The sequence below is a fragment of the Miscanthus floridulus genome, chromosome 9, assembly GCF_019320115.1.
Source record: "Miscanthus floridulus cultivar M001 chromosome 9, ASM1932011v1, whole genome shotgun sequence".
Taxonomy (NCBI): Eukaryota; Viridiplantae; Streptophyta; class Magnoliopsida; order Poales; family Poaceae; genus Miscanthus; species Miscanthus floridulus.
This window is the reverse complement of record NC_089588.1, coordinates 131,752,408-131,824,496: the sequence shown is the minus strand read 5'-3', so window position 1 is coordinate 131,824,496 and position 72,089 is coordinate 131,752,408. Positions and strand designations below refer to the sequence as shown.

Here is a 72,089-nt window from a genome sequence, read left to right as displayed (position 1 = left end):
TTCTTTCTTACGGGGTGATTTGCAGGAAGAAATCGACGATGGCCAAAGTACACGACCTTTCGACATTTTTTCAAGAATACACCTCTAATATCACCGAAGCAGTGTGTGCATGCATTATATCCCTTGTTTGACTGTCCTGAAAGATTACTTAGAGCAGGCCAATCATTGATTGTTATGAACAACAATGCTCGCAGATCAAAGTGTTCCTGTTTGTACTCATCCCACACACGTACACCTTCTTTATTCCACAAAATGAGAAGTTCATCAATAAGTGGTCTCAGGTACACATCGATGTCATTGCCAGGTTGCTTCGTGCCTTGGATGAGCACAGGCATCATAATGAACTTCCGCTTCATGCATAACCAAGGAGGAATGTTGTAGATACTTAGAGTAACAGGCCAAGTGCTATGACTACTGTTCTGCTCTCCAAAAGGATTGATACCATCTGTACTTAAAGCAAACCTTAAGTTTCTTGCGTCATTTGCAAACTTCGGGAATTCTCTGTCGATTGCTCTCCACTGGGACCCATCAGCAGGGTGTCTCAACATATTGTCTACCTTACGGTCTTCTTTGTGCCATCGTAACAATTTTGCATGTTCTTTGTTTCTGAATAGACGTTTCAAGCGTGGTATTATAGGAGCATACCACATAACCTTGGCAGGGATTTTCTTACGTGGACGTTCGCCCTCAACATCACCAGGGTCATCTCGCCTGATCTTACACTGCGACGCATGGCATACCGGGCATGCATCCAATTTCTCGTACTCTTTGCCACGGTATAGGATGCAGTCATTAGGACATGCATGTATCTTCTCTATTTCTAGCCCCATAGGACAGACAACTTGTTTTGCTTCATAGGTAGTGGCGGGCAATTCATTGTACTTCGGAAGCATCTTCTTTTGGATTTTTAGTAACTCTCCAAATCCCTTGTCAGATACACCATTCTTTGCCTTCCATTGCAGCAATTCTAGTGTTCCCAACTTTTTCTGCCCTGCATCACAAGTTGGGTACAACAATTTCTTGTGATCTTCTAGCATCCGCTCGAACTTGATCTTCTCCTTTTCACTTTCACATTCTCTTTGTGCATCACGAATGACCTGACAAAGATCATCAGCCGGCTCATCTTCTGTGGCTACCTCTTCTTCAGCTTCTCCCATTGCAGTATCATTGAAGCACGTACCATCAGGAATAATATCATTGTCATCCCATTGTTCTTCTTCACCTTCTTCCATTACAACACCGGTTTCTCCGTGCTTTGTCCAACAAATATAGTTTGGCATGAAACCCGACTTGAACAAGTGTGAATGAAGAGTCCTTGAGCAAGGATATTCCACCGTATTCTTACATATGGCACATGGGCAGCACATGAAACCGTCGCGTTTGTTTGCCTTGGCCGCACGTAACAAAGAATGCATGCCGTCAATGAACTCTTGGGAGCGGCGATCAGCATTATACATCCAATGACGGCTCATCTGCATTACATGACATAAATATCATATTAAAACCTAGATCATAATTAATTATTTATACAACATGCGTGCCACCACAAAAGATACAAATTTATGAAAGCATCGCTACAATGTAGACAATCCCAACTACCACTAAAAGAACTAAAGCTAAAATACATTTCAGGAGCACAAGGATTTTGCGACCAATCTCAACTAAAACAGACAGATCCCCCGATTGTGCAACATCTTTGGGCTTCTTCGGCTGGATCACTGCCTCATTAGCCGCCGTATCTGCCTGTTGTGCAAGATATTTTTGCATGAGTTCAACATACTCTTCCTCCCAGTAGAAGCCTAAACATCGTCCACTGCCATCCCACTGAAATTAAAACAAAAAATTAGAACTTTAATCACAACCATCATGAAAATAGGTATAAACTAACCATAATCATTAAATACGATAAAATAACTCACATTGCGATCCGGACACTTGTAGAAGATACGATCCTTGTTGGGACCCTCCTTCTTCACTCGGTACTCCATCACAATCTTCGTCTCATCACGACACTTGCCGCATGGAATGAGAGGAAGGCCCGACCTAAGTCGCTTTGGAAACCCATGAGAGGCCGAGGACCCGGAAGCAGTTGCCATCTACTCTCTATACTCATTTTTTAATACACTATAAATTTCTCCTTTTATAAACAAATAAAATTAACAAACTATAAAATTATCTAGATCTCTAAACAATGATATTTTTAATGGTCATTGTGTTCTCGTCTTTTACTGCGGCAGGTAAGTAATTCATATGATATTTCCGCAAATTAACAGAAGAATGGGAATGTACACACATAACAGACTACTACGACGATATCGGGACGTGTGAATAAATAACCATCCGTACTAGTTGACCTTGCTTACGTGATCATCTCGGCGAGCATTTCTCCACCGGACGGCACCGTACTTGGCCACGGAAGAGCTCCAATTCTACGAGGAAGGGAACACGGTCTTCCACGACCGTTGCCGCTCTCCCTCGTAGAATCAAAGCTCCTCCTTGACGTCCGTTACCGCTCGGCAGAGAACATGCTCGCCGAAATGAACACGGTCCACTAGTTCAACTAGTACGGATTTTCTATAATTTTCTAACTATTTTCTAAGTTTTTCATTTCATAAAAAAGTTAAAATAAAAAGTACGGTGATTGACAGACTACTACGACGATATCGGGACATGTGAATAAATAACCATCCGTACTAGTTGAACTTGCTTACGTGATCATCTCGGCGAGCATTTCTCCACCGGACGGCACCGTACTTGGTCAAGGAAGAGCTCTGATTCTACGAGGAAGGGAACACGGTCTCCCACGACCGTTGTCGCTCTCCCTCGTAGAATCAAAGCTCCTCCTTGATGTCCGTTACCGCTCGACAGAGAACATGCTTGCCGAGCTAAACACGGTCCGCAAGTTCAACTAGTACGGATTTTCTATAATTTTCTAACTATTTTCTAAGTTTTTATTTATATATACTACGTTTAGGTACGGTGATTGACAGACTACTACGACGATATCGGGACATGTGAATAAATAATCATCCGTACTAGTTGACCTTGCTTACGTGATCAGCTCGGCGAGCATTTCTCCACCGGACGGCACCGTACTTGGTCAAGGAAGAGCTCCAATTCTACGAGGAAGGGAACACGGTCTTCCACGACCGTTGTCGCTCTCCCTCGTAGAATCAAAGCTCCTCCTTGACGTCCGTTACCGCTCGGCAGAGAACATCCTCGCCGACCTGAACACGGTCCGCAAGTTCAACTAGTAAGGATTTGCTATAATTTTCTAACTATTTTCTAACTTTATATTTATATATACTTTAACCTTCTTTCATGTAAATATGCAAGCTTGAAGTGATTTTGAGCTCAAATTGCTTACAAATGAAAAAACCACAATAAAGAACCATAAATATATATAGTGAACAAAATGGCATAAGAAAATGGTAAAAAATGAGAGTATGAGATTGGTAACCTTTACAACTGAAGAATCAACGGAGGAATCGAAGAAATCGACGGAGGAATCGAAGAATGGATGGATGAACAATGGAGGGAGGGAGGAAGCAAGAACACTACTGCAGTGAGCTTCAAAATGTGCTGAGCTCGGGCTCGGGGAGGAAGGAGGAGACGGCCGATTTATAAAGGGAGAACATTTAGTCCCGGTTGATGGATCCAACCGGGACTAAAGGTAACTTTCCAACCCCGGGCGCAGCCACGGCCCGGGAGTAGACCTTTACTCCCGGTTGGAGCCACCAACCGGGAGTAAAAGTATACCTTTAGTCCCGGTTGGTGGCTCCAACCGGGACTAAAGGTCTCTGCCACCTCTGTCTGGCGCAGTAGCCGTTGGGCAGGGACCTTTAGTCCCGGTTGGATCCACCAACCGGGACTAAAGTTATCTCTAGTCCCGGGCGCAAAAAATCCCGGGACTAGAGCCCATTTTGGCCGAGGATCAAAGGTCTGTTCTCTACTAGTGAAGGGTCGCCTGGAGCATCAAACCACGGGCCTCTTCACCCTTGACAATCGTCGTGATCAGCTTGTTGTGAACTTTGTTAAGAAATTTGGTTGTGCACTTATGAACTTGTGAACTTGTGGCACATTTGGACTTTTGGTATGAACATGTGATATATGTGAACATGTGGTTCTTATTTATGATTCATGTGATATATTTGTGGTGTTTGAATATGATTTATATTTGTGTCGCAAATGGAATAATCAAAAAAAAATTCAGCTTCTGGTTACTTTGCCTAGTGTCAGGGGTCTGACACTAGGCAAAGGGGCCACATGTGGCACACCTGGGAACAGGCTTTGCCTAGTGTCAGGAAACTGACACTAGGCAAAGTAGGCAGTTTGCCTAGTGTCGGAGGCCTGACACTAGGCAAAGCTTGGCATATTTGCTTAGTGTAGGCGGCCTGACACTAGGCAAAACTTGACATATTTGCCTAGTGTCGGACGCCTGGCACTAGGCAAACCTTGCATACTTTGCCGAGTGTCAGACCTCCGACACTAGGCAAAAGGTCCGTTACGATTTCCACCGTCAGTGGAATACTTTTGCCGAGTGGTGTCCTTGACACTAGGCAAACACTTTGCCGAGTGTCCGAGGTTTGACACTCGGCAAAGTGCTCTTTGCCTAGTCCGCCTCTGCCGACCTTGTTTGCCTAGTGTGACACTAGGCAAACTGTTTGCCTAGTGTTTCTGGGCCTTTGCCTAGTGCCTGCGGCACTAGGCAAATCGCGCGATTCCAGTAGTGCCTGGAGGTGACGGCAGGAATGGATTTGATTGCTTCGTTTCGTCGTCGCTGGCGTTGGGGGGTTGGTGGAGGCGTCAGCAGATGACAGGCAGTAGCACTAGCATGAGAGGCACGACGACGAACCAAAGTTGCCGTTGTGATACTAGTGGCGTCGTAGTGGCCACCAGCATAAACTGGTACACTACGTGCAACAAGTGAAGAGCCGCCATGGATAGATGGTTAGTTCTTCCTGCTTCCCGGTAGAGCGACGACGAGTGTTCTGTGCAGTGCTGCAAATGCTTTGTTCTTAAAATAACTGGCGCACATGCACGTACAACAATATGAACTATGGATAGCTACTACAAAAATATCTAGGTTGTCAAGTTCAGCACGAGTTTTTTTTTGTCTACTTGTTAGTTTGTTGTTTATTTTCCCCTTTCGTGCCATGATTGGTGACCATTTCGGAATAGATAGACTCAGAACAATGGTCTTGGCCACGAAAGGTCGACACCTATACACCTCCGTGATCCATGATTGGTGATTTTGTGCGTTTTGGCCACGAAAGGCGGACACCTACACCTAGCTCGGTGGTCTATGATTGTGTGCTGAATTGGTGCACATGAATTCATTTGATGTAAAAATTCTCTAGGCTCCTGCCCTGTCTACCATCTAGCCTTGGAACACCCACGTATCTTTCGTCCCTGCCTGCTACCAAATTTACTGCCATTCAATCCTCGTGCTCTAATTGCCTAGGCCTCATTGGTTTCCATGTCACCACTACTGCTTGCAGCAACCTTCATTGGTTCTCCTTCCAATCAGCTACCTTTAAACTTTCCTTCAGCATCATCTGTTCACCTCCACACTGTTGCTTTGTCATGTAACATTTTGTGTTGTGGTATGGCATCCTTGAAGAATATGGTTTTATGAATGGTAACATATGGCGGACCTCTCCATTGTTAACTGACAATTGAAACTTGACTGCATTCAAAAACATGTGGCTACTACAGGAGCAGTGGCATTTGATTTTAGTGATGAGATTTGGCTGTTGGTAGTCATTAATTTTGTAACAAAAGTTGGGTTAGTCATTCTCAATTTTTGTTGGCACAACAGACAAGCCATATGAGGTGGCATTTTATTTGCTCATTGTTTTTATTTCAAAATTCAACAACAATAAGTGCTTGCCAATTTTTATCAATATTTTATAATAAAAGATATTTTATAGCCTATCTACATGGTGGATGCTAGGAAACCATCCACCCGTGGATGCTAGGAAACCATCCACCTTAGTTCTTCTAGAATGAAGGAAAGGCGGATGAATTTTAAAATTTGTTGATTCATGTCAAAATTAAGAAAAACATATGAGAAAAAAATGGACAGAAAGTTGTCCCCCCCCCCCACCCAACCGATGGAAACTTGATTCAAGTGGTAATGTAGCACTTGTTTTGTACTCTTCATGTCCAACCTAAGGGAGTCACTACTTTGCTAGTAAAATCATATATAATTTGTGTCCCATTTCCTAGGACGTGCCTACCCCTCCTCCTAACCATAGCCAGTGCCACCGGCACTCCACGGCACCGCTGACACCTCTCCATCCCCCAACATGACGATGGAATCAACATCTAGCGCCACGTCTGGCGCCCTCACTAGCGGGCCTCCTCTAGATCAGATATCACACCAACATTCTACATCCCGCTGAACATGACCATCATCGTCAAGTCCCTTGTGCTGATCACCCTTTAGTTGAAGCTATCTGACTTCACCTACTGGTTAGCCTTCTTCCTCTCCTTGTCCGGCAAATTTGGCCTTCACCCGTACATCCACAGCATGGTGGCTTCATGTCCTGATGACCCATCTTGGCGGCGACTATCTCCTATGTCCACAACTGACTCCTCAAGCTCTGTTGCGAATGACCTTCTTTGCCTCGCCCTTGAGATGGACCAAATGGCCCGCCAGCTCTAGAATGCCATCGAGGGCCTCTTCCATGGGAACAAGGCTCCCTGTGTCGTCTTCCTCAATCATGAGTTCCAGTCCATGACTCTGGGTGTCACCTCTCCATCGATGAGTATTGCTAGAAGAAAAAGGCTACCACTGATGCGCTCCATAATGCTGGCCACACCGTCCTTTGACTCATAGCTCGTCCTCAACCTGCTATGTGGCCTCAACGCTCGGTTCTCCAACACGATTGACAATACCATCGACTCTAATCTACTGCCTGACTACGCCATGGCTTGCGAGAAGCTGGTTCTCAATGTTGGGGTTTAGTCCCACATCATGTAGCGATGGTGAGGGAGCACAACATATAAGTTGGGAGAAGCCCCCACCTATCAGGCTAGTCTTTTGGGTTGAGCAAAGTCATGGGCCTTATATGTTGTCAGCTTCGGTGGACCCTGGGACCTATGCGAGCGTAGGCTCGTGGTAACGAGCCGAGTCAGGTTCAAGCTAGCTCCAAGATCGAGAACTCAGTGGTCACCACCGGTTCTAATATCAGAGCCAGTACCCAAGGTCAGAAAAAGCTAAACCCGATAAAAAATCTGGAGCGTCAGATATGACGGGGGCACCCCGATGTGTGATTAAGGGGAGATTGGTGGGGTTTAGTCCCACATCGTGTAGTGATGGTGGGGGAGCACAATATATAAGGCGGGAGAAGCCCCCACCTATTAGGCTAGTGTTTTGGTTTGAGCAAAGTCATGGGCCTTATATGTTGTTAGCTCCGGTGGACCCTGGGACCTATGGGAGCGCAGGCTTGTGGTATCAAGCTAGGCCGACTTCAAGCTAGCTCCAAGATCTAGAACTCGGTGGTCACCACTTGTTCCAACAATTGGTATCAAAGCCAGTACCCGAGGTCAGAAAAAGCTAAACCCGATAAAAAATCTGAGCGTCACATATATGGCGGAGGTAGCCTGATGTGTGACTATAGGGGAGATTGTTGGGGTTTAGTCCCACATCGGATATCGATGGTGGGGGAGCATAACATATAAGATGGGGGCAGTCCAACCTATCAGGTTAGTCTTTTGGGGTTGAATTAGGCCCAATGCCTTGGTATGTTGGAGCTCCGGTGGACCTGGGACCTATAGGAGCGCAGGCTCGTGGTAGCAAGCACTACTACAGAAATGATTTTGCGAGACACCCCAAAAACTTAACCGAGGCGGACGCCTATTTTAGCCCGCCACGGTAAATCCCACGATTTACCGAGGTAGGCGTTTTTTATTTACCGTGGTGGGCACTTTTAACCGTGGCGGGCATTTTAAGGTGCCCGCCTCGGTAAATCGATTTTTCAAGGCGGGCGCGTTATAAGGCCCGCCACGGAAAATGGCCTGGCCCAACCGGCCCAAGACGAAGCCCGATAGCCACTCCAGGTATAAATAGGCACACTTACGGTTTCCCAGCCACAGCCGAACTCCCTCCCTCCGCCTCCGTGAGCACCCGATCCCCTTCATCGCGATTCTCGGCTCCATCTCACTCTCAGATCCACACGGCGCCCCTGCTCCCTCTCCTCCAACTCTCACTCATGCCCCTCTCCTCCGGCTAGCCTCCATCTCCCTCTCCACCCCATGACGCCGGTGATGGCACTGCAAGGCGGGCATACCCGGTGGTGCGCGCCGTGGCCGGCGGCAAGGACCGCCACAGCAAGGTGGCGGCGGCGTCCACCACAGCGTCCCCGACGGATCTGGCCTCACCACAGCGACGGCCTTCCTCCCTCCCTCTCCATGGCGCGGATCGACACGGCGTGGATCCACGACGGCGGCCTTCCCCCTCCCTCCTCGCGGCGGCGGCGGCTGGGGCGTCCACGACGACGACGGTGACTGGGGCCAGATCCACGATGGCTGGGGCCAGATCCATGGCGGCGGCACCATCTCCAGCGGGGATCCACGGCGGCACAGCGCGTGGAGGTAGGTACAGCACTTCCCTCCCTCTCCCTCTTCCTTCATCTCCCTCTCCCTCTTCCTTTGCAGATGACGACGATGAGATCCGGCCACCATGGCCCAGATCAAGCCCCCACGGCGCGTATCCGGTGGTGGGTCCATCCACGGCACCAGATCCGTGGCGTGTGGGCCGCTCGACTGAGGTGGTGGGCGGATCCGGTGCGGAGGAGCTCCCTGGCCGTGGTGGTGGGCGGATCCAGCAAGGTGGGAACGGGTGCGTCGGTGGGTTGGGCTGGGAACGTACGGGCTCGCTGGTGGGCTTGAGAATGGGCTCGCCGGCGGGCTCCTAGGTTTTTTTTGTTTTTTTTAAATGATTTACTGCGGCGGGCATCCTAATGTGCCCGCCGCGGTAAATCGATTAACCGCAGCGGGCAAAGCGGCCCGCCGCAGGAAGGCCACGATTTACCGTGACCTTTACGCGGTGGCGGACGCGTTTGCCCGCTGCGGGAAAGCAAATTCGTCCGCCACGAAAAACGTTTCTGGTAGTAGTGAAGCCGGGTCGGCTTCAAGCCAGCTCCAAGATCGAGAGCTTGGTGGTCACCACTGGTTCCAACACTCAAGGAACTCCGTCTTGCCAATGAGGGCAAGGTCGCCTCGCAGATTGCCCAATACGCACGATCGCCCTCTTCTGCCACGGGCTGCCGTGCATCCTCCTCCTGCCTGGGCACCCGAAGCTAGGGCGATGGCCGCAGCAACACTTGCGACAGTTCTGCTGATGGCAGTGATGGCCCTGGCGGCCGTCGCGGCAGTGGCGGTGGCGGCAAACACAACAAGAGGAAGGGCTGGAGCGGTTGCAGTGGTGGCCGGTACCAAGGCGATGGTCGCGGTGCCTCACCACTGGTTGGCCCCTGAATTTGCTTCGCTCCCTGGGGCGTAAAACAGCCGTAGTGGCGTCCCCCGGCACTGCAGCACACCTGGCGCGCAGCGGGTGCCCTCGGTGTGTTGGGCGCGTCCCCACTGGCACACACCACCTTCGCTGCGGGAAAAATTGTTAATGTTGTGCTAATCTGTAATGTACCACTGCAGCACAATGTCATTCCCTTTTGGATAATCACCACTCTTGACTTTGGGGCTCTAAGCTTTAGTGCTTGCCACATCGGATGTTTGGATACTAGTTAGGAGTATTAAATATAGACTAGTTACAAAACTAATTGTATAAGCCATGACTAATTCCCAAGACGAATCTATTAAGCCTGATTAGTCCATGATTAGCCCATGTGATGCTACAGTAAACATAAGCCAATCATGGATTAATTAGACTTAATAAATTTATCTCGTGAATTAGTCTCGGCTTATGCAATTAGTTTTATAATTAGCTTATGTTTAGTCCTCCTAATTGCTATCTAAACATCTGATGTGACAGGGACTGAAGTTTAGTCTTGGGATCCAAACTTGCCATGGTCAGCAGGAAGGGCATCTTTGGTTGGTGGCCTGGCACGCATCTCACCCATCAGACATCCATTCAAGCCACCGGGTGTACGAAATCCATGGCCTGGGGCTGCTGCCTGGCCGCAGAACCAAACAGTGCCTAAGAGCCTAGGGCATGACATGAAATTTGCAAAACTACACCAAGTTTGCATGAGTTCTGACCGATTTGAGAAGAATGGAAGGGTCAAGAACCCAGTGGCTGCTAAGATTATAGCACTTATCACATCGGCCACTTCACACATTTTGCACACACACTAAAGCAAAATGGAAACAGTTAGTATAACAGAAAATGTTTTTTGGTCTCCAAAAGTAATAGAGCTAGTATCATTATATTATAAGAAAAAATAGGAGACCTTTTATTCTATATGCAAATGGGCAAGGAGTGTATGAATGATATCGTAACTGCTCACACCATCTAAATGACTAGCTAAATCAACACATTTCTGGGAGGTAATGACAAAACTGGAGAAGTTAAATACCATGCGCCTTCTCATATTCTTGACCTCCGTGAACCAAGAGAAGACAAGATAGAAGCCAAGAGAGAGATGAATGCAAGACAGAAGACAATTTGCAGTGGCTGATATGCAAGTAAATTGATGTGACGTTGGAGGTTACCAAACTACAGTCTTTCTTTTCCCTCTCGAGGTTATTATTGTGGTGTAGATGCTACAACTCTTCTCCACAATTGTTCCTCAATGGGGAATCCTAGACTAAATTTGCTGATACATTGTAAAAGCTGAGTTACCCAATAGAATGCCCTGTATAAAAACTAGAGAAGCCAACATGAAAAAATGTGATACTAGTTGACCTCAAATGCCTTGTACCATGCTTGTTACTTGTAATTCTGAATCTTGCTTCGAGGAAAAACTTGTGTCTACAAGATCGTCGATTGTAATTAGACATACTTGTATAAAAAAGCAGCATGGTGTTGCCTAATGTTTGTTTCTATGATGAAACGGTTCTTTTTAACTAAACAACAAAAAAAACATAATCAAAATATATAATCCATTTCGTCACTTATGCATATTCCCTATTGCATAATCACCCAATCTTAATTCTGGCCGACGAAGTAGTACATACTATCCTTATCGTGTTCACTATCCATCCACAAGCATGTAAGTTGGAAACTTTATTAAGTTTGCATGAGCTTTGACCAATCTGACAAGAATGAAAGGATCAAGAACTGAATGGCTGGTAATGATAATCACAAATTCATGCATTCTGCACGCACGCGATAGAAACATTAACACAGTTAGTCCAACAAATAAAAGGAATTTTAGTCCAACTTAAGGCATCCATTTCAGGCACCGGGCGACTGAAATCAATGGCCCGGACTGCTGCCTGACCGCACAACCAAACAGCGCCTAAGAGCCTAGAGTATGAAATTTGGAAACTACACCAAGTTTGCATGAGTTCTCACCGATCTGAGAAGAATGGAAGGGTCAAGAACCCAGTCGAGTCTTAGGAACAGGTTGCCAGCATTAGCCATCTTAGCACTACCTGTTCGCCCTTTTTTTTGTGTTACCGTTATGCTAAAGCTGTAGGCATCATCTTAGTTCTGGATAGGCCGGAGTACTTTTAGAATCTTGTATGATCTTGATGTTCATAGAAGCTTCCTTTGTCTAAAAACTATATTGTTCACAAACTTGGAACAATCCATAGTGCGGCTTCATATATATTGAAGGGACATGCGTTCAATACATATGTGCAAACAACTTTCTTTCTGACTCTGCATACGACTACTTAAACCCACAAAATACATAGAGCAGGTACACAAATTCACATGCAAGCCTTACATTCATAGATCATATATAGCAGATAATTTATGGAGCATCCTGCATCAGATTATGCATAGCTAGCGGTACTAGGTAGTTTCGGAACAAGGATGAGGTTCTCCTTTCAGTGAACCGTCAATCCGAAAACCTCTGTCATACCATTGTCCTCCTTCTCCATGCCAGCTGGCAGCCCCCAATAAAACAGTACATGAGGTTTGCCAGCATGATCTCAACAGTAGCCAACCCAAAGTTGATGCCAGGGCACATCCTTCGACCGGCTCCAAATGGTATGAACTGAAAATCATTCCCCTTCAAGTCGATGGTCGCGGCGCTACCACCGTCCCTGAACCTCTCTAGCATGAACTTCTCCGCTTTCTCCCATGACTCTAGATGTCTACAGACAGCCCAAGCGTTGATGACGACTCGAGTTCGAGAGGGGATTGTATACCCATCGATGTCACAATCCACCATGGACTGGTGAGGCAAGAGTAGTGGGGCAGGTGGGTGTAACCTTAGCGTCTCCTTCACAACAGCTCTCAGATAGGCCAGGCTATCTAGGTTCTCTTCCTTGACCATTTCCTGTCCATTTGGTGTCTTGTTCCTTACCTCAGCTCTTGTAGCTTTGTCATGATATGAGGGTGGCACATGAGCTCTACCATGGCAAGTTCAAGGACCAAGAATGATGTGCTGGTGCCCCCATTGAACATGTCCTGGGCGTGGGTAATTTAGGATAAGTATGTCAATCGAAAATGACACAATCTATAATAGATCTACTTTTGTTCTCTAAAGAAAATGTTAATATCGGTACCTAGGAGTCACTCACCATCAAGACATCCTTGATATGGTCCCTGGTGATACTGTACTCTTGCTGAACAGAGAGCATCACGTCAACAAAGTCTGTGCCATCTTCTAGCTCAACTAGGTCGCCACAGCGATCATTGAAGCTTCACCTCTCATGGTCGCTTATGATATTTTCAAGTACCTCGTCCCATCATTCATGCGTCTCGTCTGGCTTTCTGCTCTCAAACCTGGTGAACATACCTAGAGAGTTCACAAGCCCTGGGAAATAGTTTTCTAGGCTAAACCCTGCATACAGGGTAGAGTTCATCTCAATCAGCTCTCAGAGGGTCTTGTTCCGGCCGTCTTGCCTGAAGAACTTGCCCGACACCACGCAGCACACGATGTCATTGGTGAATGTGTCCATCGCATCGCTCATGTCTACTGCCATGCCTGCAGCCATAGCCTCCTTCAGCTTGGCCATGACTAGGCGCACCTAGTATTAACAAAATGAATGAAATATTATTACATATGGAAAGAATTTTATGTGACCCGTCGCGTAACGCGCGCCCGCGCCCGTGCCGGTGAGGAAGAAGAAGGTGGCTAGGGTTCCGGTGAGGGTCGCTGATGTTGGAGAACGGAAACTCACCGGCATTAGGATTTCAAGGTAAGGAGATCTCCTCACCAGTAGTCTTAGAAGCGGTTTCGGGGGCAGCGGCGGGGAAATGGCGGTGGAGGCGGGCTAGACTACGCCAGGGTGGGGCGATGGGGTAGTAGGAGACAGTGGTTGGACAGGGCTAGCAGCGTGGGGCGGAGCTCACAGGGCCTTGCCCTGTGATCAGGGGAGGGCGGGGTCGAGGGACAGGGACGGCAGGTGGGTAGCAAGCCGGGTCGGCTTCAAGCCAGCTCCAAGATCGAGAGCTTGGTGGTCACCACTGGTTCCAACACTCAAGGAACTCCGTCTTGCCAATGAGGGCAAGGTCGCCTCGCAGACTGCCCAATACGCGCGATCGCCCTCTTCTGCCATGGGCTGCCGTGCATCCTCCTCCTGCCTAGGCACCCGAAGCTAGGGCGATGGCCGCAGCAACACTTGCGGCAGTTCTGCTGATGGCAGTGATGGCCCTGGCAGCCGCCGCGGTAGCGGCAAACACAACAAGAGGAAGGGCTTCAGCGGTTGCAGTGGTGGCCGATACCAAGGCGATGGTCGCGGTGCCTCACCACTGGTTGGGCCCTGGATGTGCTTCGCTCCCTGGGGCGTACAACAGCCGTAGTGGCGTCCCCCCGGCACTGCAGCACACTTGGCGCGCAGCGGGTGCCCTCGGTGTGTTGGGCGCGTCCCCACTGGCACACACCACCTTCGCTGCGGGATAAATTGTTAATGTTGTGCTAATCTGTAATGTACCACTGCAACACAATGTCATTCCCTTTTGGATAATCACCACTCTTGACTTTGGGGCTCTAAGCTTTAGTGCTTGCCACATCGGATGTTTGAATACTAGTTAGGAGTATTAAATATAGACTAGTTACAAAACTAATTGTATAAGCCATGACTAATTCCCAAGACGAATCTATTAAGCCTGATTAGTCCACGATTAGCCCATGTGATGCTACAGTAAACATAAGCCAATCATGAATTAATTAGACTTAATAAATTTATCTCGTGAATTAGTCTCGGCTTATGCAATTAGTTTTATAATTAGCTTATGTTTAGTCCTCCTAATTGCTATCTAAACATCTCACTCCTAGAGAACAGACTTTAGAACGATGTCCCAATTTGGCATTGACCTCGGCATTTTTTGCCCCCGGGACTAAAGGACCCTTTAGTCCCGGTTGGTAATACCAACCGAGACTAAAGGTCCCTGCCCAATGGTCGTCCGCGGGGCAGGGATCTTTAGTCCTGGCTGGTATTACCTTTAGTCCCGGTTGGTAATACCAGCCGGGACTAAAGCTTTTAGTCCCGGTTTGGGTGATGCCCCGGGAATAAAGATTAATCTTTAGTCCCGGTTTGGCCCCCTAACCGGGACTAATTATCCCGGTCTATAATCCAACTCGTTTCTTCCTTCCCGAGCCCAAGCCATTCCATTCAAACTCACTGCCTCTGTTCTTCAGCTTGCTGTTGTTCTTGCTCTCTCCCCCTCCATTGGTGTTGCTCTTCGATTTTGGAGGTAACAAACTTAATCCTCTTATGTTTTATCAGTAGCTTATCTCATTTTGCGATGTAGATGCATGTGTAACTTTATATGTTGGACTTTATTATGATTTTATATGTCATTTTTAGCTCAAAATCACATGATGATTTGCATATATGTTTGGATAAACAAAAGTTAAATTAGTTCATCAAAATCACGCCTCGCTCGTCCTCGCTGGAGCACGCATCATCCTGGTCCCCGGTGGCTTACGTGATCTTAGAATTAATTTTTCCATGAAATGAAAAACTTAGAAAATTGTTAGAAAATTGTAGAAAATCCGTACTAGTTGAACTTGCGGACCGTGTTCAGCTTGGCAAGCATGTTCTCTGCCGAGCGGTAACGGACGTCAAGGAGGAGCTTTGATTCTACGAGGGAGTGGCAACGGTCGTGGAAGACCGTGTTCCCTTTCTCGTAGAATCGGAGCTCTTCCTTGGCCAAGTACGGTGCCGTCCGGTGGAGAAATGCTCGCCGAGATGATCACGTAAGCAAGGTTAACTAGTACGGATGGTTATTTATTGAAACATGTTTTTGAGCTATAATTTGATGGATATTTGATAACTTCAGACCTACAAATGTCATCTACAAATGTTACTATCGTCGGCAACCTAAACACCCACGAGCTCACCGATATCGAGCAGGTCACTTAGAATTATTTTTTCCATGAAATGAAATACTTAGAAATCATGCCTTTTATTTTTTAGAATTAAATTTTCCATGAAATGAAAAACTTAGAAAATAGTTAGAAAATTGTAGAAAATCCGTACTAGTTGAACTTGCGGACCGTGTTCAGCTCGGCGAGCATGTTCTCTGCCGAGCGGTAACGGACATCAAGGAGGAGCTTTGATTCTACGAGGGAGAGCGGCAACGGTCGTGGAAGACCGTGTTCCCTTTCTCGTAGAATCGGAGCTCTTCCTTGGCCAAGTACGGTGCCGTCCGGTGGAGAAATGCTCGCCGAGATGATCACGTAAGCAAGGTCAACTAGTATGGATGGTTATTTATTGAAACATGTTTTTGAGCTATAATTTGATGGATATTTGATAACTTCAGACCTACAAATATCATCTACAAATGTTACTATCCTCGGCAACCTAAACGCCCGCGAGCTTGCCGATATCGAGCAGGTCACTTAGAATTATTTTTTCCATGAAATGAACTACTTAGAAATCATGCCTTTTATTTTTTAGAATTAAATTTTCCATGAAATGAAAAACTTAGTAAATAGTTAGAAAATTATAGAAAATCCGTACTAGTTGAACTTGCGGACCGTGTTCAGCTCGGCCAACATGTTCTCTGTCGAGCGGTAACGGACGTCAAGGAAGAGCTTTGATTCTACGAGGGAGAGCGGCAACAGTCGTGGAAGACCGTGTTCCCTTTCTCGTAGAATCGGAGCTCTTCCTTGGCCAAGTACGGTGCCGTCCGGTGGAGAAATGCTGGCCGAGATGATCACGTAAGCAAGGTCAACTAGTACGGATGGTTATTTATTGAAACATGTGAAATCCGTACTAGTTTTGTTTAAATATATCATTTTAGAAAATATGAAATTTACACTAGTTTGCAAAAAATAAGTATAGAAAGTAGATGACAACTGATACCGGATCCTCGGCCTCTTGTTCGGTTGCGAAACGACTGAGGCCAGAACTCCCTCTCATTATCTACGGCAAGTGTAAGCAGAAGATTGTGATAGAGTACCGAGTCAAGAGACAGGGACCCAACAAGGGTCGTGTTTTCTACAAGTGCCCGGATCACGATGTGAGTTTCTTACGCATTTTATAATTATGGCTAATTGACCTACTTTTCTTGAATATTTTTGACTAAATATTTTTTGGCTTTAATTTCAGTGGGAGGGCAATGGATGCGATGGTTGGTACTGGGAGGAAGATTATGCTGCATACGTGCAGAATTTGGGTGCGCTTGAGGTAGCGGCTGCTGATGATGAGGCAGTGAGCCAGCAGGAGAAGCTTATTGATATTCAACAGAAGAATGATTTGTCTGTTTTAGTTGCGTACAATCACGAAATAATTATGTTACTGAAGTGCATTGTAGTTTTAGTTTGTTTAGTGATAGTTGGGATTGCTTACGTTGTAGCCAGGCTTAGTTAATTAATCAACCGTGTGTGTGTCATCTATGTTGTGTAATAAAATACTTAATTATGTTCAAGGTTTTCATAATTTGTCGTGTAATGCAGATTATGTCACGCCATTGGATGTATAATGCCGATCGCCGCTCCCAAGATTTTATTGAGGGCGTGCACTATTTCTTAGGTGTGTCCGAGGCAAATAAGCGGGATGGTTTCATGTGCTGTCCATGTGCCATATGTAAGAATTTAAAGGAATATTCAAGCTCAATGAGTCTTCATTCACATTTGCTTAAGTCAGGTTTCATGTCAAACTATATATGTTGGACTAAGCATGGAGAAAGCGGGGTCATGATGGAAGAAGGTGAAGGAGAAGATTTAGACATTGATGACATTATTGCTCAGTATGCTGCCTTTGATGATACTACAATGGGGAGAGATGAAGAAGAGGTAGCGGCAGAAGATGATCTCGGTGATGCTCTTGGCGATGCCATTCGTGATGCACAACAAGAATGCGAAAGTGAAAAAGAGAAAGTTAAGTTTGAGCGCATGCTTGAGGATCATAGGAAGTTGCTATACCCGACGGCCGAAGAGGGGCAAAAAAACTGGGTACAACACTGGAATTGCTACAGTGGAAGGCAAAGAATGGTATATCCGACAAGGCATTTAGGAATTTATTGAACCTCATAAAGAAGATGCTTCCGAAGCCAAATAAATTGCCCACCACTACGTACGAAGCAAAAAAGGTTGTCTGCCCTTTGGGATTAAAAATCCAGAAGATACATGCATGTCCTAATGACTGCATCCTCTACCATGGCAATGAATACGAGAATTTGGATGAATGCCCGGTATGTAAAGCAGCGCGGTATAAGATCAGGCGCGATGATCCTGGTGACGTCGAGGGTGAACAACGTCCTAGAAAGAAAATCCCTGCCAAGGTTATGTGGTATGCTCCTATAATACCACGCTTAAAACGTTTGTTCAGAAATAAAGACCATGCAAAGTTGTTGCGGTGGCATAAAGAAGACCGTAAGGTAGACAATATGCTGAGACACCCAGCTGATGGGTCCCAGTGGAGAGCGATAGACAGGGAATTTCTAGAGTTTGCAAATGAGGCTAGAAACTTAAGGTTCGCCTTAAGTACAGATGGTATGAATCCTTTTGGGGAGCAGAGCACTAGTCATAGCACTTGGCCAGTTACTCTATGTATCTACAACCTTCCTCCATGGTTATGCATGAAGCGGAAGTTCATTATGATGTCTATCTGAAGCCATTAGCACTTGGCCAGATCCTCATCCAAGGTTCGAGGCAACCTAGCAACGACATTGATGTCTATCTGAAGCCATTAGTTGAAGAACTTCTAGTTTTATGGAACAAACCAGGTGTACGTGTCTGGGATGAGTACAAACAAGAACACTTTGACCTACGAGCAATGTTGTTCGTAACAATCAATGATTGGCCTGCTTTAAGTAATCTTTCAGGTCAGACAAACAAAGGATATAATGCATGCACACATTATTTTGATGACCTTGACAGTATATATTTGAAAAGATGTCGAAAGGTCGTGTACCTTGGCCATCGTCGATTCCTTCCTTTGAATCACCAAGTAAGAAAGAAAGGTAAGCATTTTAAAGGTAAGCCAGACCACCGGAAGAAGCCTCATAACCGAACTGGAGAAGATGTACTCGCAATGGTCAAGGATGTGAAAGTAGTATTTGGAAAGGGACAAGGCAGCGAATCTGTTCCCAAAGATGCTAAGGGACACGCACCCATATGGAAGAAGAAGTCCATCTTTTGGGAGCTACCCTATTGGCAAGTCCTAGAGGTCTGCAACGCAATCGACATGATGCACCTGACAAAGAATCTTTGTGTGAACCTGTTAGGATTCATGGGTGTGTACGGGAAGCCAAAGGATTCACTTGAAGCACGCCAGGACTTGCAGGGCATGAAAGAACGAGACAACCTTCATCCAGAGAAGACAGATGATGGACGTCATTACTTAAGTCCTGCTAGCTACACGCTTAGCAGAGAAGAGAGGGACAGCATGTTCGAATGTCTAAGCAGCATCAAGGTCCCATCGGGATTCTCCTCCAATATAAAGGGTATAATAAATGTGCCAGAGAAGAAATTCCTAAACTTAAAGTCCCACGACTGCCACGTGCTTATGACGCAATTGCTTCCAGTTGCTTTAAGAGGAATTCTACCTCCACATGTACGTCTAGCCACCGTGAAGCTATGTGCATTCCTCAATGCAATTTCTCAGAAGGCAATCAATCCAGTGGAACTGGCTACTCTACAGAATGATGTGGTTCAATGTCTTGTCAGCTTTGAGTTGGTGTTCCTTCCATCCTTCTTTAATATCATGACACACCTCCTAGTTCATTTGGTGAAGGAGATTAGTATTCTTGGACCTGTGTTCTTACATAACATGTTCCCCTTCAAGAGGTTTATGGGAGTCTTGAAGAAATATGTGAAAGTCCATTCTAAGCCTGAAGGAAGCATCGCCCAGGGCTATGGAACAGAGGAGGTCATTGAGTTCTGTGTTGACTTTATTCCTAACCTTGCCCCGATTGGCGTTCCCGAATCGCGACACGAGGGGAGACTCAGTGGTAAAGGAACTTTAGGGAAGAAAACATATATTGTTATGGAAGATGATTATTTCAATAAAGCACACTACACAGTTCTTCAGAACTCGTCATTGGTGCATCCGTACATCGAGATACATAAGGAGTTCTTACGATCCAAGTTTCCAGGGAAGACTGAAGCTTGGATTAGGCGTCAGCACATGGAAAGTTTCAGTGGTTGGTTGCGAAAAGAATGTCAAGGCGATGACAATATTGATGAGCAACTGTATTTGTTGGCTAGGCAACCATCATGGCATATCCTCACGTACCAAGGGTATGAGATAAATGGGAATATATTTTACACAGTTGCCCAAGATAAAAGGAGCACCAATCAAAATAGTGGTGTTCGCATAGATGGCACAGGATCCAAATGGGAATATACAAACATATTATGGCCACATAGAAGATATATGGGAACTAGACTACGCACCTAATTTTAAAGTCCCTTTGTTCCGGTGCCAATGGGTGAAGCTGACCGGAGGAGGGGTAACAGTCGACAAAGAGTATGGAATGACAACAGTGGACCTCAACAATATTGGGTACAAAGACGAACCATTCGTCCTTGCTGCCGATGTGAGTCAGATGTTCTATGTGAAAGACATGTCTACAAAATCAAAGAGAGGAAAAAACGAAGACATCAACTCAATGATCAATGAGCCAAAAGCGCCACATAGTTCTTTCTGGGAAAATAAATATAGTGGGAATTGAAGACAAGTTAGACATGTCAGAAGATTATGAAAGAAATGTCCGAATTCCACCCTTCATAGTGAAGAAAGATCCAAGCATCATGTTAAATGATGAAGACACTCCATGGTTACGACAAGATCATAACCAAGGGTCATACGTCAAGAAAAAATTCACTGTTGTGCCCGCATGATACAACGATGCAAATCCTAGATTGTCTCCAATTGAAAAGTTTTGAATACCAAGTTTGTTCAGCTCATCAAGATATACAATCCTTATATAGTCCATTTTTTCATTTGAGAAAGTTTGAACAAAATGTAGTTCAAATTTCACGTGTGTGACATAGTTTTAGAAAGTCTATATGAGAATCAAGAATTTGTGACTAGTGTTTGACAAAACTTTCTCAAATGGGAAAATGAGATATGTAACAATTGTAGATCTTGCTGAGATGATCAAACTTGGTATTCATAGATTTTTCATCTGAGGTCATTTAGTGTCTCATTTGAGCAAGTTTGACCAAGCCAAATTTGGTCAAATGAAAAAACAACACTTTGACTCTAGTATTCTGAACTCTAAATGACTTAAAATTGAAAAGTTTTGAGTACCAAGTTTGTTAAAATCATCAAGATCTACAATTGTTGTTTTGGTCAACTTTCCATTTGAGATAGTTTGGACAGGTTCAAATTTGTGATTTTTAAATTTCGATGCCTACAAACTAGTTTTCGGAACCCTAGATTGTCTCCAATTGAAAAGTTTTGAATACCAAGTTTGTTCAGCTCATCAAGATATACAATCCTTATATAGGCCATTTTTTCATTTGAGAAAGTTTGAACAAAATGTAGTTCAAATTTCACAGTGTGTGACATAGTTTTAGAAAGTCTATATGAGAATCAAGAATTTGTGACTAGTGTTTGACTAAAACTTTCTCAAATGGGAAAATGAGATATGTAACAATTGTAGATCTTGCTGAGATGATCAAACTTGGTATTCAGAGATTTTTCATCTGAGGTCATTTAGTGTCTCATTTGAGCAAGTTTGACCAAGTCAAATTTGGTCAAATGAAAAAACAACACTTTGACTCTAGTATTTTGAACTCTAAATGACTTCAAATTGAAAAGTTTTGAGTACCAAGTTTGTTAAAATCATCAAGATCTACAATTGTTGTTTTGGTCAACTTTCCATTTGAGATAGTTTGGATGGTTCAAATTTGTGATTTTTAAATTTCGACGCCTACAAACTAGTTTTCGGAACCCTAGATTGTCTCCAATTGAAAAGTTTTGAATACCAAGTTTGTTCAGCTCATCAAGATATACAATCCTTATATAGTCCATTTTTTCATTTGAGAAAGTTTGAACAAAATGTAGTTCAAATTTCACAAGTGTGTGACATAGTTTTAGAAAGTCTATGAGAATCAAGAATTTGTGACTAGTGTTTGACAAAACTTTCTCAAATGGGAAAATGAGATATGTAACAATTGTAGATCTTGCTGAGATGATCAAACTTGGTATTCAGAGATTTTTCATCTGAGGTCATTTAGTGTCTCATTTGAGCAAGTTTGACCAAGTCAAATTTGGTCAAATGAAAAAACAACACTTTGACTCTAGTATTCTGAACTCTAAATGACTTAAAATTGAAAAGTTTTGAGTACCAAGTTTGTTAAAATCATCAAGATCTACAATTGTTGTTTTGGTCAACTTTCCATTTGAGATAGTTTGGACGGTTCAAATTTGTGATTTTTAAATTTCGACGCCTACAAACTAGTTTTCGGAACCCTAGATTGTCTCCAATTGAAAAGTTTTGAATACCAAGTTTGTTCAGCTCATCAAGATATACAATCCTTATATAGGCCATTTTTTCATTTGAGAAAGTTTGAACGAAATGTAGTTCAAATTTCACAAGTGTGTGACATAGTTTTAGAAAGTCTATATGAGATTCAAGAATTTGTGACTAGTGTTTGATAAAACTTTCTCAAATGGGAAAAATGAGCTATGTAACAATTGTAGATCTTGCTGAGATGATCAAACTTGGTATTCAGAGATTTTTCATCTGAGGTCATTTAGTGTCTCATTTGAGCAGCTCATCAAGATCTACAATCCTTAATAAAAAACAACACTTTGGCGGGCTGCAAAAATTTCAGGCCTTCAGTCCCGGCCCAGGCCAGGAACCGGGACTAAAGGGTGGGCAGAATTGCCCGCCCAAAAATACCTTTAGTCCCGGCTGGTAACACCAACCGGGACTAAAGATCCTTTAGTCCCGGCTGGTAAGCCGAGCCGGGACTAAAGGGTTGGACCTTTAGTCCCAGTTCGGCTTACCAGCCGGGACTAAAGGATCTTTAGTCCCGGTTGGTGTTACCAGCCGGGACTAAAGGGTCCCGGCCTATATATATCGACCGGTTCATCTTCTACTTTTCGATCTACAATCGATCTCGTCGTCTCTGCCACACCCGTGCGCGCCGCCGTCGTCGTCTACCCCCGCCCGGCCTCGATCGTCGTCTCTGCCGCGCCCACGCCGCCGTCGTCGTCGAGCCCTGCCCGACGGCCGTCGAGTCTCCGCCGTACGTCGTCCTCGCGCGGCTCTGCTCGGCCCCGTGTGGCTGGCCAGCACGCCCAGCCGCCATGCATGCATGGCCATGCATCCATAGCCTGTTTTAGATAGTTTTTAGATACTTTTTAGATAGTTTTTTTATGTAGTGTTTGATATATATGTTAGATTTAAATGTATTAAAATTTAATTAGTAGTTTATTCTTAGTTTTTAGATAGTTTTTGATATATGTTAATTAGATTTAAATATATTAAAATGTAATTAGTACTTTATTTAGATAGTTTTTTTAGATAGTTTTTATTATAGTTTTTGATATATTTAGTAATTATTATTCTATCTCTCTCTCTATATGTGTTAGATTTAATTTTGATTTAGTAAAATTCTATCTATGTATATATGTTAGGTTTAATTAGATTTAGTAATTAATTCTATCTAGAGATTCTATATGTATACATATATATATGTACTTAATTATTTCTATGTGTATATATACATGTACTTAATTATTTCCATGTGTTGAGAGAGAGAGAAAATTGTATCTAGAGAGACATTCTATGTGTTATCACATGCATATCTAGAGATATATACATATGCACTTATTCTATGTGTTGAGAGAGAGAGAGAAAATTGTATCATTCTATATGTATATATACATGTACTTATTTCCATGTTTTTTGGATCGAAAGTGTTTTTTATTCGATTCCGAAGCCTATACCATATTATTGTTTATCCTTATGAAATATTATGTGTTATTATATTTAATTGGATTTAGTAATTCTATATGTGTTTTCACATGTACTTATGTTATGTGCCATAGTAATTCTATCTATGTGTTATCTTGAAGATACAAATGGCTGCTCCGGATGATAACTTGAATGATGACATAATGGTGAATATTATCAACGCCGGCACCAATGTGGATGACACGAGTCAGTACTTTGCTGATTATGATGATATCCTGAATATGCCGGTGGTTGAAGATCAACAAATTGTCGCGCAAGAAAATACTGGCGAGGTATATTCGATTATCTATCATCTCTTATAGATGCATGCGTACGTATATTTGTTGTTAATCATTGTGTTTCTACTCATGTAGCCGGTCTCTGGATCTACATCAACCACCGGCAAGAGTAGGAAAGTCCGAGGGCCAAAAAAAGCCATTAGAGGACCGTTTCATAATATCAGAATTCGACACCGACACCGGCAAACCATTGGGACCACATGCTCAGACATATGTCAATCAATGTGGGTTCATTGTAAGGGATAGGATCCTAGTTAGTGCTCGTGAATGGAAGCAGAAGATATCCGCTCCTAATGTTAGTTTTGTATCTGATCGTGACAAGAACCTAGCTTGGAGAGATATCACTCAGCATTTCACATTACAAGCAGATGATGCTTTGAAGGAGCTAGTGAGGGATTGGACAATGAAGAAGATGGCAACATTGTTCCAGAGTTGGAAGAAGACATTGTATAAAAAGTTTATCTTGAAGAATGAAACGCCGAATTTCAATGCTAAGGCGTTTGTCAAGTTGGAGTCCCATTGGGATGACTTCGTACAATACAAGACATCTCAAGAGAGTGAGGAAACGTGTGATGAGGAATCAGCAGAATGCTCGACAGAAGCAATACCATCATCGCATGGGATCAGGTGGTTATAGGAGTGCTATTCCCAAGTGGCAGAACCTAGAAGCAGAGATTACTGGCAAGGGAATCATACCTGAAACAATAGAGAAGAACTGGCCTCAACGCGCGAAGAATTGGTTCTACGCTCATGGGGGAAGCCTAGACCCAGACACTGGCAAGCTAATTTTCGGCCAAAAAATTGAGAGAGCAACACAGAGACTAGCTTGTGCTAGGGAAGAAGCTGATAGTGGTGTTTTTAAGCCCAACAGAGAAAAGGAAGAATTGACATATGCCCTAGAGAATCCTGAACACGGTGGTCGAACAAGAGGCTATGGGGCGGTTCCGTGGCTACAAGCATTCCCAGCAGACAGGGATACCTACAGAAGCCGCCAGAGAAAGAAGGATGAGGAGGCAGACCAAATCCGTGTATTGGAGCAATTTGTTAATGAGTCACGACAAGCATTGCTTGAATCACGTGAATGAGAAAAATCTCTTGAGGCAAGAATGTAGGAGGAGATCAAGAGGCAAGTGTAGCTAGCAATGAGTCAAATGCAATTGACGCCGGGAGTCACCATTAGCCCCGTTGGTCAGATGAAAAGTAGTTGTGCTTCCACGGAGCTGCCAGTTATTCAAGGTGATGCTGGGTTGCGCTTCCCTGTTGATGACATTACCGAGCCTCTAACAACATGTGAGCTGCACATTCCAGATGGTAATAATGCATCAATCATGGTGGCTATCGGGGTTGTATCTCCAATAGACCGAACGAAGACACCAAGAATCCATGGGTCAGTTATTCAACCTAGATATGCTAGCGTCTCGGTCGATAGAGTGCTCAAAGGTTACAGCAATGTTCCTCTTGACATTGAAGGCGGTGATGGGGAGAAGACACTAGGAGAAGCAGAGAAGACATTTATTCAATGGCGCAAACGCTTCATCATCATTCCTGGGGCGCCACCGCTTCCCCTACCTCACCCTAGGTACGAATGATAGTGAATGAAATATTATTTTTCCATTAATTTTATATTGGCTTCAAAAATAATTGACCACAACTTGTTTTTGTAGCAGGGTCTCCCCCCAGCCTAGCCCAATCATTCATTCCCCATCTCATCACAGCGTCGCGGGGGGCGAGACGACTTCATCCCCACGGCGATCTCCAACTCCTACACCGGCCCCATCGCCTCCACAACGATCTCCAACTCCTACACCAGCTCCACCGCCTCCACAACGATCTCCAACGCCTCCACGCCGGACTCCAACACCGGCCTCATCGCCTCCACGCCGGTCTCCAACACTGCCCCCACCACCTCCACAGCGACGCACTACAAAAACGTCTAAGGTCCCGGCGGCAAAGAAGACCCCAAAAAAAGAGTTATTTCTCAAGAAATACTTCCTGAAAAGACTGATGAGCAAATAGCAGCTGAAGAAGGCAAAAAAGTGAAAGATTTTTTTATAGATATCCAAAAGCAGAGACAAGCGAAGCTTAAGGAGAAGTCGTACTTTTACATACCATGAGATCAGCTGAGGCAGAAGGTCGAAGCTCACAAGAAAAAGATGCTTGAAGTTCGTAAGCCACCTCCACTATCAGACTATGACCGCTCCCTCGTGAAGTCACATGATGCACATAAGAAAAGGAAAAGAGCATCAGGGAAGGATGTCCCACAGCTCGGACAACAGAAGCAACCAATGCAAAATCTTGTTGTTGCTAATCAATATGGTTCCAACATAGAAGTCTATCGACCAGACAACTCTGGAGAAGTGTCGGTTCAAGACCTTAATGATTTTTTTGAACAAACTGGTTTAACCTTGGATCAAGTGACGGGCAAAGCTCCAATCCAGAACCTGGAAGTTGATACCTGGAAGACTTATAAATTTGGCAAAAGTCTGTACAACCCTGCGGCTCTGAATGAATTGGGTACGCAAATGTACTTGCTCAACAAGTGGTACATGCAGGCGTGTGGCAGGGGTGAGCAGTGGATCTTTGTCAGATTTAGAGACCATCATTACTTCCGTGGAGATGATATCTTACATATTAGTTTCGAAGAATTGCATCAACTATTCCACTTGGACGCTCTGGACAAATCAATCATTAGCTCCTTTTGTTTGTAAGTGATTCTTACTTTTATTTAATAAACTCACTTCCATGCGTACGTGTATATAATTATCCTCACATGTAACTTATATTTATATACAGATTCCAGATGTCAGAGCTCCAAAGAATACAAGACACCAGTGTTGGCTTCATTGATCCTTATATCGTATTCAAAACCGATATTATTGTCAAGGACCACTGGGTATCTGAAGCACAGACGAATATCATGAAGTTCTTCGTGAAGCAGCACGACAAGACAACAATACTTTTCCCGTACAACTTTGAGTAAGTGTTAATAATAATGTAGTCTACACATTTTATGTAATACCAATACAACTTATATCCATGTACGTGTGTGTATAAACCAATGCAGGTTTCACTAGATACTCATTGTCATTGAGTTAAACTCAAGTCAGTTAGTAATCTTGGACTCATTGAGAAAAGAGCGAGCACTATACCAAGATATGATAGACATTATCCAGGGGTAATTTCGATCTCTCGTGCACAACTATTATTGAATAGACTTTGCCATAATTTATTAACGATCGTACATTATTGGTCGCACAGGGTTTGGAAAGAGTTTATTCGGCAACACCGCAAGGATTGCAAGGCACCACTTAATGTAGTTGAAATACCAGTAAGTAGTACTATATATACTTCCCCACGTGTTTAATTACTATATCGTACTTCAATTTACGTGTGAGATGATGAGAATAATCTTTTTCTCGTATAGTGGTGTTTGCGGCAGGAACCAGGTAATAACTTGTGTGGATACTACGTTTGTGAATTTATCACTACATACATAAGAAGAACTCCTGAAGATGTCCTCAGAGTACGTATATATCAATTTTTTATTTATTTTTAAATGAATATATATATATATGTATTAATACTTTTCCTTTTATTTCAAATGCAAGACTGAATGGTTGAAACGAAGGGTCATGCAAAAAGACCATCTGAAAGCAGTTCAAGAGTCAATAGCAGGATATCTTCTAGAAAAAGTGTTAAATCCCAACGGCGAGTTCTACTTTGATCTAAGGAACTAATGATGTAAATTAAATGTTTATTGATATTGTTATTTTCGAGAACAAGATTATGAAAGTGTTGTATATATACATATATATCTATAATATATATAGTTTCATACTTTATTTGAATATAATAATGCTCGAGATGAGAATTAGATGTATTTATATGCGTGCGTGTATTTATATTAGCAGCGTAGAATACGTACATAAAAACATATTATATATTAAACAAATATGTGTAACTGAACTGAAAACAAATTAAACAAAAAAAAGAAAAAGAAAAGGAACCTTTAGTCCCGGTTGGGGTTACCAACCGGGACTAAAGGGTGAACCTTTAGTCCCGGTTGGGGTTACCAACTGGGACTAAAGGGTGCGCCAGGTTTGCTCGGCTAGAGGGCCTTTAGTCCCGGTTGGTAACACCAACCGGGACTAAAGGTCCCTCTTTAGTCCCGGCTCGATGACCCGGGACAGAAGGTTCCACCTTTAGTCCCGGGATCGTTGTCCCGGCGCGGTAACCGGGACTAAAGGCCATTACCGCCCGGGACAACAAGTGCATTCTGTAGTAGTGTCCGATGTGACAGGGACTGAAGTTTAGTCATGGGATCCAAACTTGCCATGGTCAGCAGGAAGGGCATCTTTGGTTGGTGGCCTGGCACGCATCTCACCCATCAGACATCCATTCAAGCCACCGGGTGTACGAAATCCATGGCCTGGGGCTGCTGCCTGGCCGCAGAACCAAACAGTGCCTAAGAGCCTAGGGCATGACATGAAATTTGCAAAACTACACCAAGTTTGCATGAGTTCTGACCGATTTGAGAAGAATGGAAGGGTCAAGAACCCAGTGGCTGCTAAGATTATAGCACTTATCACATCGGCCAATTCACACATTTTGCACACACACTAAAGCAAAATGGAAACAGTTAGTATAACCGAAAATGTTTTTTGGTCTCCAAAAGTAATAGAGCTAGTATCATTATATTATAAGAAAAAATAGGAGACCTTTTATTCTATATGCAAATGGGCAAGGAGTGTATGAATGATATCGTAACTGCTCACACCATCTAAATGACTAGCTAAATCAACACATTTCTGGGAGGTAATGACAAAACTGGAGAAGTTAAATACCATGCGCCTTCTCATATTCTTGACCTCCGTGAACCAAGAGAAGACAAGATAGAAGCCAAGAGAGATGAATGCAAGACAGAAGACAATTTGCAGTGGCTGATATGCAAGTAAATTGATGTGACATTGGAGGTTACCAAACTACAGTCTTTCTTTTCCCTCTCGAGGTTATTATTGTGGTGTAGATGCTACAACTCTTCTCCACAATTGTTCCTCAATGGGGAATCCTAGACTAAATTTGCTGATACATTGTAAAAGATGAGTTACCCAATAGAATGCCCTGTATAAAAACTAGAGAAGACAACATGAAAAAATGTGATACTAGTTGACCTCAAATGCCTTGTACCATGCTTGTTACTTGTAATTCTGAATCTTGCTTCGAGGAAAAACTTGTGTCTACAAGATCGTCGATTGTAATTAGACATACTAGTATAAAAAAGCAGCATGGTGTTGCCTAATGTTTGTTTCTATGATGAAACGGTTCTTTTTAACTAAACAACAAAAAAAACATAATCAAAATATATAATCCATTTCGTCACTTATGCATACACTACTAGAGAACAGACTTTAGAACGATGTCCCAATTTGGGATTAGCCTCGGCATTTTTTGCCCCCGGGACTAGAAGGCCTTTAGTCCCGGTTGGTGTCTCCAACCGAGACTAAAGGTCCCTGCCCAACGGCTCAACCGGGACTAAAAGTCCTCCAACCTTTAGTCCCGGTTGGTAATACCAACCCAGACTAAAGGTAGACCTTTTAGTCCCGGTTGGTAACACCAACCGGGACTAAAGGTCCCCGGATGGGTTAGTTCAAAAGGAAAGCATCCCATCCATTGTTAGATGTGTTGTGTAGGTGGGGTGGTAAGCTACGCACGAGGCAGTGCATGAGGTCTTGGGTTCGAATCTCACAGGGCGCAGCGGTGGGAGGCATTATTTTTTTTAAAGCTGCGAGGATCTTTAGTCCCGGTTGTGGCAAACCGGGACTAAAGAACAACACCTTTAGCCCCGGATTGCTAGTCCCGGTTGGGAAACCGGGAGTAGAGCTAGTTCCCAACCGGGACTAAAGCTCATTTCTGTAGTAGTGATATTCCCTATTGCATAATCACCCAATCTTAATTCTGGCCGACGAGGTAGTACATACTATCCTTATGTGTTCACTATCCATCCACAAGCATGTAAGTTGGAAACTTTATTAAGTTTGCATGAGCTTTGACCAATCTGACAAGAATGAAAGGATCAAGAACTGAATGGCTGGTAATGATAATCACAAATCATGCATTCTGCACGCACGCGATAGAAACATTAACACAGTTAGTCCAACAAATAAAAGGAATTTTAGTCCAACTTCACGCATCCATTTGAGGCACCGGGTGACTGAAATCAATGGCCTGGGACTGCTGCCTGACCGCACAACCAAACAGCGCCTAAGAGCCTAGAGTATGAAATTTGGAAACTACACCAAGTTTGCATGAGTTCTCACCGATCTGAGAAGAATGGAAGGGTCAAGAACCCAGTGGAGTCTTAGGAACAGGTTGCCGGCATTAGCCATCTTAGCACTACCTGTTCGCCCTTTTTATTTTGTGTGTGTTACCGTTATGCTAAAGCTGTAGGCATCATCTTAGTTCTGGATAGGCCGGACTACTTTTAGAATCTTGTATGATCTTGATGTTCATAGAAGCTTCCTTTGTCTAAAAACTATATTGTTCACAAACTTGGAACAATCCATAGTGCGGCTTCATATATATTGAAGGGACTTGCGTTCAATACATATGTGCAAACAACTTTCTTTCTGACTCTTCATACAGCTACTTAAACACACAAAATACATAGAGCAGGTACACAAATTCACATGCAGGCCTTACATTCATAGATCATATATAAGCACATAATTTACGGAGCATCCTGCATCAGATTATGCGTAGCTAGCGGTACCAGGTAGTTTCGGAACAAGGATGAGGTTGTCCTTTCAGTGAACCGTCAATCTGAAAACCTCTGTCATATCATTATCCTCCTTCTCCATGCCAGCTGGCAGCCCCAATAAAACAGTACATGAGGTTTGCCAGCATGGTCTCAGCAGTAGCCAACCCAAAGTTGATGCCAGGGCACATCCTTCGACCGGCTCCAAATGGTATGAACTGAAAATCATTCCCCTTCAAGTTGATGGTCGCAGCACTACCACCGTCCCTGAACCTCTCTGGCATGAATTTCTCCGCTTTCTCCCATGACTCTAGATGTCTACAGACAGCCCAAGCGTTGATGATGACTCGAGTTCCAGAGGGGATTGTATACCCATCGATGTCACAATCCACCATGGACTGGTGAGGCAAGAGCAGTGGGGCAGGTGGGTGTAACCTTAGCGTCTCCTTCACGACAGCTCTCAGATAGGCCAGGCTATCTAGGTTCTCTTCCTTGACCATTTCCTGTCCATTTGGTGTCTTGTTCCTTACCTCAGCTCTTGTAGCTTTGTCATGAGATGAGGGTGGCACATGAGCTCTACCATGGCAAGTTCAAGGACCAAGAATGATGTGCTGGTGCCCACATTAAACATGTCCTGGGTGTGGGTATTTTAGGAAAGTATGTCAATCGAAAATGACACAATCTATACTAGATCTATTTTTGTTCTCTAAAGAAAATGTTAATATCGGTACCTACTAGTCACTCACCATCAAGACATCCTTGATATGGTCTCTGGTGATACTGTACTCTTGCTGAACAGAGAGCATCACGTCAACAAAGTCTGTGCCCTCTTCTTGCTCAGATATGTCGCCACAGGGATCGTTGAAGCTTCACCTCTCGTGGTCGCTTATGATATTTTCAAGTACCTCGTCCCATCTTTCATGCGTCTCGTCTACCTTTCTGCTCTCAAACCTGGTGAACATACCTAGAGAGTTCACAAGCCCTGGGAAATAGTTTTCTAGGCTAAACCCTGCATACAGGGTAGAGTTCATCTCAATCAGCTCCCAGAGGGTCTTGTTCCGGCCGTCTTGCCTGAAGAACTTGCCCGACACCACGCAGCACACGATGTCATTGGTGAACGTGTCCATCACCTTGCTCATGTCTACTGCCATGCCAGCAGCCATGGCTCCATCAGCTTGGCCATGACTAGGCGCACCTAGTATTAATAAAATGAATGAAATATTATTACGTATGGAAAAAAAAATTATGCAACCCGTCGCGTGATGCGCGCCCGCGCCCGTGCCGGAGAGGAAGAAGAAGGTGGCTAGGGTTCCGGTGAGGGTCGCTGATGTTGGAGAAGGGAAGCTCACCGGCATTAGGGTTTCGAGGTAAGGAGATCTCCTCACCAGTAGGCTTAGAAGTGGTTTCGGGGGCAGCGGCCGTGAAACTGCGGTGGAGGTGGGCTAGACTGCGCCAGGGTGGGGCGACGGGGTAGTAGGAGACAGTGGTTGGACAGGGCTAGCAGCAGGGGCATGGCGGCGGAGCTCACTGGGCCTTGCCCTATGATTAGGGGAGGGCGGGGTCGAGGGACAAGGACGGCAGGTGGGTGGCGTGACGCAGTGAGGCATTGGGAGCGGCCGGTCGCTGGTGCTGGGTGCGGTGGGAGCAAGGGCAAGGAAGACGATACCGGGGAGGTGCCTTGTGGTGAGGGGAGGGCGTGGTCGAGGATGCAGCGGCGGGAGGTGGGTGGGGCGGCGACTTGGTGGGAATGCCGGCCGCGGGCGGTGGATGGGAGAGGGTGGGGACAGCGGAGGAAGGGTGTGTGGAGGGTACGACGCGAGGAGGAAGAAGGATCACGCGTGCGGGCCTGCGTCGCATGCTCCTCTATTGCATGACTAGTCGTGCAAATTCAGCCTGCGATTACATAGGGCCTGAATTCATACATTCTCTTTCATCCCCTACTATTCCTAATAATAAGCTACCGATAAAAAAAGCTGTTACCTCCACTTGGCGGGCATGACGAGACGAGTTCACCTTCTTGATGGTGAAGAGGTGCGTGGCGACAAGCTATTTACTTTCCACCAGTAATCGCCGTAAGGACCAAAACCGATTGTCGACGACCTGTACAGGAAGTTGTGCAGGACCTTGGACGTCGGCTGCGAGGCGAAGACGTGGTCAAGCGTGTCCAGGACCGCCGGTGCCGCGCGGGGGGAGGAGGCGACGAGGTTGGGGACGCTGCCGAGTTGAAGGAGCATGAGGCCGGCGCCACGGTAGTGCTTGGCGGCGATGTCACGGAGGCAGACGTGGGGGAGATCACCGATGCGTTGCAGGTGGCCGATGACCGGCAGCCTCCCTGGAGGTGATGGCAGGAGAGGATTCGACTGCTTCGTTTCGTCGGCGGCGGCGTTCGGGCGTTGGTGGAGGCGTCAGCAGATGACAGGCAGCAGCACTAGCATGAGAGGCACGACGACGAACCAAAGTTGCCGTTGTGATACTAGTGGCGTTGTAGTGGCCACCAGCATGAACTGGTACACTACGTGCACCAAGTGAAGAGCCGCCTTGGATAGATGGTTAGTTCTTCCTGCTTCACGGTAGAGCGACGACGAGTGTTGTGTGCAGTGCTGCAAATGCTTTGTTCTTAAAATAACAGGCGCACATGCACGTACAACAATATGAACTATGGATAGCTACGACAAAAATATCTAGGTTGTCAAGTTCAGCACGAGTTTTTTTTTTGTCTACTTGTTAGTTTGTTGTTTATTTTCCCCTTTCGTGTCATGATTGGTGACCATTTTGGAATTGATAGACTCAGAACAATGGTCTTGGCCACGAAAGGTCGACACCTATACACCTCTGTGATCCATGATTGGTGATTTTGTGCATTTTGGCCACGAAAGCCGGACACCTACACCTAGCTCGGTGATCTATGATTGTGTGCTGAATTTGTGCACATGAATTCATTTGATGTAAAAATTCTCTCGGCTCCTGCCCTGTCTATCATCTAGCCTTGGAACACCCACATATCCTTCGTCCCTGAGTGCTACCAAATTTACTGCCATTAAATCCTCGTGCTCTAATTGCATAGGCCTCATTGGTTTCCATGTCACCACTACTGCTTGCAGCAACCTTCATTGGTTCTCCTTCCAATCAGCTACCGTTAAACTTTCCTTCAGCCCCATCTGTTCACCTCCACACTGTTGCTTTGTCATGTAACATTTTGTGTTGTGGTATGGCATCCTTGAAGAATATGGTTTTATGAATGGTAACATATGGCGGACCTCTCCATTGGTAACTGACAATTGAAACTTGACTGCATTCAAAAACCTGTGGCTACTACAGGAGCAGTGGGCATTTGATTTTAGTGATGAGATTTGCCTGTTGGTAGTCATTAATTTTGTAACAAAAGTTGGGTTAGTCATTCACAATTTTTGTTGGCACAACAGTCAAGCCATATGTGGTGGCATATTATTTGCTCATTGTTTTTATTTCAAAATTCTACAACAATAAGTGCCTGCCAATTTTTATCAATATTTTATAGTAGTGTAATAAAAGTTATTTTGTAGCCTATCTACACGGTGGATGCTAGGAAACCATCCACCTTAGTCCTTCTAGAATGAAGGAAAGGCGAATGGATTTTAAAATTTGTTGATTCATGTCAAAATTAAGAAAAACATATGAGAAAAAAATGGACAGAAAGTTGCCCCCCCCCCCCCCCCCCCCCACCCAACCGATGGAAAGTTGATTCAAGTGGTAATGTAGCGCATGTTTTGTACTCTTCATGTCCAACCTAAGGGAGTCGCTACTTTGCTAGTAAAATCATATATAATTTGTGCCCTTGTGCATTGTTCTACCCTTCATCTTTAGCACTATGTAAAAATAATCGAGTTTGTAAAATACTCCATAGAAAAGATGTTTTTTGTGTATTTATATCTTGAAAAAAGATATTATCGATAGATGGAAAATAAAGTTAAGAAAGAAACATGAGAAACAAAAAAACAGGAAGAAGCCAGTGGTTAGACGGATGACAGGTGATAGAGAGAGAGAGAGAGAGAGAGAGAGAGAGAGAGAGAGAGAGAGAGAGAGAGAGAGAGAGAGAGGGAGATGAGAGTTTCTAAAAGCATGATGAGGATAGGGAACATCTCAAAGGACTCTTTTCCGATGGGGAAGTTTAGGCACAGAAACTTACATTGTCTTGAGAAAGTTTGCAGGAAAACAATGTCTTTGTTGGTACATGTTCCTAGCAGGGAGCAAACATGCTTCCTCAGTTCTCCAGTTCCTTAATAGAAAAAAGCATGGGATGTTTAGTGTTTCTTATGGGAGAAGGAGCAACGCAGTTATGCAGATATTGATGGTCATAAATTGCAGTTGGTGTAACTGAAGGAACCATTTAGCAAGTGCATCCAGGTATCTAGTTACTCACTGAAACCACTTTCTCTGAGGTGAGCCCAATGAAAAACTAAATATCTATACCTATGTTTTAGTGGCCTTGTACCATCAAAGCAGTTTACTTGAACTGAAAAAATGGGATGGGTTGTAAAAAAAATTGTAAGCTGAACATCTCACATGATTGAGGCTAAATATTGTTTGAATATATGTTTCATAATCACAGCTTATCTTCCTCTGAAATATTTTATCTGCTGTGTGTAAACTTAAGTATATTAAGCCAGCATGCATCTCCTATGAACCAAGTAATCTGATGCGCTATTTTAACTGGAAGTAAAGCATTCGTCATGATCTACCCAAAAGCACAAATGATAGGGACTGCATGTTCTATGGAAGACTGAAATATGGTAGAGAAATTTTACGTTAATCCACCCACATGATATGATCTCCAGGGAATAGGTTTCATCAATCATTAATATGGGATTGGAGACTAGAGCACTAGGAGATTTTCTCACACATCATCTATTTAGACTGAAAATGTACGAGACTTCCATGGAACCCTGAAACTTGGCTAAGTTTTGCCAAAGCTATACTGCTAAAGAAGGTTATGTACTCTTGTCACACAACAAGTGGCTCTGGTGTGCAAACCTTGAACTACCAATTGTTTGGCAGTAGGATTTGTATAATCTTTTGAATGGCTACAGATTAAGAATAACCTCTGAATCCGCAGCTAGAAAAAAAATCAGCAGTAGAGCTACCACTAGAAATTCAACGATAACAAAGCAAGCAACGTGCAGGCCCAAACTTGCATTCTGAAAGTCTAGGTACTCATGAAATCCAGGCATAGCATTTAAGAGTACAAGACACAGATTTTCATTATCATAAGGCTTGCTAACCGTGCTCTAGGTGAGTAGGTGACATACACCGCAAAACTATAGAAGTGTTAGATGTTGGCATGAAGAAGGATGCAACCAAATTATCAGTTAGCTGACAGGACACAGGCGAGTATCAAAGAAAAGAAGATAACTCTCTTCAGAGATTTACAACAATGATAATTCATATTTAGAACTAAATACTGGCCAATATGCATGCCCCATGCTTTGTGGTAAACTATCTGTAGGACACATTTTCTGTAGAATAATAGAAGATGTGGCAGAAAGAGAAACACAAACATCCATGCAGCATACATTTCAGATCAGCTACCAACAAGTATGGTAGTGGGACAATGTTGGAAATCATAAAATGCCAAGCAAGTTATGCCACAGATGTCAAAGTTTGTCTTTCCACAAGAGCTGTACAGCAGTGGCTACAATGCTACATGGCACTGGTATAACAGCTTCATACACAAGAAAGAAAGAAATACCCAGATCTAATATTTTTACAACAAGGAGACATGTATGCATTTCAATAGTTTCGAGACTAACTTATAATTCCACCTGCAGCTTAAAGTTCAATTGATTCCCTTCTCTGTCTTTTTATATAGAACAGTCACAGCATGTTTTTTTTTGCATAAAGGACCAAAGTAAAAAGACTATGAATTCCCATCAGTGTGAACTTTGCCTTCATATACTACAAATAAGTTGCAGATCGAGCGTAAGAAAACTTACATGCAACTTGATTGATTGTGTTGTGTACAAGATCTTTAATCCTGTTGGTTCCTCTACAAAATCAACTAAGGCAGTAAACATCACATCTAAATCGAGCCTTCTCCAAAGAGGGGAAGATAGGGCGGATCTAGACTGAATGAAAGTTTGGCAGGAGAAGTAACCCAAACCTTGAATCTTTCTAGCCTTTCTGACCTTCGTCTACTCCTTTCTGCAACCAAGAAAAAAAATACAAGAAATTAAGCTGTGGCGAAACCCTAGCACTCAGGGGAATGGGGATGAGAGGAAGGGGATCTAGAGATGACGCACCTGGATGCAGAGAGGAATGGGGATGCAGCGGCGGCACCGCTCTTGCTGGCCAGCGGTAGGCAAGGGTGACGGCGGCTTGGGGGCGGCCGGCTTGCGCGGTCGCAGGCTGGGGCAACTGGGGGTTGGGGCGGTAGCGCCCGTTGGAATCGGCGGCCGGGGCTAGGGCTGTAGGCTGTGGGGCTCCGGCCAGGGACAACTTCAGCACGGGCGGGATTGGGAGGCGGTGATTTGGGCGGGCGTCAGCGGCGGCGGCCACGCCGGGTGCTAGCCTCCGACACCGGCTCCTGGCGGTGCCCGGCAGCGGAGCCCTGCTAGCGGCGCCCAGCGGCGAAGCTGTGGTGGCGGCACCTGGTGTCGGAGCTATGCTGGCGGCACCCGGCAGCTGCGCCCTCACAAGAGCGAGGTTTTTTTTCTAAAGTCTGCGTGAGTGGAAAGGGAGTAAGGAACGAAGGGTGGGCAGCCTGTTTTTGTCTTCAGGGCCCTCCCCTTCGCCGACACTTGGACAGTGGTTTAGGTAGGATACAACGACACTTTTTTTGTCTAAAAACTTTCGCCAACACTTTATGTGTTGGAAGGAGAAACGCTGACATATAAGTTGTAGCCTTATATTACTATTGCCGATAGTCTTATATTACTATTGCCGATAGTTTAAGTGACGATAAAAAGGTAAAGAATTGCCAACACATTATGTGTTGCCAAAACCCTTGATTTACCAACACATAATTGTAGGGAAAGGTGGGTTGTGGTGTAGTGCCTATAGAGTGAAAAAGAAGCCCTAAATGGTTGGGTTGCTTGATCCATGAAACAGAAGCTTCACTATTATTGAGTTCTATCTGGTCTTAGGTTATTTTTAATTGTTGTTGGTTATCTTGCACTCTAATGTATTTTAATTCCTTCTGTACCATGTGCCTTTGATGCAATTGTCAAGAGCTACATGTAGCAAAAGTTCCTAATAGTATGTCATCCATGCCTTTTTGTGTTGTATGTCTGATTATGAAATTGTATTGATTGCATGGCTTTTTGTCACTGTTGCATTGTCTGCGAATATGCCCCTGTGGATTGGAGATTCTAGATAATGAAGAATGTGATTTATGTTAAAATGTGACATGCTTGTTTTGCATCATGAGTGCAAAGACCTTCCTTGATATTGGTGACCCTGAAAATGTGCTGAATCACAACATAGTGCTAGAAGTTGCTTGGAATACTAAACGCAGGGGAGATGCAAGAGCAAATGGGTGGTGGTGCACAACTTCATCATGAATACAGTGACCCACATAAGCAAACTGGTAAGGGCAACACAATTACACTAACCATTTATAAAAAAAATAAAGACTTCATTGATCAATGTAGTGTAGTGATTCAAAGAATGCCAAAATGATGAACAAAAGATGTCCCATATAGCAAATAATGTGATCCAGCCTAAAGAAAGAGAACAAATAGGTCAACTATTTAGCAAAGAAAATGTAGAATTATCAATTGAAAGTAGATGCATTTCATTACCTCTTAGAGATCATATTTATGCCTTTTTTCTTCCATGGTCATGAAACAATGAACCATAGCCTCATTGCTAACTTTCTTCATTTCTTCTTTCTCTAGATAGCAAATAAGTCTACGACTGAAGTGTTAATCACCCATGCAATTATACAAACTTGTTTTTACAATCTTCATGCCTAAAAATGTGGTCAATCACAACATAGTGCTAGAAGTTGTTTGGCATACTAAATGTCTAAACCGATTGATGTTTAGCATGAACTGAGAGGGTCGGATGCTTTCAGAATACGAGGATGATGGGATGCTGGGGTGAAATTGGGATAGTTGGGATGGTTTGGACAAATGGAATTGGACAAATGTGCTAGAATTTCCGTTGGTCGGTGGTTCGGGACATGCTGACTGTTTGGATTTTCTAATTTGTTACATGAATCGTCTTGCATCATTCTAGTGAAACTTTTGCTTCCGGAAGGATACTTTTGAGAATAGTTGTTCTAACTCTCTCTCTCTCTCTATCTATCTATCTATCTATCTATCTATCTATCTATCTATCTATCTATCTATCTATCTCTCTCTCTCTTCACTATTCCATATGCAGGTGAAATATCAAGAAGAGCTCAATGACTAGGGAACAGGGGAGTTCAACAACTAGAAAATAGACACATGATATGGTCGCTGGCTAGCTGCTGTGATTGGGGTAGTCATTGGTAGTTGGATAGTAGGAGAGGGTCACACAATTACATCATTCAAAGAAAGATATTGTATTTTTGCTTGTAGGCCTTGGGCTTGAGGATTAGCCTTAAGCCTTTTTTTCTTACGACCTTATTATTATGGTCGACCAAATGTATAAGGTTGATCATAAGCTGGTCTATAACCTCCAATTTTCATACACTCGGATGCCCCTACATTGCATCTCCTTATGTCTTTGTTTATTTATTAGATATCTGTTATTTGCTTTGATTGTGATGAACAGCCGACGTATAGATATGTATAGTGAAATCTATCATGAAGGAGAGGCATAAAATGAAGGTGTCAAATGGTGTGGAAAGTAGATACGACCTATTTGGTAAAGATTCACCAGCTCTAGATTCACCAAAAATACCTCCACTTCACCATAAATTACCCAAACGCTCTAGATCCACCAAATCTGGATTCAACAAAACAGTCAATCCGGGGCCAGATTCACCATTTTGGTAGAGCTCCTCAAAGGGTGCTGCACCAAACCGACTTTGGTGGAGTTGGAGAAAATTACCCACCATGCCACTGATTCCACACCGTTTCCTCCGCACTGGTTCGTTTCTATCCGAGTTTCTTTCTGTCGAGCTCTCTTCTTCTCCCCGGCTCTTCTCCAGTAACCATGGCGCCCTGGTAGCAATCTCCGACTCCACCAAATACAGTTACTCCGGCGACCAAGGGACTGTCGGAATGGGTGGATCTGGCTATCCTCCACCGCCTCCACCCCTTTCCTCTTTGTTTCCCCCATCTACGTCGAGCTCCAAGGCAGCGGCGACCTAGCCTCCCCTGGCCAGCCACCAGCCCACCCCGGCTGGCACCAGACAGCCCTGGCCGGTAACCAAGTCACCATGGCCACTGTGATGAGGTTTCCTGCTCTTGCCGCGAGCGCCACACCCTGTGCCGGATGCGCTCCCACGCCTGCGTTAAAAGGCTCCCCTGGAGGTGGTGGCGGCGGCCCAGCCCACTCCGACCATCTCCCATCCTGCCCTTGGCTGGCCACCAAGTCACGATGACCAATAGGTCGAGGCCGGGCGGCGGCCGCCCATCCTGCCCTGGCCGCGAGCGCCATGCCCTGCGCCGGCCACACCCCCACACCTGAGAAGGATTTTTTTAATTTTTTTAGACATTGACACATGGGGCCTATCCCCAAGGGAAAATCTGGTCATTCCCAGAAAAGGCCCTTGTGTGGATCTGGAGCTGCTTGTTTAGCTAAACAGTTCCCTGGTAGATCTAGGGTGGATATCAGATCCACGTTAGAGTTGATCCATGGTGAATCCAGATCAAGGTTTACTTTTTCCAATGGATAATCTTTACCATATAGGCCCATAGAATGGAGCATACCTGCATCAATGCCTTTTCAATGACATATGATAACCCTGATATATATGTGGTTTATGCCTTGTTTGGATGCAGATGTATCCACTTCAATCTATGTGTGTTGGGATGGGTTGGTGTAGAATTTATGCCCAAGTATCCACCTCACACTATGGGAAACAGGGTCTTTGCCAAGTGCAACTTTCTTTGCCGAGGGCTAAACATCGGGCACTCGGCAAAGAGCTATTTTGCTGAGTGCCGCACTCGGCAAAGATATACACTCGGCAAAGAAGGCTTTGCCGAGTGTCAGGCACTCGGCAAAAAACAGCGTCAGGTAACGGCCGCCGCTTGCCGTCCAGGTTTGCCGAGTGCCAGTAGGTAGGCACTCGGCAAACCGCTTCTTTGCCGAGTGCCAGACCCTGACACTCGGCAAAGGACTAGGGCTGCCGGTTTGCCGAGTGCCAGATCGGGGCACTCGGTAAAGATTTCCTGCAGTTGCAGCTACTCCTGTGAGTTTTCGCTTGTGCTTTGCTTGTATGACCTAGATTAGCTATCCAAGTAATCTTGTCTAACACATGCAATGTCTTCTCCTTTGTGCAGCCTCAGTCAGAGGGTGCAAATAATCCAGCTCATGCGCCTCCGACTGATCCAGCTTTTCCATCACCAGGCACTCAGTTTCCACCTTTCTGATGAGTAGCATTAGTTGTATTTGCATTTGTTGTTCACTTCGTGATGAATTTCTGATATACTTGTCATGCACTAGTGGTATATTTGGATAACTATGATATATGCGATAGATGTTTGGATTGATGTATGTGGTATATGTGATGAATGTGATATATGCGATGGATGTGATAAATATGTGATGCATGTTTGGATGGATGTGAGATATATGTGATGATTTGTGTTTGTCGTGATGGAATGTAAAAAATGAAAAAAACACTGTTTTTGGTCAGTTTGCCGAGTGCAATAGTCACTGCACTCAGCAAAGCTGGAAAATGTAGCAACCCGTTTCCCAGCTTTGCCGAGTGCCATGACCATAGCACTCGGCACAGATTTTTTTAAAAAAATTAAAAACTTTGCCGAGTGCCACCCGTCCGGCACTCGGCAAAGAAAATTTTAAACAAAAAAAAATAAAAAACTTTGCCGAGTGCCATCCCTGGCGGCGCTCGGCAAAGAAATTTAAAAATAAAATAAAAACTTTGCCGAGTGCCGTCCCGGGCGGCGCTCGGCAAAGAAAGAATTTAAAAAAATTAAAAACAAAAGTTTGCCGAGTGCCGTCCGGGTTGGCACTCGGCAAAGCCGCCGTCACCGTTTCCTGGGCCGTTTTATCTGCCGAGGGCTGGCTAGGCACTCGGCAAAAGCTTTGCCGAGTCCCCGACAAATGGCTCTCGGCAACGGCTGCTTTGCCAGCCATTTTTTCCCGAGTGGCCATTGCCGAGTGCGGCACTCGGCAAAGCCTTTGCCGAGTGTATTTGGGGCTTTGCCGAGTGCTGCAGGCACTCGGCAAAGCACCTGAATCCAGTAGTGTCAACCCATGTGAATTGAGTTGTGTTTGTGTAGAATTTGAGTTAAATTCCACACCAACCCACCCCGACACACATGGATTGCGGTGAATCACTACCGGACTCCTTGAGTTTGCCGAGTGCCCGAAACACTCGGCAAAAGACATAAAACACTCGGCAAATGGTTCGCCGAGTGTAACACTCGGCGAACAGCACTCGCCAAAAACAGTGACGGCAAAGCCAACTTTGCCGAGTGTTTTTTATCGGGCACTCAGTAAAGCCTTTGCCGAGTGCCCGACACTCGGCAAAGTTGAAACCGAAAAAAACCCGAAAAAATGGGAATTTTTACCCAAAAAAAATAGAATTTTTTTTTATCGATGGAGGCCCCCACCGGCCATCGCCCACCCATCTCCGACATTTTTCGCGTGAATTTCATGGCTACGCGGCCGACACGATTCGAACCCGAGACCTCCCGCTATGCACGTACCTCCTCCACCACTACACCACACTCTCACTTGTGTCTGGATTCCGTTTTAGTTCCCAATATATTATACTAAACCGAGTGTAAATTGCATGTTTGAGGCCCTAAACGAATTCAAATAAAAAAGTTATAAACTACAAAGTTTCATAACTTTTCGAGATCTACACTTTTAGTTTAGGAAGTTTTTCCATCCGAGGTCCTTTATAAAATTTGAATTTTAAAATTTTGAAATTCAAACACAGTTTTGCATGACAAGATGTTTTCAAATCAAAAAGTTGTCAACTACAATGTTTCATAACTTTTCGAGATCTACAGAGTTTATTTTGGTTATTTTTTCATCCGAGGTCGTTTGAAAAGTTCGAATTTTAAAATTTTGAAATTCAAACACAGTTTTGCATGACAAGATGTTTTCAAATCAAAAAGTTGTCAACTACAATGTTTCATAACTTTTCGAGATCTACAGAGTTTATTTTGGTTGTTTTTTCATCTGAGGTCGTTTGAAAAGTTCGAATTTTAAAATTTTGAAATTCAAACACAGTTTTGCATGACAAGATGTTTTCAAATCAAAAAGTTGCCAATTACAAAGTTTCATAACTTTTCGAGATCTACAGAGTTTATTTTGGTTGTTCGGTCATCTGTTCATCCGACATGGTCGTTCTAACATTGTTCACAAATCTTATATATCTCTCTTGTAGTTTCATAAACTACAAGAGATATGTTAGATTTGTGAATAAATTTATTTTCACTTTGTCGTATGAAGAAAAGACCAAAACAAACATTGTACATCTTGATGAGTTATACAACTTTGTAGTTGAAAACTTTTTCATTTGAATTAATTTACTGCTTCAAAATGTGCTTTGAAATTTTCTTTGCCGAGTGTCAAAAAAAAAATAACACTCGGCAAAGAAGCTCTTTGCCGAGTGTCAAAAAAAAAGCACTCGGCAAACAAGATCTTTGCCGAGTGTCAAAAAAAAACACTCGGCAAAGTGACTCTTTGCTGAGTGTTAAAAAAAACACTCGGCAAAGGCGTCTTTGCCGAGTGCCCGAAAAATAACACTCGGCAAACCACCTGGCACTCGGCAAAGAGCCGGTCTCCGGTAGTGAATACATGGGTATCAAACAAGGCCTTACAGATAGTATACACGATGCACCTCTCCACTGATCAGTGACAATTGAAACTTAACTGGATTCAAAATTCAAAAACCATGGGCTCCTATGGGAGCGGTGGGCATTCGATTTTGGTGACAACAATTACTTGTTGCTACTCATTAATTTTGTGGCAAAAGTTGGGTTGGGGTTGGTCATCCACGGTTTTGTTTAGCAACAGAAAAAGTAGACGAGTTGGCACATTAATTTTTATTTCAGAATTCTTCAACAATATAAGTGCCTGCCAATTTTGATCGATATTTTAGAATGAATTAAAATGCTTCTTTTTCTTTTCCATCTACACAGTGAATACTAGGAAATCCTAGACTCGCTCTCTCTCTAGAATCTAGAATGAAGTAAAGGCAGAAAGATTTTGTTAACTCATGTCAACTCTTTTTCTAAAACATCAATTGAAAGAATTTTGCACATCATATATAATATACAATTTCCAATCAAAACCATGATGCATTGCTCTACCCTAGAAAGTAATAAGCCAAAAATAACCCAGTTTGTAAACCATGTCATAGAAAATGGTAACTTTTTTGTTCTTAAATTTAATATATATCTCGACAAAAGATACTGTTGAAATAAAAGATGAAAAAGGGATTACTGTAGAAAGAAAAGCACGAGACATACAAAAAAAAAGGAAATGAAAGCGAGAAAAAGAAAGCCGGTGGTGTGGTGTGGTGTGGTGAGCGAGAGCCAGAGAGAAACGACGAGAGAGTTCGGCAAGGGCAACGGTCACCTCGCTCGCTCGCTGGCGGCCGTCACAACTGGAGACGAGAGTGACAGACTGGCCGTAGCAGCCCGCAGCGCCTCACGCGTCACGCGATGCGGCGCAGGCCTCTGGTGGCTCTGACCGCAGCCTTCTTCCCTTCCGCTACACATCTGCTACCAAAGCGAGCGAGTACACCATCGACGACCCCCGTTCTCCTCTGTCGTCTTTCCGTCTCCCTCTCGTCAGGCTATCTCGCCCACCGAGAGGAGGAGAGACCGAACTGCGACGCACGCACCCGGCACCTCCGCGCGCTCCTCTCCTATCCGCCGCCATGGACCCTGCCGCTCCGTCGTCATCCCCGAGCTCGCCGCAGCTAGGGCTTAAGCGCGCGACGGCGTCGACACTGGAGGAGCCCCTGACGCCGAAGCGCCACTGCTCCATGGACGACGTCATGCGCCGGGCGCCCGCCGTCGACGCGCCGCCCACCGTCGCCCGCGCGGCGTCTACACTAGAGGAGCCCCTGACGCCGCAGCGCTACAACTCCCTAGACGACGTCATGCGCCGCGCGCCCGCTGTCGACGCGCCTCCCCCCGTCGCCCGTGAGCGGGTGTACACCTACTACGAGACGCTCCTCTGCGAGACCTGCGGCTCCGCCGACCGCGAGGACGACCTGATCCTCTGCCACCGCTGCGACCGCGGCCACCACACCTTCTGCCTCCGCCCCATCGTCTCCCAGGTCCCCATCGGCCCCTGGTTCTGCCCCATCTGTGCTCCGCCCATCCAGGCCCCCAAGAGTGCGTCTTTGGTCTTTCCCACCCTCCTCGCCGTCCTCCATGGCTCCATCTCGCCATTTCCCTCCCTCTCTCTCGTATCTTTTCTTTATCTTCTTCCTTGCTGCCTCGTTGTGCTATCGTATCGTATCTCACTGCTTTTCCTACTTTTTTTTCTGGGGCATCTTTAGGTTTCCCGGTGAACGAGAGGAAGATCTTCAATTTCTTCGGGATTCAGAAGGATGAACAGGATGCCCAGGCCGCCGAATGTAAGCCCTCCAAAGGTAATTCCCCTCATTGCTTGCGCTGGATGATCCATGAAGCAGGTAGCGGCTTCGCTATTGTTGAATTCGTTTTGCTCATAGATTACTTTTTACTTGTTGTTGGTTATTTTGCATTCTATTATTATTTTTCTCACTCTGTCTAAATGTCCTCGCTCCTACATTGTCATCTGTACACCTTCGATGTGCCAAGAGCCATGCTAGCAAAAGTTCCTGTTATTACGTCATTCATGTCCTTTCTGAGTGCTGTATGTTTGATTATGCAATTGTATTGACTGCACGATTTGATGATCGTTGCAGCATTGCCTGCAAATAAATATACCCGTGAATTGGAAACTCTAGGCAACATACATAGAATACATGCATTTTACATTCAAATATGGCGCTACTGATTCATATGTCAAGAACTGTTTATATACTTTGGATAATGAACTCATCAAGATAGTCTCCAAGCTCAAGGCTTAAATATTGGTGACTTGCTCTCCACCTATAATGATTATCTTGGTGAGTTCATTATCCAAAGTATAATCCTTCCATTTCACAATGACCAAACTGTCAATCCCACAATATGAATGATCTCTGAATATGCCGAGCTAGACCACAAAAGAACAAGAGCCTCAGGATGCTAAGGTGGAGATAACAACCACAGTTTGTACCAACTAAAATCTCTATTTTATATGGTTTTTTTCTCTCTATACCATTTGGTGATTATGTAACCCAAGTGAACAAAAACTAATATGGAGCATCACCCTCGACTCTAAGAAGCCTGAAGAGAAGGCAGTAGGCATTGGCATATTTTAAAATCAGTTAATAGTTGTTGTTTATCCTACTTATCAAGTTGTTTTAAGTGAAACAAGACACCCATGAATAATGTCGATTTAATACTATATCAGAAATTCGGAATGTTTTGGAAAGAATCACATATACCTGCATACATCTGACCATGTTTATCTACTGCCCTGAAAAATTGATACTTTTTCTTCTGAAATGCTACGTTTTGCAGCTCCCTCCAAGCACCCAGCTTGTACAGTAATTTTCTCAGCAGTAACAACCTGCAGCTCAAGTGCATTTTGTTAAGACTATACAGATACCATATGTAAAAGAAAAGGAGTGAAAAAAAAAGTTATCACAAGTCTAGACAATTTGATGTCAAACAAGAGACCTATCAAATAAGCCGCACAAACATTATAAATTTGTTTTATACTTTGTGGCCAATGGATACACATGGTACTGTATAATTTTCTGACATCAGAGATCTCCTTTCAGAATAAATAGTATGAAGGCCTGGGTTTCCATGCTAGGTTGTTAGTAAACTTGGGACCATAGCCACCTGCCTATTTCCAGTTATCTGACGTGTCAAAAATAGATAGCCAAGCAGGGACGCACCCTTCAAAACAATATGCCTATAAGTGCTGGAATCTACACATATACATGATCATATAGTAAGGAATGTTTCATTCCAAATTAATTTAATAACGGACCATAATGAATTAATGATTGCAGCATAAATGGCTAACAGGTGCTCCATAATATATAGTTTCAGAATTAGTTCAGTCTCATCAGGAACTCTATTTTCAATAATCAAAAAAGGTATCTTTAAGCTCTTGTATCATTCATTAAACTGAATCAGGATATGATACAGCCAATCAGGATAAACATCACGACTGGATTCACGGACTCATCAGTCCACAACCTCTAGACCAGGGCTTGATATCACCTCCTGCATGAAAATGGAGTAATCAACTCCAACAGTTTACATGTTCAGACCATTTATCTAAGCAGCTAGTATTTAAGTTACCTGCCCATAGTCGTTGATGCCAATAAAATCCAATTTATCACATATGCTAGCTAGGGGGAAAGGGTCAATGAATTAGCTAGTGAGACAACAGCAACATCCATATAGACCATATAGGGCCAAGCAACGGCAAAGATTGGCCTGCAAACCACACATCACATACCCAACCAAAACATGGACACACATCCATAAACGCGGTGCAAAATGGGTAGTTGCAGGAATATAAAGCATAGACTAATTGTTAATAAATACTAAAGAGTTGTAAGATGATGTGAGAAAATAGCAAGCACATGTTGGTTCGTGAGTGCAAAATGAAATAAATCTCACTTCATTATATGTGAAATTTAAAATGCTGGTGACAAAAAAATGATAGACAATAACTTGCACGTTTAACAGAGGATATAAAACACAAGAGCGGATCTCACAGGTGGAACCTCGGCCACAATCTTGACAGAGCCTGGTAGTGCTGCTCGCCAGGTGACCTCATGAGCCCCAGAATCGTGCTGTTCCCAGCGACGTGCAGCCGTCTGTTGCCGGTGCGTGGCCCTAACGCTGACGGCTTCCTGAAGGTGGAAGGACAGCGAACGCAGAAGGAACGTCGGCGTCCACAGTGGCCCCCACAACGGCCGGTCCTTGCGGAACTCCTTGGGAGGTGCTTCAACTGCTTTTCCCTATCGCACAGGTCTGCTGGCTGCCATTCGAGCCCGCGTTGCTATGTCTGCCACGCCTCCGGACACTGATCTTATGTTTGTCCGCGCCGGTGGGTCATGGTGCTGGCCATGTCCAAGCCAACAATGGTCTTGCGCCGATCTCTTCGGCTGCCCTAACCGCTCCTCCGGCACCTCCTTTGGCGACCATGGCTCCCTACCCCGACAAGCTAGCTGAGGAGCAAGGCGGTGGGGGGGGGGGGGGCGGCATCACGTGCGCGATGCCGTTTTGCAGACAACAGTGCCGGTCAGGCTCCTCCCTCCCCTTCTCGCCCCACTGATGACAGGGAGGAGGGATCTGGCGAGGCCCTTCCGCCAAGTGATGACGATCGCACTGTGACTGACGACCGCCGACCCCGGAAGCCACGACGTGTCATCGATTGGTCTGTGAGCATCGCCTGGAGGGAGGAGGAGCTCGGCTGCACTTTTGTCATTTCTGTGGTCACCGAGCGGCAAGAAGATCTGTCTAGGCCCCATTGCAGCTACGATTGCTCGGTGGTTATCGTTCGGTGGTTTGAGATATTGAGGCTCTACTAACCCTACGTCGTTGCGGGCCGTGGAGCTTCCTCCTAACCCTGCCAAGTGAGGAGGCAGCGGCGAGGATCTAGAACGGTGGCCGACCAATCATCGCCTCGTCCTTTCGCCTACATGTCATGTTTTGGACCCACTTCCTACACTCAACAGAGGCAACTCTACCATTCGCCGTCGAGGTTGAGCCTGTGGTATCCCAGCGCACGCCTGGGAGGTGTCAATGGCGGAGCAGCTCTTGGATGAATTTTGCTGGGGTAGTGATTCCCATCCGGACAATGCCACCCACCAGGATGTTTTCCGAATTGCGGCCTAGTGTTCTTGCCCTGGACACATTCCAGCAGAGATGGATCTCGATATCATTGAGAGCCATTAGTGGCTAGCAACGAAAGGCAAAGGCGCACACTAACTAACCCCATTGAAATTGCCATGGTTCCTTTCGATCAACTGCTGACCACAGAAGGCCACCATCTCCTCCACCAATGATGATCATGGGTGGTTGAGATAGCAATGACACTGGCGTTCTCGGCCAGCTACCATGCTGGCGCAGGAGGTGCCAAGGAGGGCAGCGGTGGCCGATGGAGTGCCTTGTATCTTGGTGCATGCTGGGTTGGGTCCACCGGTGGTTCGCAGTGGGCACGTGGAGGCAGCTTTGGACAAGTCATTGGAGCAAGCCCTTGTCCTTCAGCATGACACATCGGATATTAGTGCCAGCATTGATTCCTCGGAGAACCCCAATGCCCGTGGCGGCTGTGGCGTCCACGCCAGCTCCTGAGGAGCCCATCCCTTCAGTCAGCCTAGTTCCTGGGGCGGATATACACGCATGGCCTGGCATTACTGCTGGCTCCCGATCCCAAATAAAACGCTCCAGTGAGTTGCGTTCGTTTTTTATCGGCAGTGTAATATGTATACTGTAATAATCTCTACAGGTTCGATGCACCTGCTAACAGCTAGCAATTGCGATTAGTGAATATTCCTGTTAGTATGCCAGTCACTTCTTTTTGGGTCTTTTATGTTTTGATTGTACAATTGTGTTGACTGCATAGCTTGCTGAACGTTGCAGCATTGCCTGCAAATATGCCCCTGTGAATTGGAAACTCTTGGCAGCTAAGAATACAAGTTTACGTTAAAATGTGACATTTGCTTGCATCATGAGTGGAAATAGGTGGGAAAGCATTACCGGACAAACATTTAATATGGGTTAGTTACACATGCTTTTTAAGTAGTAGCGACAATTTGCAGTTCAAACAAATATTGTGTTTCACTTTCATGATCATTTATGTTTCTATGGATTGACTTATCTCTGCTCCTTGTATTATATGTATCCTCTTGATTTTCTTGGCTGCATTCATTTAGCCTCAATAACAATAGTTTCCGCCTTTGGATGTATTGTATTAGTACACAATGCTCCAGTGAGTTGTGTTCTATTTGTTTGTTTTTTATTTGGCAGTATAATACTGTAATCTCTATGGTCATAGGCGGCAACTGTTCTTTATGGCTAGCACTACCAGATTTTCATGTTAGTATGACAGTGACTTTTTTTGGGTCTTGTATGTTTGATTGTGAAATTGTATTGACTGCATAGCTTGCCCAATCCTCGCAGCATTTCCTGCAAATATGCCATGTGAATTGGAAATTTTAGGCAACAAAAAAGGGGGTTTATATTAAAATGTGATGTATTCTCTTACATCACAACTAGAAATTGGCGAGATAGCATTACTGGACATGCCTTTTTAAGTAGTTATGGCAAGTTGCAGTCCAAACAAATCATGTGCTCCACTTTCTAAGTCATTTATGACTGTATGGATACTTATTTCTAGTTCTGGTATATCTGTGACCTAGTGTATCTTGGCTGGATTCATTTAGACATAAAAATAGTCCCCGCCTTTGAATTTGTTGTATTAATACAGGGTACAGTGAGTCGTGTTCTTTTTTAGTTATGGGAGGCTCAATTACAGTAGTTTTTACAGGTTTGATGCAATAGATAATTACTAGCAGCAGTGAATATCCTTGTTAGCATGCCACTCATAGTCACATCTTTTTAGGTCTTGTATGTTTGATTGTGCAATTGTTTGACTGCATGGGTAGTCGACTGATGCATCATTGCGTGGAAATATACCATGTGAATTGCAAAGTCTAGGCAACAAAGAATACAATTACATCAAAATGTCAAGTGCCCACTTGCATCATGACTGGAAATTGGCAGGAAAGTATTACGGGGCCAAAATTTAATCTATGTTAGTCATACATGCTTTCTATGTATCAACGGCAACTTGCGATTCATTTTCTAGATCATTTATGGTTGTAAGGATTTACTTATTTCTTTTAGCGGTATATGAGTACCCTCCTGATCATTTTGTCAGCATTTATTTAGCCATAAAGAATAGTTCCCGCCTTTGACCTGTCTGTAACAAATCCATATCTGTGTCATGTATTTGTTCGTTTATGAGTGGTTCAGTTACTTTAATTTATTTGTCTAAAATGTGATCGGTGATACACAGCTAGTGGTAGTGGTTATTCCTTTTAGTATGTCAGTCACATCTTTATGGCTCTTGTATGTTTGATTGTGCAATTGTATTGACTGCATGGCCATCTGATCTAAGCAGCCTGACCCTGCAATATCCCCTGTGATTAGGAAATTATAGGCAGCAAAGAGTATGATTCACTACGTCAGAACTACACTTCCCTGCCGGTTCAAAATACCCCATCACTACCGGATTTTGAACCGGCACAACCATACCGGCACTGATGAGGGTAAGCTATCACTGTCGGTTCCTACAAACCGGTAGTGTTCTTCAACTTCACTGCCGGTTCTTTACACAACCGGCAGAGTTCAGTTCCACCAACACTGCCTATTCATAAGACCACCCGGTAGAGTTCATTTCCACCAACACTGTCGGTTTGTGTTTGAACCGGTAGTGTTATCGTACGAATCACTGCCGGTTTGTGACAAGAACCGGCAGTGATGGCTAAGCCAACGTTGCCGATTTGTGGCTCCAGCCGGCAGTGCCATCACTGCCAGTTTGTTGCTAATCAGCAGTGATGTCACGTTCGTATTTTATTGTTTTATAATTTATTTTAATTTATATTTTTTCGTGGAATCGGATTTCTCTTTATATACGCTACTTAGACGACAGGTCCATCAATATTAAACATTACAAATGTTACGGTTACAGTTCAAATGTTCTTATCAAGATCTCGATCCGTCAAAATAAGAAAGAAATGTTCTCGGACTTCACAGATTGTGCAATGCTTCTCGGACTTCTTACAATAATCTGGCGAGCCGCTCTGGGCCATACTGGTCCTTGAACTTCATGGATTGTGCAATGGAAAATACTCCATCTTTTTCCAATACCTCAGCTAAGATGAATTTTGCCGCTCCGATCGCAGCGCGACGATCTCCATGTCTAACAGCCTTTTGTGGTTATATTTCTTGTGCTGTCGTTCAAAAAAGATGATATCCAAAGAGGAATCGGTAAATCATTTTGTTGAATGATTAACAGACATAAATGAAATGGGGATTATACACACCAACTTATCGGCTTCTTCCGATTTCCCGCCGAGGTAGGGAAGCATTGCCCACATTACATAAAATCCGCATTCATTGTTTCCCGCCGGCTGTTTTAGGTACTTCCCCTCCATTTCGACAACCTTGAATGGGACCTGCGTCCCACCGATATGCCTTCTTCGGACATGAGCAACATTAAAAGGAGAAACGTTAGAAAGCGTATGTGTGATTAGAAAATAATATATTATTAGGATCACTTACTAATTCAGCACTGCCACCGGTGCATCCAGATGATGAAATTGTTTTTTGTTTGAGTCCCACACCTCGATCAGATTTTTGGCAAGATTAACACAAATGAAGACGAAATGGTGGCTGCAATCACAAAATCCTAATTATCGAATAATCTTAATGAAAAAAGAAGCATAAAATTAAAAGCCGAGAACACATACTCGCAGTTGTAGGCTAGAAGTATGTGGGTTTTGTTCTTCACCTTAAATTCGTCGAAAACAACAATCAATCTCTGTTTTAGGTCTTCCATGTCACATCCATGGAGGCCTAGACATGTCTTCTCATTGACTCGCAAGGGGCCCAAGAAGCCTATGTTATCCCATTTGCTTTTTAGAATGCAAAATTTTGCTATACACCAACATAAAATCATATGAAGTGCTCAAAAGTTAACAATTTGTGTCCCGAGAGAGTAGTTAATTGTAATATCATGCGTGTAGGGTACTTACATAGTCCACAACGTCAACATTTGTGTATCGAGAGAGCGTTTCTGGTATAGCTGGAACAAGCACTCCCACTCGACATTGAATTTCTCTTCTTCAGGATAATTAAAAACATATGGCGAACGGATAATAACCTCAAAACCAAAGTCCTCTGTCTCTGTTGTTAGCATCTTGTCAGTGAAGTTGCGGAGTTTGCGCCTCTGCCGGGTGATGGCCATTGGGCCATATAACCAAAGGTCATCTAGGAATTAGGGGATTAAGGAAGAATTGAGTTGTTATGATTAGAGCCTCATAGGGATGGTGATCAGGCTCATTTCCCTGCTAGTTAATTTATCTAGATTCACATCTTGACTAAAAATTGGTGGGGATCTAACATTCAGCGTGTGTTAGTTTTGCATGACTTTTAATTAGTAATGGTAACTTGTGGTTGAAACAAATCATGCAGTTTTCTTTTCTAGATCATTTATGGTTGTACAGAAATGGTATAGAGAACAAATATAGATAGATTAAGTACAAAAACGGATGTGCTTGTTATGGTACTAAATCAAGTAATTTACTTAATGTTTCTTAGATGCAAGGCGAAGGAAGCGTTCTCTTGTGATGCACAAGAAGAGGAGGAGAATACTGCCATTTGTTCCATCTGAAGATGGAGCTAGAAGACTCAAACAACTAGCGTCTCTGGCCTCTGCCTTGACTACTTCCAAAACAGAGTTTTGTAATGAACTGACTTATATGCCTAATATGGCTCCTAGATCTTCCAATCTGGCAAGATTGGAGGTAGGCGGTATACAGGTTAGAAAATCTTTTAACATGAAATTCTGTAATAACCATTTGGTGTTTTGTTGTTCTAATTTTGCTCTCCTCGACTTTCAAGGTTCTGCACAAAGAGGATAAGGAAAGTTTAGAGCTATGCACAACCATGCAAAAAAGAGGCAAATTTCCTCCACTTCTCGTGGTCTATGATTCCCAGGAAGGGTACTATCTTGAACTCACTACACTCAGCTAATTACTTATTGGAAACTTGTCTATTTAATTCATAGTTTGTGGTGTTGCTATCCAATTTTACCATTCATGTGCATGCCACTGGAACTTGTGTGTGCAACACTGCTTGCAGCGTTCCAGTGTCACACACTATACACACAAATTGTGAGAGCAAAACAGTGGACTCTATGGCATACACACACACTTTTTCCTTTACATTTTTAGTCAGAAATGACATGCATATATATTTCCAGTTTCACTGTGCAGGCTGATGGCAACATAAAGGATATGACCTTCCTAGCTGAATATTCTGGGGACGTTGATTATCTAGAGAACAGAGCAAACGATGATTGCGACTGTCTTATGACGCTCCTCCTATCAGCTAATCCTTCACAAAATCTGGTCATTTGCCCTGACAAGCGGGGGGACATTTCCCGCTTTTTCAGTGGCATCAATAACCACACACCGTAAGTTGTTTGTTTTGTACCCATAAGTTCAGTTGGCAACTGTTGTACTGTGTTGTCACCTCAAAGAAAGGATGTGTGTATTCTAACTTCGAAACTGTTACAGGGATGGTAAGAAGAAGAAAAATGTCAAGTGTGTGCGGTATAACATCGATGGGGAGAGCCATGTCTTGTTGGTGGCCTGTCGTGATATAGCTTGTGGTGATAAGCTATATTACGATTACAATGGGTATGAGCATGCGTATCCCACACACCATTTCCTCTAACATAATGCCAATAGTTCTAACCTGACCAGTAGTAAAGGAGGCTTGGTGAAACACAGCTTTGCCACCGAAGAGATCATAATGACAGAAATTGATAAGTTCCTGTGAAGTAGTACCCTAATTCAGTTATAGGAGCCAAGAGGAATCATCATTGTCCCTGCACTCAAGATGAATCTTCCCATTATTATTCTTTTTATTCTAGAGATTTCTACCCCTTTTGTGAGAGTAAATAGTTGTCTATGTGTCTCCTATTTATTAGAATGTTAGAAAATGAAGAAGAATGTTGTAGTAGAGTTAACTATTGTGTTGTTGCTGGTTAAAGGTACATTTCGAGTATTGAGAAATGGATGGATGTGCAGTTGGCCATATCTATAATGTTCTTTCTACTTTTCAACTGTTGTGATTGTGCTCCTTACACACACATGTAGGATGTGTGTGTTGATGTGCACTTGTGGCTCTTCTGTCCGGTCCGGTGCAATGTCATTACTTTGCCTAGCAACTTGCATGCCCAGAGCTCATTTTATGGTTGTACTTATGGCCGTACGGGTTGACTTATTTCTGTTGCCAGTATATGTGTACCCTCTTGATTACCTTGGCTTCATTAGTTTAGCTATAAAATTAAAGATTAAAGATTCTTTTCTTTGGCCTTTCTATTATAAATCCATGCTGGTTTTGTTGCTTATTGCTGGATGTATTAATGTTGGCTCCAGTAAGCTGTGTTCCATTCATTTATTTATTAGTGATTCTATTGTTGTAACTTATTTGTCTAAAATGTAATCCACACATGTTAAGATCTAGTGGTAGCATATATTCCTGTTAGTCAGTCACATCTTTATGGGTGTTTTGTTTGTTTTTGCAATTGTATTGACCAGATGACTAGCTGATCAATGCAGCACTGCATCACTGAGGAATAGGAAATTCTAGTTGACACAGAATATGGTTATGTTAAAATGTGATGACTCACGTCCTGAGTGGAAAGTGCGGTTGATTATGCTTTTTAAGTAGTGGCAATCTGCTGTTGAGAAAAATCATGCTTTCAACTTGTAGATCATTCATGGATTGTGTGAATTAACATATTTCTGTTGAGGATCTATGTTACTCACTTAAATCATGACTCAAAATAGGTGGGAAAGCATTACCAGACAAATATTCAATCTATGTCAGTTGTGCATGCTTTTAAAGTAGTAAAAGCAATGTGTTGTTGAAATAAATCATGCTGTTCTCTTTGTACATCATTTATTGTTGTACAGTTTGACTGATTTCTGCTGTAGTTATATATCCACAATTATGTGCATTCATTCAGCTAGCCATAAAAATAAATTTGCCTTTGGTTTTTCTGCATCAAATCTACATTGTGCTGGTTCTATTGATGATAGTCAGTTTTGTCAATATAGGCTCCTCCAAGCAGTGTGTTTCTTATTTATGAGTGGTTCAATCACTCAACCCTCAAATATAGCAAAATACCTCAGATAGGCTATTATTCAATTGGATTGTAATTTGGGAGAGGGAGTGGGGGTTGTACCTTAGACACATGCTAAGTCTTTTTACTGTAATTACTTTGTTAAGATATCATCATTACACGTCTGATGCAGAAATTCTTGTTAGTATGCTATTATGCTTCATGTTTTTCAGTAGTATAATAATGGCAATTTGGAGTTGAAAAAATCATGTAGCTCACTTTGTTCATAAAGGCTGTATGGATTGACTGGCTTCTGTCATGGGTATATGGTTCGTGTGCACCCTCTTATTAACTTGGTCATGTTCATTTAACCATATATAGTTCCCGCCTTTGGCCCTTGTCTTATTATTTTATTTACGTGCAGTTCAACTTGAATAGTTAGCATTTATAAACACTTGGGGTAATAGCTTTTATGTTAAGTGTATGAGCCATATATCTCAAAAATATTGTAAAATGCAAAATTTGATGCACAGGATTGCCTATTGGTAGCTAATATTTTACAAGGTTCACTACAGGAAAACGCCTCTTTGCCGACTGCTTGCCCCGGTCGGCAAAGGCATAAACCCAGTCGACAAAGGCTTTGCCGACCGCAAAGCCACGTGGCAGTCGGCAAAGAGCAGTCGGCAAAGCCTGGGTCGGCAAAGGCAGATTTGCCGACTGCCACGTGGCACACAGTCGGCAAATCCTTTGCCAACTGCCACGCCAGCAGTCGGCATAGCCACGTGGCGCCGTCAGCCCTGACGGCAGGCTTTGCCGACTGCTGGTTCCTCGGCAGTCGGCAAAGAATTTTTTTTTCAAAAATTGTTTGCCGACTGGCCGCCAGCTCGGCAGTCGGCAAAGAAAGAAAATATTTTTTTTTTGAAATGTTCTTTGCCGACTGCTTTCGGAGTTGCAGTCGGCAAAGATTTGACCTCTTTGCCGACTGCCTCCCATTGCAGTCGGCAAAGACTCTGTCCTGGGTTTTTTTTGCCCAGCTTTGAGCTGGAATTTTTTTTTTGCTTTTGTTTTCTGTTTTCTCGCATCAAAACCCTGCAAAATCACAAATTATAATCCAATTTCACCAGAAGCACCGGTAGCACCATTTATATCACAATTTCATCACATTTGTCGCCAACATCACCACATATATCACAATAACGCACAACATCACATATATCTCACATATATGTCACAATAACAACCACACAAGTGCATTACAACCATCACATGAAGTCCAACACGTCGAACACCACAAGTCGACGTCCATCACACGAAGTTCAACATAACAAGTCTAGGTCCATAACGAAGAAAAGAAATACATGACAACAACTTCGACGATACGGTGGATACATGATAACAGAATCGACAAGTACCTAGCTCGTCGCGCCGTCCCCGGTCTCGTCGTCCGCTCCGCCCCTAGAGCCCCCAGGGTTTGCCCACGGAAACCCCCTTGGACCAAACTGAGACGCCTGCGCGTACTGCCACCCTCCGCGTACCGGCGGCCACAAGTACGTCGGAGGAGGGCCACGCGGAGGTGGATACGGTGGATAGGGTGCAGGTGGTGGATACGACATCATCTGATGGCCGGGACCTCCAGGAGACGGGTTCGAACCCGCCGACTGTACGGCTTGACAGGATTCATGTTATCGAAGTGCTTCCATGCATCACCGTCCGCCGGGTGTACCATCTTGTCAGGATGGTATCTTTTGCCATTCTTATGCCACGTCATCTGTTTCGCGGACTCCTCTGTCATATACAGCCGTTGCAGCCTCGGTAGGAAAGGAAGGTGCCGTACGACCTTCTCGGGGACCTTAGACTGTTTCATGCTGCCATCAGAGCCTTCTACCAACACGAACCTAGAGGCATCGCACTTCGGACAGGTTTTTGCTTCCTCGAGGTCTCCCCTGAACAGGACGCACCCCTTCGGACAAGCATGGATCCCCTCATACGACATCTTAAGTGCACGAAGGAGCTTCTGTGTAGCATAGGTGTTCGTCGGCAGGACATGATCTGCCGGAAGCAGTCCCCCAACAATGCTCAACACGAGATCGAAGCCGTCTCGACTAATGCCCAGCTGCGACTTCAACCCTATCAGGCGTGAGACGGCATCCAGTTGCGTAAGCTTTGTCTTCTCGTGAAGGGGCTTCTGTGCCGACTCCATCATGTCGTAGAAGGCCTTCGCGGTTTCCTCCGGATCTTCCTCCACATCCATTCCTTTGCCAAACCGTGCTTTGTGGAAGTCTGCCATCATGTCTGCCATCCCGGCATCGCCATCATACTCCTCGAGGATGGGTCGCACCACCTCGTCCCTAATAGGATGGTATTCACCATGGTGGCGCCAACGTGTATAGTTTGGAACGAACCCGTGCTTGAACAGATCTCTCAACACCTGAGCCTTTACTTTCTTCTTCTTGTTCCTGCACTCGCTGCAGGGACACGGCATCCGAATCGACCCTTTAGCAGCTGGGCCAAATGCATGCTCCAGGAACTCAGTCGTCCCCCTGATCCATTCGTGGCTCTTACTTGCGAAGCCCGAGTACATCCACTCACGGTCACCCATGCTCTGTCATGCGGCAATGTTAACATGTGATAAAACCAGCAAGTGCATCTACAACGCGCTCCTACCATCTAATAGGTGAAGGATAGGTCCTAATCCCACCTGAGCATGCGCAGACGAGGTCAGCTTCCATGCTCCGCTCCCGTCCGAGACGGAATTTCGGCAGCACCTCCCCGCTGTTCTCCCGATACACGTCCCGACGGGGAGAGTGTGTATCCAGAGAACAACGGGGAGGTCCTGCCGAAACTCCGACTCAGACGGGAGCGGAACATGGGAGCTAACCTCGTCTGCGCATCCTCGGGCTGTCCAAATAACGTGGACAATCCGAAACGGATACGGTTATACATATGCGAAGAACGCATACTTCCAACCGTATCCGTTTCGGACGGGAGACGCCTAACTGGGTAACGCGACCTACGACTACATGTGGCGGAAAGAGGGGTCATACCGCAGGTGCCGGTGAAGAAAGGCTAGCGGGGCAGTGCCGAGTCGTGCTCCTCCGGCTAGCCTCCAATGGGAGCCCTCCTGAAAAAGAAAAACAATTAGTGAGAACGAAAAATTTCGGCAGCACCTCCCCTGTACGGGAAGGTTACCAAACCTGCAAGAAAAGACGGCACGATGGCCGACAAACACATATACATGTCAGGCACGATGGCCGACAACCACAAATGTATTTCCAATCCATGCAGAAGAATATAAGCAGGTATTAACAAAGTAAACTACTACTACTAGTAGTACTACTACCTCGTCGTCACGGACGGCGTCACCGGCGCGTGGAGCAGAGGCGCGCGCGAGGACGGCAAGGCGAGGCGAGGATGGCGCGGCGAGGCGAGGACGGCGAGGCGAGGACGGCGACGCAGGGCCAGCGGACGGCGAACGGCACGCGGACGGCGGACGGCGCGCGGACGGTGGACGGCAGACGGAGCGGGGCACGCCGGATCGGGGCGGGGCAGCGACGGCGCCGAGGCGGGTCGGGGCGAGGCTGCGGCCGCTGCGGGGCCGACGCCGGAGCTGCACGCGGCGACGCGCCTGGCCGGGGCCGGATCGGGGCGGGGCAGCGCCGGTGAGGGCCTGGGCGGGGCGGCCGGCGCCGAGGAGGGGCCCAGCGCGGGGGGGGGGGCAGCGCGGGGGGGGGGGACGCGCCGCGGGGTGGCCCAGCGCGGGGGGGGAGCGCGGGGGGAGGGGGGGCGCCGCCGGGGATGGCCGCGCCGCTAGGGAGGGACCAGCGCGGGGGGGGGGGGGGCGCCGCCGGGGAGGGCCGCGCCGCGCGGGGGAAGCGCCGCGCCGCCTGGGAGGGGGCACGCGGCCGCCGGGGAGGGTCGCGTGCGGCCGCTGGGGAGGGGGTGCGCGGCCGGGGAAGGAGGAGGAGGGGATCCGCCGGCGCGGGAGAGAGGGAGGGGAGGGGCGCGGGGGAGGGGGGAGGGCGCGGGGGGGGATGCGCCGGCAGCCGGCCGGGCGACGGCGTCGACGGCGGGGGCGGCCTGGGTGGCGGCGGCGGGCGAGCGGGTTATTTGGGGCAGGCGGGCGGGATAAGTCATGGCTGTGACACAATCGTGGTTAGTTTTGGTTGCAGACAACTACTAATAGCATATGTTCTTATATATATATATATTATATGTTTAATGCAAAGTCAACATACAACAAAGTCAAATAATAACATATGTTCATCTAGAACAAATTCATTGTTTGATTGACCACATACAACAAAGTCCACCTACTATTCTACATAACTAAGCCTACATCAACTTCCAAATAAGAAAAGCAATGACCATAGCCATAAATAAAAGAATGACATATTTCCAAGACCAAGGAGCAATTCTCCTAATCTTCACATCTCTGGCGGGTGGCTTCTCTTCAATCTCCAGTGCTAGCGGATGGTCATGGTTTGCATTCATTGGACCATAGTAGGCCGGTTGCCCATGGTTTGCAAGGTAGGCCGGATGACTATAGTAGGCCCTCAAAGCTTCAGCTTCTGTGTTGTACTTTTTGTGCAAATTACTAGGGTAGCGATTGACTTGAGCATAGCAATCTTCCCAGGTTCGATAAATCCCAGGAATGTGATCAACATGCACTACATACCATGCCATGGTTGCCTATACATTTAGGTAAATTAGGCATGTGGTAAGTGGTAATGGTAACTCACTGAACAAGAGTTATTATTCAAGTTATATGGCCAAACTAAATCTATTTAATGTTCTTTATCATTGACATGATAAAAAATTACCTAAATAATGGTACTGTTTATTATTCGGAGATCAATGTGGTTTAGTAATCATACTTGCTAGCATGTAGCATCATATGTCATTGGTTAATAGTTAGCAACATGGGTGCTCATGTGAATATCTCAAGTAAGCAAGCATACTTTACTTTGGACAGGCATGGACACCCTAGCCTGTAACAAACAAAACATTGAAGTAGGATGCTAGGAATGCAAATAAAAGCATCTTACTCATCCTCCAAGCAATCCAGGTTACATTTCAAATGAAAATTTTGCAGGGCTTCAAAGTCTATTTTACTAAATCACATAATGCACATAAAATACTCACTTTGCAATCATTGATCATGAGAGAAAGTAAAACATCTTATTATGTGCATTGCTTTGCTAGTATTGCCTATCGCTACTACAACAGTTGAGAGATGCTTTTCAGGAATGAAGATTGTCAAAACAACTTTGTCTAATCGCATGGGTGGTTAGCACTTGAGTCATAGACTTATTTGCTATCTAGGGAAAGAAGAAATGAAGAAAGTGACCAATGAGGCCGTGGTTCGACGTTTCATGACAATGGAAGAAAAAGGGCGTAAATATGATCTCTGATAGGTAATGCAATGCATCTACTATTAATGGAAAATTCTATAGTTTATTTGCTAAATAACTGACCTATCTATTTTCTTTCCTTTTAGGCTAGTGGGATCTTCATCATGGTCTCCTGGATCTCATATTATGCTAAATGGGGCATGTTTTGTTCATGATTTTGGGATTCTATCAATGATGACTACATTAAAGTGATCAATGTTGTCTTCTTTTTGTTAAATGGTGAGTGTTATGTTTGGACCAAAATCTCATCTGTATTGCTAGAAGTCAAATTTGATATTAAAATATGGTAGTTGCACATTAGTTATGCTAATTTTGATTGAACATCATACCGGTTAGTGTAGTTATGAATTAAGTGGTGCAACCCTAATCATTTTGCTCTAGCTTCGCCCCTGACCACCTGTACACAAATACCCAAGAAACATAACCACATATTGACACTTAATGTAGACATAAGTCAACTTTTTTCTTCTTAGAAGTGAATTCGTAAAAATGTGATACACAAACGTTCCCCCTGGATTCAAGTAAGCAGCAACACCTCTACTGATTCAAGTAAGCAGCAACACCGTGGGATATTTCATCAGACACATAGCGGGCAGTGAGCCACGCACTCAACATGGGGGTGGAAAGCAGCTGTCTGCGCTCCTGAAGGCCTCGGCGGTGGGAGTGCAGGCATGGAGGAGGAGGGGCACGGCCGGCACCGTGGACGAGGAATGAGGGCACGGACGGCGTGGTGCTCCGGCTTGGGGCGATGGACGACGTGGGGTGGTGCTCCTGTGTGGGGCGGTGGATGGCGTGGGGCAGTGGACGGCGTGGGGTGGTGCTCCAGCGGCACGGGGGGGAGGCGTTGGCGTGGGGTTGAAATGAATTTGGATAATTTCAACCCGCGCCTCTTTTATACCAGTAGCTCATCACTGTCAGTTCTGATTGTAACCGACAGTGATGGGGTACATCACTGCCGGGTCATTCCCCAAACCGGCAGTGATGTGGTGTAGCAGTTAGGTGTTAAGTAGGCTAACTTTTCATTTTGTTTCGAACTCCTCCTACTGGCACAACGGTTAAGACCCCTCAACTTAGCCCCCGAGACCCGTGTTCGAGTCCCAGGTGGCCCAAATTTTTTTGTTCTATTTTATAAATTATAAATTTACTTTGGGAAATAGCTCATCATTGTCGGTTTTGATTGTAAACCAACAGTGATGGGGTACATCACTGTCGGGTCATTCCCCAAACCAGCAGTGATGTGGTGTAGCAGTTGGGTGTTAAGTTAGGTGTTAAGTAGGATAACTTTTCAATTTGTTGCGAACTCCTCCTACTGGCGCAACGGTTAAGACCCCTCAACTTAGCCCCCGAGAACCCGTGTTTAAGTCCTAGGTGGCCCAAATTTTCTTGTTCTATTTTATACATTATTAATTTACTTTGGGAAATAACTCATCCTGCTGGTTTTGATTGTAAACCGACAGTGATGGGGTACATCACTACCAGGTCATTCCCCAAACCGGCAGTGATGTGGTGTAGCAGTTAGGTGTTAAGTAGGATAACTTTTTAGTTTTATTTTGAACTCCTCCTACTGGCGCAACGGTTAAGACCCCACAACTTAGCCCCCGAGACCCGTGTTCGAGTCCCAAGCGGCCCAAATTTTTTTTGTTATATTTTATAATTTATTAAGCGGCCTAAAGGTCAAAAGGAAAAAATAAATAACCCTTGGCACACATCATATAGTAGCGCAGCGGTTAAGTCTCTAAACTCTATAGCCCGAGACTCGAGCTCGAACCCGAGGGCTGGCACAATTTGTTTTAAATTTTTATATATCACTGCCGATTTTCAAAATAAACCGACAGTGATAACCAGCATCACTGTCGGTTTATTCTCATCAATGCTGGTTTTTTGAAACCGACATTGATGTTTATATATATTAAAAATTTCTTTTATATACTGAATAAATAGAAGTATATGTATTTCTATGTCGAAATGGCATTTTTTGGCAAGCTTGTACACCCAAATTAAGACCCCACACACGATCTTAGGTTTTTCTGATCAGTTTTTTTATTCACGCGGAAATTCAATTAAACCTCAGAAAGTAGCAAATAATCTTCGAAAAATCCCAAACTAGGTGTTTCCTTCACACGTGGCACATGCAAGCCTAAGAAAAAGTTTGAGACCAATATGACACTGGAATGCATATGAACCATAGAAACCTTGATAACATATGTGTATAGTCATGGTTCGATGAAAAGGGCACATGTACCTCTGTAAAGCATCTATACTCCGCCTTTGTCAAAATGGCTTGAATTTTTTTGGCAAGCATGTACACCCAAATTAAGACCCCACACAGGATCTTAGGTTTTTCTGATCAGTTTTTTTATTTATTATATTTTTCTCTGTGCCGAATGAGACAAAAGAGGATGAATTTCATCTTGGACCCAATAGATTTTTTTCATCCACCTCCACAAAATTCTTATCCCTAGGGAACATTAGAGCTCGTGTAAAAGTTTGGCACCATTCCGGATCTTTTCATGGGTAGACTCAGTTCAACCTATAATTAAACGGCGCCGTCGCACGGAAATTCAATTAAACCTCAGAAAGTAGCAAACCATCTCTGGGAAATCCCAAACTTGGTGTTTCCTTCACACGTGGCATGTGCAAGTCTAAGAAAAAGTTTGAGATGAATACGACACCAGAATGCCTATGAACCACAGAAACCTTGATAACCTATATGTATAGTCAAGGTTCGATGAAAGGCACATGTACCTCTGTGAAGCATGTATACTCCACATATATTGAAATGGCTTGAAATTTTTTTGGCAAGCATGTACACCCAAATTAAGACCCCATACAGGATCTGAGGTTTTTCTGATCAGTTTTTTTATTTATTATATTTTTCTATGTGTCGAATTAGACAAAAGAGGGTGAATTTCATCTTGGACCCAATAGATTTTGTCATCCACCTCCACAAAATTCTGATCCCTAGGGCACATTAGAGCCTGTGTAAAAGTTTGGTACCATTCTAGATCTTTTCGAGGGTAGACTCAGTTCAACCTATAATTAAACGGTGTCGTCGCTCGGAAATTCAATTAAACCTCAGAAAGTAGCAAACCATCTCCAGAAAATCCCAAACTAGGTGTTTCCTTCACACGTGCCATGTGGAAGCCTAAGAAAAAGATTGAGACGAATACGACACCGAAATGTATATTTCTAGTTGCCCAACAAATGTTACACGAATTATATGCATGACAATAATTAAACACACAAAGCCGTACAAATTAAAATTAGAACCCAATTATACTACGACCTTGAAAACAACCTAATAAACATTAATTACTATCGGAATCACTGCCGGGTTCGATCGGGCCACGCACACTAACATGCCTCTGTAGCCATATATGGTAATTGATGTCATGGATTATGTATCCGCTTGTATCGATGAAGTCCAATGCCCGTATGAGTGCACTCCCTCGTGCCTCACAATACCGAAAGAATGGTCAGCCATAGATGTAACCTACTGAACGACCACTGCCCCTGTTAGTAATCCTTATGCAGTACTGACGTCCTTCTATAGTGAGCTGGCCGAGGTTACCATTGTAGAAGTCCCAATCGTACCCAAGTTGGTCCATAGCTTGGTCTAGAATGGCCCACAGGCCACATGCAGCATATGTAAGGTCCTAGAGCGCAATCTGCATGTAGAGAAAAAGAAAAAAATTAGAGAATGTTATTACAATAATAAACAACAAATAACCACGACTCAGGTATAAGTGACCATTTTACCACATCCGCACGGTTGTAGCTCGCAAACCATTCGCTTGCTTACGGGACGAGGATATCACCAGCATTCAAAGCAAGTGCCTTGAAGTGCGAGAAATTAGGCACATCATAACAAACACGTTGAAGTGACTCTAAACAGATGCGCATGGCACTGAATTGGGCACTTATCACGTCCGGGCTCTGTCTTCCCTTATCGTGGATATGGTTCCGATGATTGGCACCCCTCAAAGGGATGGGAAAACTAAGTTCACATGTCCATAGCCGACCACTTGCATTAGATGTCATGTTCTCGACGATGCCTGAGATAAAGAACCAGCTAAGTGCTGTTCGCAGCCAATCTATTGGGGATATAGTCTGTGACATATATGTATGCAACAATGATATTAAACTAATAACACTTATTTGGTAGCATCAAAAAACAAAAGATGTTGGAAAATATTTCATACAATAGCTGGAACAGGGAACCACGGAATGGCCACATTAGGAGCGAATGGCTCATCGCCAGGGTGGAAACCTAGTTCTTGTGGTGGGGGAGGTCCGTTGTTCATATCACCTGATCGATAAAATGCCAAAAAAAATATGAACATAAAATATATGCATAAAAAATTCTTCTAAGTAAAATGTGGCAACATAATTAAATATAGATCGAATGTAAGGAATAAGAATATATATAAATGTAGAAAGCAAAGAAACATGAATATAAATATAGATCAAATGAATATAGATAGAATATTAGAGAAGACAACATATCAATACCATTGAAAATGTAGGAGCCATTACCAAATCATGTAGAGAGAGTGGATTTCTTGAGAAGTGAGAGTGAAACGTGAGAAATAAGACTGTGAGAGTTCGTGGGTGGATGGGATCGATGTATGTGGCCAGTGGTTTGTTTTATATAGGGGGGCATGGACATCACTGCCGGTTTTTAGGTAGAACCGACAGTGAAAGTTAATATCACTATCAGTTTGTATGTAGAACCGACAGTGAAGGTGCATATATGTAAAGGATATATTTATTTAGATAGTACAGTTGGAAAGTTTTAACAACAACAATATATTTATTTAGATAGTAACGAAATACATCAAAAAATAACAAAAATATTAAAAATAAATTACATATACGATAACAAAGACCTATTTGCGTATAGGTCAATGTTACAATCAATGTGTATAAACACATTATAATGTAACCACCTCAGTAGCCTTCTTCTAGCACGAACTAGGGGCAAACAGCAGCACCGAGGTGGTCTACGAGCTATACCAGTTGAAGATGACAAGGTGGCATCGATGAATCCGCCTTGTCTGTACATGGCCTTTTTCCAGATGCGCAGCGCGGCGGATGGCTCTGTGAACCTCGTGGCATCTCCAATCTTCGGCATTGCTCTATCTTTAGTAGCATTCTTCTAGTACCTCTTGTGTGCACCATTTTGGTGGACTACGATGCATAACGATATCTGTGGTTTGTTGTGAGAGGAAAACATTATATCATGGCTGATAAGGCCTGGCTGAAACCAACATGAATGGAGAGGCTAGCTCCTAGCCGAGGGCCATTTTATAGGGGCTAGCAGTCGTGGTACATTTTTATTTTTGAACTAAAGTTGTCAGGGTAGGTGGGAGCAGTGTTCCAACTGTTGTGGTCAGTGGGAGCACTGTTGGCATGTGAGGAGCATCTACACATCACTGCTAGTTTTAGTTTAAAAACCGACAGTGAATGGAGCCTTCTATGTCGGTTCGAGCAACCGACTGTGAGGAACCAAAACCGGCAGTGAAGGGGCCTGCCGCCATCACAGCCAGTTAGGTGTTAAGTAGGATAACTTTTCATTTTATTTCGTACTCCTCCTACTGGCACAATGGTTAAGACCCCTCAACTTAGCCCCCGAGACCCGTGTTCGAGTCCCAGGTGGCCCAAATTTTTTTGTTCTATTTTATAAATTATTAATTTACTTAGGGAAATAGCTCATCACTACCGGTTTTGATTGTAAACCGATAGTGATGGGGTACATCACTACTGGGTCATTCCCCAAACCGGCAGTGATGTGGTGTAGCAGTTAGGTGTTAAGTAGGATAACTTTTTGTTTTGTTTCAAACTCCTCCTACTGGAGCAACGGTTAAGACCCCTCAACTTAGCCCCCGAGACCCGTGTTTGAGTCCCAGGCGGCCCAAATTTTTTTGTTCTATTTTATAAATTATTAAATTACTTCAGGAAATAGCTCATCACTGCCGATTTTGATTGTAAACCGACAGTGATGGGGTACATCACTGCCTGGTCATTCCCCAAACCGATAGTGATTTGGTGTAGCAGTTAGGTGTTAAGTTGGGTAACTTTTAGTTTTCTTTCAAACTCCTCCTACTGGCGCAACGGTTAAGACCCCTCAACTTAGCCCCCGAGACCCATGTTCGAGTCCCATGCGGCCCAATTTTTTTGTTCTATTTTATAATTTATTAAATGAATTTTCTCTGTGCACCTTCTTTCTTCGTGGCCTTCTTAGCGTTCCTCTTCATCTCGGCCTGATCTGGAGACTAGAACCGTACATGCATCAAGTAAATGGATCACTCAACAGTCAACACACAAGCCATAGGCATTCCCATTCACATCTCTAGGAGCACATACATCAATGATCAATGAAGGTTGGAGGAGGAATGGAGCTACTACACCTTTGCTCAACGCCGACTGTGGGCTGGGCTCCTTCGAGTATTATGAGCAAGGACTACAAACTGGTTGGGGACTGTACCAGTGGCGCCGAGGAGCTGTGGATCCCTCACTACTAGTAGTAGCTCGGAAGAGAATGGCTGCCCCAATGTCCTTCTATCAGAAGTCTAGACATATATATTTATATTTATATTTAGCTGGTGTTTTAATTCAGAGAGTAAAGTTTAGAAATATTACATCTGGTGTCTAATCGAGTGTTTGAATAGTAATAAGGTCAGTCGCAATGGTAGTTTTAAATAACTTTCATTCTCATTAATTGCTATGATACGTTGGCATATTTGCTGAGTTGGAAGAGTATCAACGAGGAGGAGAGAGGAGATGAGAGTTTCATCCAGATCAAACATCCTTCACGGTTATGTGCATAATGATTACATAGTTAACAATAATCTAACTATCTTTAGGTGCATCAACAATGAGGGCCTCATTGTGATCAAGCCATACGTAAGCAGGTTCGTCACCCTCTTGAATGATAGGTAGGGGTACGTTCGCCCTGAATGGAGGCATTTCCAGATAGCCCCTGTAGTCTTCTTCGTCCGTCACTCCATCGACACTGACAATCTTCCTTTTCCCTTCTAGGACTACTTTTAGCCTTCCTTTTGTCTTGTTGTCCCTTGCATAGAAGACTTGCATAACATCTCTTGCAAGGACGAAGGGGTCGTCTCTGTATGCGGTCTTATTGAGATCAACGGTAGTGAACCCTTCGCTTTTAGAGTTGTTTTCCCCAAGGCAGACCCACTAGCAGCGAAAAAGAGCTGCCTTCAATGGACCATAGGCTAGCTCCCATATCTCCTCTATGAAACCATAGTATGTCGCCTGCACGTTGTTGTTTTCGTCGTGAGCATCAAAATGAACACCATAATTTTGGTATGTGCTCTGTCCATCTTGCTTTTTTGTGTAAAATGTGAATCCATTGATCTCATACCCTTGGCACTTAAGATATGTACTCGAAGGTCCCTTGGCTAAGGCATCCAGTTGATTACCCAACTTTATTCCAAGCAAGCAACATCGCACCAGTTGACAAATTCCTCCTTATGTTTTTTATCCAGCCAAGCCTGTGACCTGCTCGGATACAGAGTTTGCAGCGATTGCCTGTGCTCGTCAATGTATGGCATCACACCCTTGGCTTGCTGGAGAACAGCAAACTGTGCCTGTCTGAAAGAAACAGGGTCGTCTACTGTAACAGATTTCTCCCCAATCGCTCCTTTGCCACGTAGTCTTCCCTCGTGACGAAATTCTAGAACTCTGACCCTTTTGATGTCTAGATAATATGTGCAGAACTCAATGGCCTCCTCTGTTGACCATCTTCAACCATGCCCCCTTCTGGCCTTAATCTGTTCCTAACATACCTCCTAAAAACTTTCATCAATCTTTCAAAAGGGAACATCTGATGCAGGTACATTGGGCCAAGGGATCTAATTTGGTCAACAAGATGAATGAGCAGATCCAATGAGATATCAAAGTAAGTCGACGGGAAATGCATCTCAAGCCTAACAAGAGTTTTGGCTATGTCCCACTACAGCTACTCTAGCGTGGACATATCAATGACCATTTTTGAGATCGCATTGAAGAACGAGCAAAGCTTTATGATTGGGGCGAGGACCTTTGGGGGGAGGATACCACGCAGGGCAACAAGGAGTAGCTGAGTCAAAATGACATGACAGTCATGGGCCTTCATAGGGCCATAGTTGAACTTGAGTTCTCTCAAGTTCACTAGCCTCTTCGGGTTTGCACATTAGCCCATCGGGACTTTGAGTTCATTGAAGAAACAAATAAGCGCATGCTTTTCTTCCTTCCTCAATGTCCATGACGCAACCGGAAGTTTGAACTGGCCATTCTCTAGCTCCACGGGATGCAGCTCCTTCCTAATTCCCAAGTGTTGCATGTCCAGGCATGTGGCTACTAAATCCTTCGATGTCCCCCGGTGTCCATCAAGGTGTTAAGAGTGTTAGCGCACATGTTTTTAGTGATGTGCATGGGATCAAGATAGTGGCATACACTCAGAAATGGCCAGTAAGGTAGTTTCTAGAAAACCGATTTTTTCTTCCAAACGCTCCCATCAGGCGCTGCTACTGCATTGTCCCCCTTCCCAAGGACAACCTCCAGTTCATTGAGTTCTCGAAGTATCGCAGGCCCTTCTTGATATTTTAGAGCTAAGCGTTCCTCAGTACTACCGTTGAAATCTTTTCTATTTCTGCGGTAAGGGTGATCCTTAGGTAGGAACCTATGGTGTCCCATATAAACTATCTTTAAGTTATTTGGCAGATTCACCACATCGGTGTCATCCAAGCACTCGACACATCTAGTATAGCCTTTTGTCTTCTCTCCAGACAACGAACCTCGACCTGGCAGGTCGGTGATTGTAGCGATAAGTACTCCCTTGATCATGACATGTTTCTTTTTGTACTCGTCCCAAACATCTGGCACACCCTTTTCAAAAATCTCCACTAGTTCATCGATCACTGGTTCCAGAAACACATTGATGTCATTCCTAGGTTGTCTTGGCCCTTGGATCAGTAGTGGCATTTGGATGTACGACCGCTTCATACAGACCCAAGGTGGAAGGTTATATATATAGAGCGTCACTGGCCAGGTGTTATGATTGCTTCTAACCTGGTCAAAAGGATTCATCCCATTTGTGCTCAAAGCAAACCAAAGGTGCCTTACCTCTCCACCGATGTCCTTATAGACACATAGTATTGATAGTCCTCCAATCATGCCCATTGGCGGGGTGCCTCATCATTGTATCTTTCTTACGCTCTTCGTCATGCCAGCGCAACAGCTTGGCCGACTTTGCACATGCAAACAGCCTATGCACCCGGGGAGCTATAGGGAAATACCAAATGACCTTAACAGGACCTCCTCTGGTCTTGGTACCCTCATCTGACGGCCCTTCCTTGTACCGTGGAGCTTCACACTTGGGACACTTGTCCAAGTCTTTGTATTTTTCTCCACAGTACAATATGCAATCATTGGAACATGCGTGGATTTTTTTTAACCTCGAGGCCAATGGGGCAAATCATTTGCTTGGCCAAGTATGTCTTTTCTGGCAACTCATTTTTTTCTAGGAGCATTTTCCTTATTATACCTAACAACTGATCGAAGCCTTTATCGCTCAATCCGTTTGTCGATTTGAACTCTAACAGAATGATATCGGCTTTCAGTTTGCTCATTGGATAATTCCTATACAATGGTGTTTTGCCATCTTGTCTCATTTTCTCTAGTTTTCTTAGCTGTCTTTCACTAAGACATCTAGTCTCCACATTACGTAGCAGCTGAGAAATGCCATCGTTATCCTCGGTGTCGTCAGCTAGCGTGTTCCTAAACACATTATTAACTGTGGCCATAGGTTCCGTATTGACACTAGGTTCCTAGTCAGCATCGTGGATGGCTACGTCAAGCATGTCCACATCATCATCATTTTCCTTTAGAACATTCACACCAACCTCACCATGCATAGTCCATATTGTATAGTTTGGCATGAATCCCCTGGTAATCAAGTGCGATCATATAGACTCAATTTGATGAAAGTTCCTATGATTCTTGCAATCTAAGCACGGGCAGAAGACAGGGTTTCCATTCCCAGCATGGGCTTTGGCATCGGTGATAAACTGGCTGACGCCATGCATGTACCGCTTGTCCGTTCGGGACAGATGCATCCACTCTTGATCCATCTCTGCATAAAAAATACTGAGACAGTAATTATACAGAATTAATAAGAAATTGAGCTTCATGAACAACAATTGTAGCTCGAAAGTACCATTTTTGGAAAACATTATTGTACACTAATTATTGGAAAATTGAAATTGGTAGCCCCGGTCCTGTAAATTGAAAATCGTAGTAAAAAACAATTATTGCGCAATAATGAAGAACATCTATTCTACTCTACTTCTAAGAACTAATTATAGCATCACATACTAACAATGATGATCTTGACCACCATGGAATAATTAGCTAGGAATTTAAATGTGTTCATAGACACCAACCGTTTGGATGATGGATTCACCATAATTTGAGCCTTGCATAAATGTCCAATTGGAAAAGTGCTCTCTAGAATGGAGAAAGAACTAGAATGAGAATCAAGCAATGTAGCCATCAAAACGAAGCTAATTAAGCAACAAAATCAAAGGAGTGGATGTTTGTTACTAACATTAAAGCAAAAAGATCAAGCCATTCTTCAAAATCGAAGCACTAGCTCCATGGTGAAGAACAGCCGCAACAATGGAGGGAAGGGTCCAAACGCGCGCCTCTGTTCTCGGGATGGAAGAGAGGAGGAAGGAGAGGACGACTGTAGCATTTTTGTGTTGTAGGCTTATCACCGTCGGTTCTTGGCTAGAACCGATAGTGATAGAGCCCAATCACTGTCCGCTATTGGCTTAAACCGGCAGTGATGAGTGGCCGCCAAAACACTGCCGGTTCAAGCCACAAACTAGCAGTGATGTGGTCTTTCACTGCTGGTTTTAGCCCAGCCCCAATTATTTTTTCATTTTCAAGCTCATAACCGGCAGTGAAGATACATCACTGCCGGTTGTTACAAATCCGGCAGTGATGAGGCCGGTAGTGATGTCCAAATCTGGCGCAGTGATTACATCAATAGTGATGTTGCTGCACACGCTTTCATTGGCAGG

General features: G+C 44.4%; 3 protein-coding genes and 2 pseudogenes across 3 annotated transcripts; 1 reads left to right on the top strand and 4 right to left on the bottom strand.

The window, feature by feature from the left end:
- Positions 1 to 11,907: 11,907 nt before the first annotated feature.
- LOC136480965 (indole-2-monooxygenase-like) lies at positions 11,908 to 12,720 on the bottom strand (annotated as a pseudogene).
- A 17,777-nt stretch (positions 12,721 to 30,497) lies between these two features.
- LOC136480964 (indole-2-monooxygenase-like) lies at positions 30,498 to 40,069 on the bottom strand (annotated as a pseudogene).
- A 4,426-nt stretch (positions 40,070 to 44,495) lies between these two features.
- On the top strand, positions 44,496 to 54,192 carry LOC136480963 (histone-lysine N-methyltransferase ATXR6-like). The gene is made up of 6 exons (XM_066478375.1): positions 44,496 to 44,958; positions 45,126 to 45,218; positions 53,053 to 53,273; positions 53,356 to 53,456; positions 53,717 to 53,929; positions 54,033 to 54,192. Exons 1-6 carry the CDS (start codon positions 44,496 to 44,498, stop codon positions 54,190 to 54,192), a joined length of 1,251 nt encoding a protein of 416 aa, XP_066334472.1.
- Positions 54,193 to 57,200: 3,008 nt separating this feature from the next.
- Positions 57,201 to 58,187, bottom strand: LOC136480962 (uncharacterized). Its single transcript, XM_066478374.1, has one exon. It carries the CDS (start codon positions 58,185 to 58,187, stop codon positions 57,201 to 57,203), a length of 987 nt encoding a protein of 328 aa, XP_066334471.1.
- A 1,208-nt stretch (positions 58,188 to 59,395) lies between these two features.
- On the bottom strand, positions 59,396 to 59,722 carry LOC136480960 (classical arabinogalactan protein 9-like). Its single transcript, XM_066478373.1, has one exon. It carries the CDS (start codon positions 59,720 to 59,722, stop codon positions 59,396 to 59,398), a length of 327 nt encoding a protein of 108 aa, XP_066334470.1.
- Between the last annotated feature and the right edge of the window lie 12,367 nt (positions 59,723 to 72,089).

Excerpts from the sequence above, each read along its gene's own strand:
- LOC136480963 (XM_066478375.1), top strand. The coding sequence starts at position 44,496 with ATGGACCCTGCCGCTCCGTCGTCATCCCCGAGCTCGCCGCAGCTAGGG. Across the intron at positions 45,219-53,052 it reads CGAATGTAAGCCCTCCAAAG|ATGCAAGGCGAAGGAAGCGT; the intron begins GTAATTCCCCTC and ends AATGTTTCTTAG. Across the intron at positions 53,274-53,355 it reads TGGAGGTAGGCGGTATACAG|GTTCTGCACAAAGAGGATAA; the intron begins GTTAGAAAATCT and ends TCGACTTTCAAG.
- LOC136480960 (XM_066478373.1), bottom strand. The coding sequence starts at position 59,722 with ATGACTTATCCCGCCCGCCTGCCCCAAATAACCCGCTCGCCCGCCGCC.
- LOC136480962 (XM_066478374.1), bottom strand. The coding sequence starts at position 58,187 with ATGGGTGACCGTGAGTGGATGTACTCGGGCTTCGCAAGTAAGAGCCAC.